The sequence below is a fragment of the Phyllostomus discolor genome, chromosome 1 (genome assembly GCF_004126475.2).
Source record: "Phyllostomus discolor isolate MPI-MPIP mPhyDis1 chromosome 1, mPhyDis1.pri.v3, whole genome shotgun sequence".
Lineage (NCBI taxonomy): Eukaryota > Metazoa > Chordata > Mammalia > Chiroptera > Phyllostomidae > Phyllostomus > Phyllostomus discolor.
Window position 1 is genome coordinate 43,099,012 of NC_040903.2, and position 72,089 is coordinate 43,171,100.

At 37.3% G+C, this 72,089-nt stretch overlaps 1 protein-coding gene across 2 annotated transcripts; it reads right to left on the minus strand.

Annotated features, from left to right (window-relative positions):
* Positions 1–1,496: 1,496 nt before the first annotated feature.
* Positions 1,497–30,915, minus strand: LOC114492564 (sulfotransferase 1E1-like). 2 transcript variants are annotated; one of them, XM_028506932.2, is made up of 8 exons: positions 30,783–30,915; positions 25,252–25,413; positions 19,953–20,078; positions 19,041–19,138; positions 14,368–14,494; positions 12,675–12,769; positions 4,463–4,643; positions 1,497–1,947 (listed from the first exon to the last, which is right to left on the minus strand). In XM_028506932.2, the coding sequence occupies exons 2-8, from the start codon at positions 25,397–25,399 to the stop codon at positions 1,835–1,837; spliced, it is 888 nt and encodes a 295-aa protein (XP_028362733.1). In that variant the 5' UTR covers positions 25,400–25,413; positions 30,783–30,915; the 3' UTR covers positions 1,497–1,834. The 2 variants fall into 2 exon arrangements, with proteins under 2 accessions (XP_028362733.1, XP_035877439.1); XM_036021546.1 differs by lacking the exon at positions 30,783–30,915 and adding an exon at positions 22,813–22,984 and having other exon boundaries at positions 25,252–25,367.
* Positions 30,916–72,089: the final 41,174 nt, after the last annotated feature.

Below are 72,089 nucleotides of genomic sequence, written 5' to 3' on the forward strand. Positions count from 1 at the left end.
TTTGGTTGAGTATAGTCACAAATAGGAGGGCAAAAATGAAGACTATGAAAAGTGAAATATAGGAAAATGTACAGGGAACCCACAGTGATGGGAAGGAAATCAGGACTCAGATCAACAGTTTAGACCAGAAGGAAAAAATAAACACTCAACCAGAACAGAATGAAGAAATAGGAATTCAGAAAAAATGAGGACAGGCTTAGAACCTCCAGGACATCTTTAAACATTCCAACATCTGAATCATAGGGGTGCCAAGAGGAGAAGAAGAACAGCAAGAAATGGAAAACTTATTTGAAAAATTAATGAAGGAGAACTTCCCCAATCTGGCAAAGGAAATAGACTTCCAGGAAGTCCAGGGAGCTCAGAGAGTCCCAAAGATGTTGGACCCAAGGAAGAACACACCAAGACACATCATAATTCTACTACCCAAGATGAAAGATAAGGAGAAAATCTTCAAAGCAGCAAGCAAAAAAGAGACAGTTACCTACAAAGGAGTTCCCATAAGACTGTCAGCTAATTTCTCAAAAGAGATCTTACAGGCAAGAAGGGGCTGGAAAGAAGTATTCCAAGTCATGAACGGCAAGGACCTACATTCAAGATTACTTTATCCAGCAAAGTTATCATTCAGAATGGAAGGACAGATAAAGTGCTTCTTAGATAAGGTCAAGTTAAATGAGTTCATCGTTACCAAGCCCTTATTATATGAAATGTTAAAGTGACTTATCTAAGAAAAAGATTAAAAATATGAACAGTAAAATGACAACAAACTCACAGCTATTAACAACTGAACTTAAAAATAAAAACAAACAAAGCAAACACCTAGAACAGGAACAGTATCACAGAAATGTAGATCACATGGAGGGTTACCAGCAGGGGAGTGGAAGAGGGAGAGAAAGGGAAAAGGTACAGAGAATAATTAGCATAAATGGTAGGTAGAAAATAGACAGGGGGAGGTTAAGAATAGTATAGGAAATACAGAAGCCAAAGAACTTATATGTATGACCCAAGGCTCTATTTCCTGGCTCTGGGACCCTGTGTTGCGAGGTCTGTCTCACTCCCCAATTTCATCTGGCTTATCTGCACACAAATGTGGGCCCACTTGGTCAGCCAGCCACCTTGAGCACAGTGCCTCCCTTCACAATCACTGCCTTGCTGGGCCTGCCTGTTGCCATTCCATGCCCGGGGTCTGCCAGCCACCACCTGCGCACCCAGGGTCCACCTGCTGCAGTCTTGTGCACCTGGGGTGCCTTGCTTGCCTGGTGCCAGTGCTTTTTTTGCTGTGACCCTTCTCTGCCTGGCTGCCTGACTCCGCCCTTCCTACTGGTCTGGATGAATGTGTCTATTTTAACTCCTTGGTTGTCAGACTTCCATACAGTTCAATTTTCTGTTAGTTCTGGTTGTTATTTTGTTTCTAAATTGTTGTCCTTATTTTGGTTGTGCAAGGAAGCACAGTGTGTCTATCTATGCCTCCATTTTGGCCAGAAGTCAAATCCGTCATCTTTTTATATAGAGATCTCAATAATCATGGGAACCTGACCATAACCTTTTACATGACTTCTTCTCTACGAATCTAAAACAAGAAAAGTTGAGGAATAATGAGAAGAAAACATTTAATCTCTAATACAGGGTGCAGCAGAAGTAACCCCTGCTTGAGTATGGTTGGTAAGGTAATAATATGGGTGTAATGATTTGCAGTTTTAACTTGAGCATTACACCTAAACTGTCATATGGTGTGTTCAAGTGTGATATTGTTATGTTACAGAATTATGTGTTTATGATTTTGTAATAAAACAGGGGCCTTATTTGTGCTGGGCCCTGTATGTTAGGAAAACCTTTCTTAGATCTCAGTTCGTAGTTTCAGTGTAGACCCCTTCATTTGCTGTTCATAGTGCATATCAAATTTCTCATTCAGGGCCACTGTGAAGTGATTCTTCCAGTCTCCTGTAATTCCTGTAACAAAAGGACAAAAATAGTAAATATAGAGTCTTTAAGCCAGAATCATAAAGTTTTCTAATATTCATTACTTTCATTAATACCTACACAAATTTTATAAACCTCAATTACAATAATAAAATATATACCACAAATAATATACATATTTGAGCTTGCAAAGAAGGATTTGTTGTGATTGTTAAAACAATAATACATTGCAAATTTCTTTCTCTGACTCTTCCCTCTAATGCTACTTCATTGAACTTTTTCTCCAATTCCCTCTCAAATGTTGGGGCTTCCTCCTAAGATGAGATCCATATTTTACCATGTCATTCTTCATGCTGATAACACTCACATACAGATTTATATTTCCATATCCATCTGTCTATATAATATTGCCACCTGAGTTCCATACAAGTACCCTAAATTCAACTAGTTCAAACATTAATCCATTTTGTCCCTACCAAATTGTGTTCTCCGTTCCACAATCAGGTTAATGGCAATACCAGGAATCCAACACATAAATTTGGAAGTTGTCCCTTCAATCCTACATCTAGCTTTTTATTCATACCCAGACTTTTTTCATACTCATTGCCTTTTCTCTCATTCTGCTGCTACTGACAGAGAAATTCCTCAGCAGTTCTCAACCAGATTATGACAATAGCTTAGCAGGCCTTTTTCTTTTGCTTTCTGTCACATCCATCCCTCTCCTGGTAGAAGGAGGTCACCCTGCATTTTAAATCAGTCATTAGTTCACTTTCCACCTTAGTTCAACAAACTCTAAACTTTACCAGTGAAATAATCTCAAAAGTAAATAATAGAAAATATTGGGTTGGCCAAAAATTTCATTTGTTTTTTTTTCCTGTAAGATGGCTTTAGTAGCGCTTAGTTGTTTTTAACTTCATTTGAAACAATTTTGTTTGTATTGTGACAGCTGTTATATCAGAGTGCACAAAAAACCTTAACAAAATTGGTGAATTTTTATGTAGTTATTTTAATATTGAACATAGAAGAGAATATGCAACATTTTTTGGCATATTATGCTTATTTCAAGAAAGGTAAAAATGCAATTGAAACATAAAAACTGATTTGTGCAGTGCATGCAGAAGGTCTTTGTGACTCATTGAATGTGTCAAAAGTGGTCTGCAAAGTTTCATGCTGGAGATTTCTCATTGCATGATGCTCCACAGTCAGGTAGACCAGTCAAAGTTGATAGAGATCAAATCCAGACATTAATCAAGAACAATCAGTGTTCTACCATGTGGGATATAGATGACACACTCAAAATATCCAACTCAATAAAAGTATTGTTGAAAATGAGAAAAATCTGTCTCTTATTGAAAAAAATTAAAAGGACATTTTGGCTAATTCAATACATGTTCTGGGTAGGGTCTGAGGTTATAGCAGTAAGCAGATCTTTATAAGAATGATAATTAAAGTCCAAAGTTTTATCTGAAAAATATACGGACATTATGGGAAAGAAGACAGTAATCTGAGAAAATGGATCAATAAAATATAATCTGCATGTTAACTCTTCCCTGGGGCTCCCTGTTTTCCCCCAGTGGCATTCCTGTTGTTATTCCTATTATTTAAAAAAATGTGCCGACCTTCCCACTGATAATTTAATTTAAAGAGCATGATTTTCTCTAGTCTGCTTCTGCCACAAATAACAACAACAAAAACAACAACAACTTTTTTTCACATACCAGTATTATCAGATATCCCCATATTCTGTATATCCCATGTCTTTGGGCTTATAAACTGATTACATGCCTCCTCTCACTTCATTGAAAGGAGTGAAAAATCACTCATTTTTGAAATTTTGATATTTTTGCTAAGCAGAGCCATATTTGTACTAGGGGGTTGAAGCTTAGTCTTTTTTAAAACACCTTTACTGAGGTATAATTGATATATAAAGACCTGTACAGCCCTAGCTGGGGTGGCTCAGTGGATTGAGCTCCAAACTGCAAAGCAAGACCTGTACATATTTATGTACATAGTATTTGATGAGTTCGGACATTTGCCATGTAGTCTTGAAAAATGTCTGCTACTTGGTCAAGGAAAAGCTGACTAATTATTCTAAGCTTGTTTCTTCATCTCAAAATGAAATAATAATAGAAGCTCTCTCCTGATTCTCTAATAAAAATTTAAAGATAATTAGTATTTTGAATTTATATTTGTTTATATAATGTACATGGTGCAGCACCAAGGCACACAGGCCTAGTAGATGGTAGCTAGCCAAGCGTGGTACCAGTGCTGGGGCTGAGGCTGCAGTGGCTGCTAGTCATTCTTAGCAAAATATGCTACATATGCTAAATAACCAGCAATAACAATTTATTAGTAGTAGTATTACTAATATTTTATGTCTCTGAAGAACTGGTAACACAATAAAGAGATTCTTCAGATGTGAAACAACTCTGAAGTAAACAAGCTGAGCCTACAGGCATGGATAGGCCTCACTAGGTATTTGCTTATAACTATTTCAACTTGTGATTTCCTAAAGCAACAGATAGAAATCACATGACTAACTCACCCTTTCTCATGAAGGGAGATATTTTTTGGTTCATGATGCAATCTGGTAGTGTTGTGTAATTGGTAGATGGGTTGTTTCTCATCTCTTGGAATGAAGTATGTTGTACAATCTTGTCAAGAAGCTCCCCTGAAGGCTTCCTTCCTAGAAATTGTATAAGTTTTATCACCTCTCTTTTGATGTCCTAGAAAGCAAAAAAAAGGTAGTTTGAAGACTCAAATACCAAAATTGAATACATTACTATTTGAATTAAAAGAAGAAAGAGAGGAAAAAAAACCTTTCTTTGTCCCCCCTTCACCCCTACACACTGACATTGGAATTAGGCCTTTAATGAGGAAAAATATATCGTATAGAAGTGCTATATTTTAAACTTCCCTAAACAATTTTTATCAGCCATAAAATGAACACAAAATTTATTTCACACCATATAATTTCTTATATACAGTATACAAACTACCACTTTATTATACCATATACAAAAATAAGCTCAAATGGATGAATTACTTAACTGTAAGACCTAAAACCATAAAACTTCAAGGAGAAAACATAGGCAGTAAACTCTTTTACATTGGTCTTAGCAATATATTTTTGGATATACATATATGTGTGTGTGTTTTTTCTATTATATATGTGTATATATAATGACAGGCAAAGGTAACAAAAGCAAACAATAAACAAATGGGACTACATCTGACTAAAAAGCTTCTACACAGTGAAGGAAAACATCAAATAAAAAGGAAGGGACAACCTCCTGAATGGGAGAAGATATTTGTAATGATATATCCAATAAAAGGTTAATAGCCATAATATATAAGAAACTCATACAACTCAACATCAAAAAAGTGATCTGATTAAAAAATAAGCAGAAAACATGAATAGACCTTTCCCCAAAAAAGACATATAGATGACCAAGAGACATAAAAAGATGCTAAACATTATCAAGTGTTAGAAATACAAATCAAATCCACAATGAGTTATCACTCCACAACTCTCAGAATGGTTATTATGAAAAAATCAACAAATAATAAGGGTTGGCACAGATGTGGTAAAAAGAGAACCCTCTTGTACTGTTGGAGGGAATATAAATTAACGGAGCCACTAAGAAAAACTATATAGATGTTGCTCAAAAAATAAAATAACTAGCATGCAACCTATCAATTCCACTTCTGAGTATTTACCTAAAGAAAATAAAAACACTAATTCACAAAGATATGTTCATTGTAGCACTATTTACAATAGCCAAGCTATGGATGCAACCTGAGAGTTCACTAATAAATGAAAGGGTAAAGAGGATGTACCATGTGCCCCCCCACACACACATATGACGATGATGTGATATTTGATATATATATGTATGAAAGTTTGGTATGTATATATGAAGATGTGATATATGTATATATACATATACATATATATGGCCTGTCCAGAAGGTATCCAGCCATGAAAAATAGTACGTAGTATGAAAAATGGAGACATTTATTGAAGAAGATGCAAGATACAAGAAACATTGTACATGGGACAATGACACCTCAGCTTCCTTCAAGTAGGCACCTTGGGACCCCACACAGTTCTCCCAGTCACTGTCACCTGCCTCATCCTATTTTCCTGAATCTCATCAATGTCTTAAATCCCTTCCCTTTCAAAGGTAATTTTAGTTTGGGGCAAAGCCAGGAATGGCAGGTGCCAAATCTGGGCTGTAAGGGGACTGGGTCACCTGGGTGGTTTGATGTTTCACCAAAAAATTTTGCATGAGACATGTGTGATGCAAGAGCTGTTGTAATGATGAAGTTGCCAATCACCAGTTGCCCATAGCTACAGCCTTCTGAATCATTCAAGTGTTTCCACGGAGGAATGTCAAGCTTAACAAAAAAAATTGATGCAGATTTGTTGCTCTAAAGGGGTCTTGCTCGACCAGAGTTGGACCCAAAGAGGGGACATTCTAACAGTTGAGACATTGAGATAAAATTCACTTTGCTATTACAGAGAACGTGCAAGTTATTGCATATTTGTATTATTATTTTTCATTATCGTTACATCTTTTATTTTAATAGTAGTTTTGTATTCCTCTTCTTTCTGTATAGTCTTCTTTGCTTGGCTGGTTATATTATATCATTTGACAGGTCTCCCCTGTTCTCTCTTTCATAGTGTATTGCTAATTTACTGTCCTTCAGTTCACTTGTGTCTCTTTAGCACACTACTCGAGGTCCTATACTCCCTATTCTTGTTATCCAGATCACATAGATTCTGTCATATGATTTTTGCTCTAATATTATTGTAAATACTAGCTCTTCCATACAATTGCAAATACCTCACAACACCTGTCCCAGGTCTTAGCCCACTTCATAGTTTCCTGAATGCCATTACTGTAGTGCTTAACTACATTCTCTCACACATTACACCTATTTACTATCCTTTACTCTCACCTTACCTAGAATCTGACCTCCTGCAACCTCACTTCTTTCTAGATCCAACTCACAATCCTTCCCTCCCCAATAAAAGTCTTATCTTCTTTCCATCCTTTCTAAAAAGTGGCTAGTGGGTGGAAGATCACAGTTAAACATTGTAAATATATATGCACCCAACATAGGCACACCCAAATACATAAAGAAAATCTTAGAGGACTTCAACAAAGATATGGACAGCAACACAATTATAGTAGGGGATTTTAACACCCCACTGTCAAAAATGGACAGATCTTCCAAACAAAATATCAACAAAGATATTGTGGCATTGAACAATGCCCTAGATGAAATGGACTTAACTGATATACATAGAGCCCTTCATCCCAAAGAAGCTAAATACACATTCTTTTCTAATGCACATGGAAGATTTTCAAAGATAGACCACATGATAGGACACAAAACAAGCCTCAACAAATTCAAGAAAATTGAAGTCATATCAAGCATTTTCTCCAACTACAAAGGATTGAAACCAACCCCAAGGGGAAAAAAACCCAAAACACTCAAAATCATGGAGATTGAATAGCATGCTATCAAACAATGAATGGGTCAAGAATAAAATTAGGGAAGAAATCAAAAAGTTTCTGGAAACAAACAAAAATGAACTCACAAGAACCCAAAACTTATGGGACACAGAGAAGGCAGCCCTGAGAGGGAAGTTCATAGTGATACAGGCATACCTAAAAAAGATAGAAACGTTTCAAAAAAACGATCTCGCCCTATGCCTACAAGAACTCAAGGAACAACAACAAAGACAGCCCAGAGCAAGTAGAAGGAAAGAAGTAACCAAGATGATAGCAGAATTAAATGACATAGAGACTAAAAACATAATTCTAAGAATCAATGAATCCAGGAGCTGGTTTTTTGAAAAGATAAACAAAATTGACAAGCCTTTAAGCAAGCTTATCAAGAAAAAAAAAGAGAGGGTTCAAATAAACACAATCAGAAATGAAAGAGGAGAGGTTATAACTGACACCACAGAAATACAAAGGATTGTAAGAAATGACTATGCAGAACTGTGTGCCAAGAAATTTGAAAACCTAGGTGAGATGGACAAATTTCTAGAAAAATATAATCTTCCAAAACTCAATGAATAAGAAGCAGAAAGCCTGAACAGACCAATAACAGCAAAAGAAATTGAAACAATAATAAAAAAAACTCCCAACACACAAAAGCCCAGATGGTTTCACAGGAGAATTCTACAAAGCATTTAAGGAAGAGCTAACCCCTATCCTTCACAGACTATTCCAAAAAATCCAAAATGAGGGAACTGCGTAAAGACATAAGAAAGAAAGAAAACTTCAGGCCAATATCGCTGATGAACATAGACTCTAAAATTCTCAATAAAATATCAGCAAACCACGTCCAACAATACATTAAAAAAATCATACACCATGACCAAGTGGGATTCACCCTAGGGATGCAAGGATGGTTCAATATTCACAAATCAGTAAATGTAATACATCATATAAACAAAAGAAAAGACAAAAATCACTTGATCATATCAATAGATGTAGAAAAAGCATTTGCTAAGGTAAAGCACCCATTTATGATAAAAACACTAAGGAAAGTGGGAATAGAGGGAGCATTCCTCAACATAATAAAGGCTGTATATGAGAAACCTACAGCCAACATCATACTCAGTGGGCAAAAACGAAAATCTTTTCCACTAAGATCGGGAACCAGACAAGGTTGTCCACTTTCACCTCTTCTATTCAATATAGTATTGGAAGTTTTAGCCACAGCTATCAGACAAGAAAAGGAAATAAAAGGCATCCAAATCGGAAAGGAGGAAAAAAAAACTGTCACTGCAGATGACATGATAGTGCACGTAGAAAATCCTACAGACTCCACCAAAAAATGGCTCAACTTAATAAATGAATCTGGCAAAACAGCAAGATACAAAATCAATATCCAGAAATCAAAGGCATTTCTGGACACCAACAATGAAACAGCAGAAGCAGAAATCAAGAAAAAAATCCCGTTCAATATAGCAAAAAGAAAAATAAAATGCCTAGGAATAAACCTAACCAAGGAGGTAAAAGACCTGTATGCAGAAAACTACACAACACTGAAGAAAAAAATCAAGGAAGACACAAACAAATGGAAACATATACCGTGTTCATGGATTGGAAGAATTAACATCACCAAAATGTCCATACTACCCAAAGCAATTTACACATTCAATGCAATACCTATTAAAGCACCAATGGCATATTTCACAAATATAGAAGAAACACTTCAAAAATTCATATGGAATCATAAACAACCCTGAATAGCTGCTGCAGTTTTGAGAAAGAAGAGCAAAGCAGGAGGGATCACAGCACCTGCTGTCAAATTGTATTATAAGCCCACTGTAATCAAAACAGCCTGGTACTGGCATAAAAACAGGCACATAGACCAATGGAACAGAATAGAGAGCCCAGAAGTAAACCCCAAGTCTTTATGGTCAATTGATATTTGACAAAGTGGGCAGCAACATAAAATGGAGTAAAAATAGCCTCTTCAACAAATGGTGTTGGGAGAACTGGACAGCTACGTGTAAAAAATAAATAAATAAATAAATACAACTCGAGCACCAACTTACACCATACACAAAAATAAATTCAAGGTGGATAAAAGATTTAAATATAAGCTGTGACACCATTAAACACCTAGAGGAGAACGTAGGCAGGAAAACCTCAGATATTTCATGCAGCAACATTTTTACCGATATGTCTCCTAGAGCAAGAGACATAAAGGAAAGAATAAATAAATGGGACCTCATCAAAATAAAAAGCTTCTGCATGGCTAAAGAACACAGTATTAAAATAAAAAGAGAACTGACTGTATGGGAAATCATATTTGCCAGTGATACTTCAGACAAGGGTTTAATCTCCAAAATATATGAAGAATTAACATGACTCCACTCTAAGAAAACAAACAACCCAATTAAAAAATGTGCAAAGGACTTGAACAGACACTTCTCCAAGGAGGACATATGGAGGACCCAGAGACATATGAAAAATGGTCAATATCACTAGCTACCAGAGAGATGCAAATTAAAACCACAATGAGATACCACTTAACACCAGTAAGAATGGCCATCATAAACAAAGCAACAAACAACAAATGTTGGAGAGGTTGTAGAGAAAAGGGAACCCTAGTGCACTGTTGGTGGGATTGCAGACTTGTACAACCACTATGGAAAAGACAGTGTGGAATTTTCTCAGAAAACTAAAAATGGATCTGCCTTTTGACCCAGAAATTCCACTGCTGGAATTATACCCTAAGAACCCTGAAACACCAGTCCAAAAGAACCTATGCACCCCAATGTTCATAGCAGCACAATTTATCATAGCCAAGGGTTGGAAGCAACCTAGATGCCCATCAGTAAATGAATGGATCCAAAAACTATGGTACATTTACACAATGAAATTCTATGCAGCAGAAAGAAAGAAGGAGCTCCTACCCTTTGCAATAGCTTGGATGGAACTGGAAAGCATTATGCTAAGCGAAATAAGCCAGGCAGTGAAAGACAAATACCATATGATCTCACCTTTAACAGGAACCTAAACAACAAAACAAAGAAACAAGCAAAATATAACCAAAGACACTGAAGTAGAGTACAAGCTGACAATGACCAGAGCAGAGAAAGCAGGGAATTTCAGAGGAAAGGAGGAAGGGTTTACCAGAACAAGTATAAAGGACACATGGACAAAAACTAGGGGGGTGGAAATGGTAGAGAGGTGGGGAACATTGGGGGGTTGGGCTGGGATGGGAGTAAAATACAGAAAACTGTACTTGAACAAAAATTTTAAAAATGTTAAAAATAAAATAAAATAAAATAATAAAATAAAATAAAATAGTCTTGCTCGGTTGCACAGTCATTTTGAATGTGACAGCCAGAGTATGTTTACTGCCCCAACTGACTAATCCAGTGAAGTCACCATTGTTCACACATGTGCATTCCAGTCCACTCTTGTTGGCTGCCAGGTTACCTTAAGTCGGGCAAACCATTCTCATTATATTAACGATGGCTGGACTTTTGCTGAACAGACCTCTTATATAATGTACCTCGAATATAATATACACCAGCCTTAATTTTTCAAGAGTATATATCTACTAGTGGAATTTCTGGGACTTCATCTATGTTCATATTTTGCCCTTTGTAGATAGTGACAAATTGTTTCCACGGTGTTTGTATCTTTTCACACTACTATCAGGAGTGTGTTACTTCTCACTCATCCAAATCCTAACACTTATTGTTGTCAAACTTTTTAAATTGTGGTCAGTATGGTGGGTATGAAATAACAATTCATAGTAGTTTTATATGGTATTATCCTGATTACTAATGAAGCTAGAAAAAAACTAGATTATAAGGAAATTTTGAGGCCATGAGACTTTTGCATATTGCTATTCTGAGCATTTTCTTTACTCTCTCCTTCTGAAAGTTGGAATTGATACAATTGAAACCTTATCATGCTAGCTTACAGCTTAGATATCCATTATTTTTTAAGTATTCTATTTATTTCAATGTGGTGAATTTTATAGAATTAGCTCAGTTCCATCTTCCACATTATTAATCCATGATTTAGGCATGTCTGACTTATTATTTAAACTATCTTTTAATGACTAATTTTAATTGATTATTTTAGAAATTCTATTTTGGCCCTGGCTGGGTAGTTCAGTTGGTTGAAGTGTCATCCCAATACACCAAGGCTGTGGGTTCAATCTTATTAGCGGCACAAACAAGAATCAACTAATAAACACATACATAAGTGGAAGAACAAATCAATGTTTCTCCTTTTCTCTCTCTTTTTCTCTCTTCTCCCCCTCATTCTCTTTCTAAAATAAATTAAAAATATTTTTAAAATAAAGAAAGTAACAGACTGACAGAGTTCAGAGGGGAGAGGGGAGGGAAGTTCAGGGGAAAAGGGGAAGGGTTTACAGGAACAAATATAAAGGACACATGGATAAAAACTAGGGGCAGGTGGAAATGGGAGGGAGGAGGGAAGGGCTGGGTGGGTGGATTGGGATAGGAGTAAAAGATAGAAAATTGTACTGCAACAACAATTGAAATAAAATTTTAAAAAATCCCCATATTAGTGGACCCACACAGTTCCAACTTGTGTTGTTCAAAGGGCAACTATGTAACCATTAGCCATCCAGAATAACTTTCACCTATGTAAATTCAGGGTTAAAATTTGAAGTAATATTGCTGGCTGTATATGACTCTTAAAATGAAGCAAAACAAAACTCAAAAAAAAAAAGAAAGAAAAGAAATTCTATTTTGCCATTCTTTCCAATTTGACTTGTTAATTTTAGTAACTTCTTGCATTTTTGTAAAATTTATCATTTCTTCTTTTATTGCATAAAAATTATGCATAGTTTTTTTAAAACTTTTATCTGATAATTCCAGCATCTATAGATTTGGAGACCAGTTGACTCTCCTTGCCTGTTGTGATTTCTTGTGTGTATATATCTATGTATGTTGTTGCTGTTTTGTATTATAAACTCAAATTCTTTCAAAAATTTTTTGGTAATATTTTGAGACTTTGGTTTAAACATATTCATTCACAGATTTTTACTCACTAACTTTAAATCTGTGCTCAAGTTTCTGGATAACTAATTTTTGGAGATAGCTTAACCATTCATTTAAAGGCAGGTTTTTGTATCTTGGGTATTGCTCAACAATAACATTTTACAAATTACTAAACTATGACATTATAAATATTATAAAAATATAAGCTGCTCATATCTTTTCAGCTTCTTACCTCCTTCATGTCTTCATAGAAAAGAAATAGCACATGTGGATTCTTTCTCATTTCCCACCAAGATTTTGCATGTTCATACCAAGGACCATAAGGAACTAAAATTAGAGAAAAAACATAAGAGCATAGTATCACCTTGATATATATATATATATAGCTTTAGAATGAGTGTTCAAACAACAGTAACAACAAATTAATATAAATGATCACAGAATGAAAACTAGAAATCAACCACACATCTTAAGCAAATTTTTCTGCAGCAAGGAGGCAAAATACATTGAATGATTCATATACAGAAACATATTCTGTTTTCATCATTATGACATGGTTTATGGCACAGAGAAAAAGTATTTGTGTATGTATGTAAAATCAGGTTATTGGTGAAGGGAGGTGAGTTACTGGAACCACCAATGTTCTTATAATAAGAATTCAGCTCAGGTCTTAAATTTGCCATTTACAGACTGGTTTGGCAACTGAAGCTAATAACTACACAATTATTTATTCTACTTGCAGTTTAGATGATAAGAGCTGTTCTTTTAAGGACCTGTAGTGTCATTCTCACTCTAAGAGAATTAGAAGACTTCAGAAATGATATGATAGGACCAAATTCTGTCTCTTCCTTTCTCTTCCTTTATCTTCTCTACACATATCCAAGTGTTCACCCAACAAAAGCTGACAGAATGATATCAGAATGTGTGAGTCAAAGTATTCTGTTTTGCATTAAATCATTGCATATTTCTTGTTCTTTTACTTTATTCATAATATTTTCTTTACAGAAGAAATTATATGATGGTGTTTATAATGACTTTATCTGTTTTGTGGAGGTACAACTTTATCTTTATCTTCCTTACAGTATGGGTTTTCATGATCTTGAGGCATATATTTTATTTATTATGTATTAGCATAAAATTTCTTAAAATATACCAACAAGCATAAAATGCATATAGTCTACTTTTATTGAGTCAATATTGGCTTCCATGGAAATAAAAGTGGCATTGTTATCATTTTCCTTACAATTATTATTACAGGATCAGAATTGCCTTCAGTTAATACTAGAATCTCCCAAACCCTTTCTTCCTCAAACCTACATACTCAGTTGCTTTAGTCTGGAGTTAAATAAAAAGGTGAAATTTTCCAGAATTTCTGCTCAAGTAACTGTAGTACTGTTCTGAGAAATCTGACTGAATCATTCAGACTGTACACTGGGTAGAATGAGTCAAAACTTCACATTTCTTTGTAAAGTCTGCCCCCATGTAGCACCTGTAATTTTCCTTAGAAACAAATGGGCAATCTCTCTCTTCTATTTCCTTCTCTGTCTTGTTCAATGGAGTTGCAATAACATGCTGCAAAATAGTTTTCTAATAAAAAAGAAAGGCAGGAGAAAAAGATTGGACACCGAGCCTCAATCTTAAAGAGAAAAAACGTTACTTCCAAGCCCTATATACATTTATTTTTAGGCATTGAACTGAGCTGTCTATATTCTACACTTTGCCATCCATATCTCAAAACCTTATGCTTACTCCAAAGTTCAAGGGCAACTAGAACTTCTGTTTTGTTTTTGTCTTTGTTTTTGCTTTAAATTAAGGATCAGGGAAGATAATAGACCAGGAAAGACAACAGAAAATATTGTTCAGAGATGTCATTTGTCTTGTATCATTTATATTGAAAGAATTCAAAGAAAGGAAGCTGGTCCTACCTTGTCCCTCCATGAATTTCTCCACAAACTCTGTAAAAGTTCCAGGATCTGGATGGCCAGCTACCATTTGAAAGAAATAATAATAAGAAACGGCCACATCCTTGGCATTCCGGCAAAGATAGATCATCTAAGAAGGCAAAATCAAATATGAAATCACCTAGTTATTTTCAAATATAGTTTCATTAAGATTTTAAAAGAAAACATTTGTGTTTTCAACTATAAATATGATACATATGCATTTTAGAAAGTATATAAAATTATAAAAAAGCAAAGCCCTTCAATAGCCTGAATGACAGCATCTTTTGCAGTGTTGTTCAATATTTGTTTTAACTTTTCACTTTTATGTTATTTTTTATATAATACTTCATTTGAGTGTCACAATTCCATTGTTATACATTGGGCCAGACAGATTATTATCCTCAAGATAAGTGAAGAAACTAGACTGAAGCTGAGTCACAATGCAATGCTGAGAATAAATCGATAAGAGCAAATGATTTGGTAAATCACTCAGTAATAAAGTCCTCTGGCCTTTCTACTGTACCATTTGTTCTGTATATATATAAAAAAAGTCCTGCTGTTTTCTCACTCACAATCTTTAAAAAACAACTATGTTTATGAGCATCACATTAACCTCAATGAAAATATAACCCCCCCAACATCTTGTTGAATTTCTATTTTACATATAGAGGAAACACCAGCAAATTAATAATCAGGAGCCTTGGTTTTAATAGCTAGTTCTGGCACTAAGAAATTCTATTATCCCTTCATTTTGGACTTAAAGCACCAATCATTTTGGACCTAAAGTACCAATCATTTCGGACCTAAATTGTTATCCACCAAACAAGTGAGTTGGTTCAGATCTCTATGGTCTCCTCTAGGTCTAATATTCAATGCTACAGGAAAAGATCTGCAAAAGTAAATTCCATGTCCCTGTGGCCGTCTACTTGCACCCTCAGTCACCTGAGCAATGCCATCAAGGGAGAAAGACTGCTCTTGACTTGTCCACTATTTAAGGGATATAATTAGGCTCACTAACTGGTTTTACTCAAGTCTCCATATTTTCAATTTCAAGAAAATCTATTTTATTCTAAGCAGTATGTATCTCAATTTTAAGATCCCACCATAAAACATTTAATTATTACAAAAAATAAATTATTTTTCTTATCAAAGCTATTATTAGCTTTATTGAAATTTTCCAATTTTATTTACAACTTTCCCTAGTTCTTTCTGCCTATTAGTTGAATGGAATCTTTGCCACTCTATCCATGGATTTGCTTCAGAACTTTCACCCCTTTACTTTCTTCATGCTGTTACCCCTGTCTTGAATATTTTCTGCATCTCATACTATCCATATTTAAAGCTTAGCTCCAGGTCTTCCATGAAGTTTTTTGTTTTCCCAGATTATGGTGGGGAGCCCAAAGTTAATCATTCTCCCCCTAAACTTTTGTTTTGGCAGATCCTGTTCTGTACCTCAAACTTTTTACTACACATGCTTTTCCAACCTTCTTGGAAACTCTGGCTCTTTCCTGAAACTATGGCTTTCACTGCAGCTTTCTCTAGAGTCAAAGTTAGTGTATCATAATTCACTTGGGATCATAATTCATCTTAAAAATACTACACTTGAAAGATCCCTGCTCTTTGACACTCAATCCATAATTCTCCCAGCTGATGCCATTTTTATGTTAATATCATTTACTTTGCATATTTGGTTTCTTTTTAAATTGGGTTGACTTTACTTTTAAGTATTTTAAATTTATAGCTGATAAAATATTACATTACTGTCAGGTATACAGTATAGTGTTTAAACATTTATATAACCTACAAAAGTGATTCTCCAACAAATCTTGTATCCACCTGACAAGATACATAGTTATTGTAATATTATTGACTATATTCCCTATGCTATACTTAACATCTCCATGACTCTTACAATCGCCAATTTGTACTTCTTAATCCCTTTTCTCTTTTCACCTAGTCCCTCAACCCTTCTACCTGGCAACTCATCAGGCTGACTGACTCTGAGGGTTATAGCTGACAAGCTGTTGTGTGTGGGCTGACCTCACAGAGCACAGAGTTTGCTTTATCTGGGCTCTGAAGCTTTTCCAGTCTACGCTTTTGAGTGTGTCATTTGTGGGGTTAACCAGGTGGTGCTCTGGTGTGGTCTGAAGCTGGCCGCTGGGAGTATTGGTTTGGAGGCTCTATAGGAGGGGTTTAAGTGCAGTCTAAGATCAGCTGCTGCCTGTGTCTGGCCTAGCATCACCAGGTACGGAGCTACAAAGTGACCTGTAGTTGGTAGCTGCCTGTGCTGGGCTTGGAAGGATCTGGGAGGAGTTATGCTGTGATCTAACACTGGCTGCCACTAGTGTCAGGCTTGGTACCCCTTAGCAAAAAGGTACAAGCCTTCAGAGGCAACCTGCTATATGCTTGGGGCTTGTGGACCTTTGAATATTTTAGGAAAGTCTGCAACATGGGTCCAGGCTGACCACCTGTGTGGATTAGCCTCTGAAAAGAGGTTCAGTCTGAATTTTGTGGAGCAGAGTCTCAGAAAATCACCAGGTTTGGGCTAGATCAGTGTTTGAACGATTAACAGGATTCAGATTCTGTACCCTGCAGGTTGGATCTGGGAAGGGTTCAAGAAGGAACAATGGCACCTGCCACCAGCTGATGCCATTTGAAGCTTGTGGTCATCTTCTTGATTTCATGAAAGATTTTAATACCTGCCTCTTAGTATTACTCTCCATTTCAAATCTGGTTATCATTCTGTGTCATGTTCGTATCTGTCCGCCTGATCCTCTAGGTTCTTGTACTCATTGATCATTACTTATATTTTGCCTTAGCCAGCCAATTTTATTATCAGGCTGTGATTCTTGTCAGTACTTTAAAAGTTGCACTTCTGGAGCCTTATCCTGCAGTATCATGTTTTCTTCCAGAAAGTTCTGCTTCTTCCTTTTCCTTATTAGTTATTTCCAATGTACCTTTCCTGCAACCACTCTGAGGCCTCAAATCTATTACTCTTAATTCCCTATTATTTATTAGGCCTGTTTCTTCTTTTTCTTTTTTATCACTTATAATTTCTGGTCTACATCTCTACACACAATTTTACTAATCATCTCAATTCATCTATCTTCTTGTCTCCCAGTGAATCATCCTGGAAATATTCAGAACATAAATCCATTAAACTATTTTTACTCTTTGATGATCCCTGAGATGATAAGCAGTTTAGTGAAGTTTTAGGAAACCATTGTAAAAGTACAGTATCTATTTCCATTTGAAAAGTGAATGTGGTAACATCAAGGTTACAATCCATTCTTCAAAAGAAAAAAAGTGACTTGGTCAAATCTTGAAAAAAATGGTAATGACATCTCTCCTAGAAAATATACTGAGAGAGAATGAATGACTTTAGTGTAATGCATGTGGTGTGTCTAGGATTGCTTACTTAAAAAAAAAAAGCAAATGAACAAACAAGCAAGCAACATTGGGATCTATAGAAGTTTGGACCATGAAACTCCAGAAGTTCAAATACATCATGTAACATCAGAGTACCAAGTAGAAATGTTTTGTGACTGTGATAAATTCCTCATTTTGTTAGTAATGACAGCATATAGTATTTTAATATCTCATATGTGTAGTAAGGGTCATAATATGTCTTTAAGAAAGCTAGAAATATCTTAAAGAACAGCCTCAGTGGTCTAAGAATTAATGTTATGCACATACTTTGGGGTTACTCATGTGATTCTTTAAAAAAACCTGATCATGTTAGTCAGCAACTTGATATCTATAACCCCTCATCGTTATTAAATAGACTCCAAACTTCTTAACTTGACTTTTAATGTTTGTTGTAATCAAGCCCTAGCTTATCTTCCTTCACTCATCCAGTCAATATGTACACTCAACTTTTCAGCCAAACTCATTTTAAATCCCCCGTCATTCCCTCTGCGTTTGTACAGACTAACTGCAATGCATTCTGAAAATATCAGCTGAGATGTTACTTGCTCCTGGATGTCTTCCCTGTCTTCAATGTCTAGGCTAGAATTCTTTTTTTACTTGACCTATGACAATACATTCTCTATTTATTTGCCCCTTTATCACAATGAACTATGTGTCCATGAACTATGGACATAGTTCATAGTCAATGAACTATGGTCCAAGATAAGGACCATACATGACTTAATTATTGTATTGCTAGCACATGATAGACAGAAATTATCATGATATTTGTCTGGTTTATCCTTGTCTAGTTCATGTGCTTGCCTCACAATACCAAGCACAAAAGTTTGTAAGAGTACATTCAACACAATTAGTAATAACAACAAATACAAAAGTAGCTACCATTGATTATTTACTATATGCTAGGCACTATGGTAAGCAGTTAACAAACATTATTTCATTTAATCCTTATATGAGGAAGATGCTATTATTATCCTTCTTTTACAGATGAGGAAACTGGCTTAGAGAATTTACTTGGATTTTTTTGTTTGTTTTCAGGATCACCTCAAAAGTTGAAATTGAAATCTAGACTCTCTGACTATGCTGACTATAATCTACAATTATGAAATGTTTACAGATTCAATGAAATGTTAACAAACAAGTGTGTATACAACACAGTTATGACTTCAACATTCTAAAATGTTTTTGACTTGGTTAAAGTTTTAAGAATACTTGGCTCCAGTTACCTTACAGTTCTTTTCCCAAAATGAGGCTGGAAGAAGCTTCACTGACAAATGAGTCTTCACAATTCTAGGAGATGCCATCTCTTTTAATTGTTTTACTCCTAATTTATAAAAAATAAAAGTTAGACAACTTCAAAAATTATAATATTTACATGGATTTTATAGATATTTTTAAAATAGAAATAACTTTAAGATTCTTTTATTAATTATAGTGTTATTAATATATGCATATGAACTATGACAGAATTTTAGATAGGAGAAATTATTTTAAAAATCAAATAAAATTTCATCACTTTGAAAAAATATTATTAACATTTGGATAAACAGCTTTCTATATAAATATATTTATATGTCCAGACTCACAGCTATCAAATACCACATATATACCTAAAAATTTTAATATTTTCTAATTATTCTTCTCCTCAATATGCTATACTGATATGGCAATGTTAAGAAACATATGATATCCTTAAATTTTAATTATTTTTAGTGTCATTATATCATCTCTAAATATTCTCTTCTTGACTAACATTTATGGTGTTTCTATTTTTTACAGTATTAAAGTAAAGTAATAAATATCCTTTTGCATAAATCCTTAAAAATTTATGGATATTTTTCTAGTGTTCAAAATATTACCATGTTTAGCCCATAGAAAGATAAATTCTCACCACTAGGCTCAACTGAACACAAATAAGAGCTATCCTTATTCACTCTTTTCTAGGCACATGCTATACCATAAACTTTGTCAAGATTTTAAATTAAATGTATATGCTTTACTATGTAGAAGACATAATACTAATTGCCACTCCCGATTACATTTCTCTTTCCTTATATCATCTACATCCACACTTTAATATATATATATATATATATATATATATATATAACAGCTATGAAAATCAATGTAAACATTACCATTCATCATCTTGTCATTTCTGCATTCCAGGAAAGGTATTCGATTAAAAATGACATCTCTTTTGCACTTTTCCACGTCACCCTCTTTAAATATCATGTCTACAATTTCACTCACCCAGGTTGTGCCTGTGAAAATTAAACAAACCTGAGACTCCCACTGACCATGCTGGGCTGGTAATGAAAGTGATGCATTTATAGCTGGATAAAGTTGGATGTTACCAATGTAATATTTGAGAGGCATCAAAATAGCCCCAGGCCCAAAAATACCCTTGATAAATATGAGTGAATATTATAGTAAAACATACCTGTGGCAGGAGTCCCAGTTTGTCCAAGATAAATTGTAACATTGTGCAAGCTGATAACAGTTTGGATCTGAATATTTGCATTTAAAAAGTCAGGAGACTTGAATAATAGATGATATACTCAAGAATGCTTTCAAACACAAACTTTACTGATAGCTTTTTATGCCTCAAGTTGAGTACTTAGTTCAGAGGATATAGAAAAGAACAAATCTGGCCCTTGCCCTGTGGTGATCAAAGGCCCTTTGAAAAGTTAGAAACAATAATTACAATGCTTTTTTTCCTTAAGATGTTATGATCTTAACATGGGGTTTAAAGGACTGCAAAACAGGACCATTCAGTTCAGTATGACATGCTGCTGCTATGATGTTTCAACAAGACATGCCTTTAAGAGAACATAATAATTGAGCTTAGCCTTAACAAATTATTGGCATAAATTCACCAGTTTTGTGAGGTAGGGAAGGGTTTTACCAAGTAGGAGAACTGTCTTTTTAAAAAACAACCAAAGGTCATTTAGAATAATGTAGTCATGAGGAAAAGAATTGGAAATAGATTGTAAAGCCTAAATCAAAGAGGCTATCTGAAGAGCTGCCAGGAAATGAGGCTATTGAGGCAAGCAGGCAGCAGACAAAACATGTGCATCTCGTAGAGTTGTTTTCTGAAAGTTTGAAAGGGCATTGACATACATCTAGCAAGAAAGTGAGATTATCAGCAGTGTGTTTTGGAAGAAGTCCTCCAGTGGCAGACTAAATAGAACAATGGAATGAGGGGTCAACAAGGAGGGGCAAGAGACCTGGAAGAGACTGGCTGTGAGACACATCTACAAGACATGATAGACAAGACATTTTGACTGAATGTAGGCGATGAAGAAGAAAGGAGTGAATGTGGAATAGTTCTCAGGCTTGCTCTTCAGGTGACTGGTATTACACTGACACAGATCCTGATGAGGAAGTGGAGGAACAGCAATGTTAGAGTTCGAAGAGCAGAGAGTCAGAGGAGCCAGAGATGTATTTAGTGTTTACATCTATTAAATGCTAAATGGAAAAACAAGATAGAGAAGTCTGAATTGTACCCCTCTAGTACCCCTCTGAAGGTCTATGATTATGAGTTCGGGACTACAACAATTGAGCTAACCTCAGAAAAAAGATATTGTTTAAATATGAAGTTTTGAGGAATAACTTATAGAAAAAGCTGGTTAGCTGAAAAAGATGTGTTTTTATAAAATCTGTGAAAATTGGTTATAGTTTTTCTATACAACAATGACAATAATGACATCAGGTAAACACAGTAATCTTAAATTTTAGTTATGGCTCTATACTTATCCATCTACAGTACATAATTTTCTAATGTGGCCAAAAATACCCATTTCCCTTTTTTTAAACTATCAACTAACTTGATATTTCTAGAACATTCCACTAAACAGCAGAACATTATCAAGTGTACATTCACCAGCTAGACCATTCTGAACTGTTAAACAAGGTTCAGTAAATTTAAGAGGCTTGAAACCATACATAATATATTCTTTGACCATAATGGAATTAAATTAAAAATCAATTTTAAAAATCTGAAAATTAGACAATAAACTACTAAATCATACAAGTGTTGAAGAAAAAAATCACAAAGTAATTAAATACATGTTTACCTACCTGTGCAAATGATTACACATTTATAGTTTTACATATCATATTTTATAAATAAATACACTTGTACATGCATTTAAAATTGAAAGTTTCATATATGTTTGAGTTTATTTTAAACAAATGGAATTAGAATACTTAAATGTAATTGATTTGTATGGGACAAACAGGATAGTTATACTGCAGGTCAGTAGAATGGGAAGTGTTCCTTGTAAGGAATTTAATTCCTAAGGGGAACACAAAATCACAAAAATATAAATGCAATGCATTTCATGTTACTCTTTAAGCTTTTAATGAAGATGGTAGCTTTGATCATGGGTAATTTATATATAGAATGAAGTTCACTGAACTCTTGGTTGTGAATTTTCTTAGGAGATGAAGAACATTTTAATCAGTCCAGGGTGTACGAACGTGGAAACGTAAGAGAAGCACTGGAAAGATCTCAGCTTTGTGAGAAACAGCCAGATGTCGGCATGAAGGGTTGCCTTTTTCTGCTGCCATGCTGGGTAGAGAATGTCATGAAAGGGATAATAAACATATGGAATAAATTACCGGAAAAGGCATTTGGAGGAGAGTACAGATGAGCTCAAGAGACAGCTGGGCTTGTTTCCAGAGAAAACGAATTGATGACTATTACAGGGAAGCAGGAGGTTTGCCTTAGCCTGCATGGGTATTTTTTCCTTTGCATAATTTTTACAGATCTACTATTTTACATTTTATGTATTTTCAAATCTCTAGTTTAAGGAATATCCTCCCCAAATCACACTGTTGTTGTTTTTTTACAAACAATGTTTTTCAACTTTATTTTCTACGAGGCCCATAAGCTTAGGCATTGGGCACCAAGAACTATGTTTTTGCAGTTTATTAGTAAACTTTGCTGATACTGACTACAGCTTTTATTCACTAATGTAACCTTTCTCTTACTTGTGATCATTGAGAATTCAGCTTTACCTGTTCACTCTTCCTCAACTTCTATCTTTCCAATCATGATCATGGCTAAATTTCATAATGTTTGACAAATTATGTTGAATATTTATGATTCTTCCTAACTCCTTTTGAATTTTACCTTGAAGTATTTTCAATTTCTGGGGCAATTCTGTAATATAAACAATATACTCTTATTACACTTTAAAAGGGAAGTTATGAGTTGTCTCCTTTGCCTCATGTTTTTAAAATATTTTTTTATCTTTTGATCACAGTTGACATGCAGTATTATATTAGTTTCAGGTGTACAATCACATGATTATACATTTACACAACTCACAAAGTAATCACCCCAATAACTCTAGTGCCCATCTGATCCCATATATAGTTATTAAAATATTATTGACTATATTCCCTATGCTGTATTTTATATCTCCATGACTATTCTATAACTATCAGTTTGTACTTCTTAATCCCTTCACCTTTTTCACTCATTTCCCAAGCTCCCACTCATCTGGCAGCTGTCATAATATTCCCTATATCTGACTCTGTTTTTGTTCTGTTTGCTCATTTATGTTGCTTTTTAAATTTCACATGTAAATGAAATCATACAGCATTTGTCTTTCTCTGACTTATTTCATTCAGAACAATACCATCTAGATTGATCCATGTTATTGCAAATGGCAAGATTTTATTCCTTTTTATGGCTGAGACATATTCCATTGTATATATATGCACCACTTTTTCTCTATCCATTAATCTACTGATGGACACGTAGGTTGCTTCTCTATCTTGATTATTGTAAATAATGTTGCAATGAATATGTGGATATATATATCTTTTCCATTGAGTATTTTGGATTTCTTCAGATAAATACCCAGAAATGGAATTTGATGGTTATTTCTTTGTCTTTTGTTATAGCCTCTGTTTTAAAATCTAATTTTGTCTGATGTAAGTATTACTACTGCAGCTTGTTTGTTTGTTTCCATTTCATGAAATATCTTTTTCCATCCCTTTACTTTCTTTTGGCTGTGAGGACCAGCCACAACCACCATAAAGGATCTGCTGTGCAAGGGTCAACCCCATGGAGAAGAACTCACTTCAGCAGGGCTCAGGTACCTGCTGAGTCCATCCCCTGAGGGTGTTGCTCATGGAAGTGGTAGGTGGTGCTTCAACTTGATCTGAAGCTGTGCATCTTGTCCACCAGGAGTACTGACTCTGGGCCTTCCCAGCAGGTACAGACCAAGGTCAGCTACTGCCTGTGCTCTGCCTGTGGCCACCTGGCCATTTAGTTGTAGCATAGGCTACAAAGCAATCTGCAGATGGCTGCTGGGCTCAAAGCTTCCCTGGAGAAGCCAAGTTACCAAGTAAAGGTGGTTGTTGTTTGTGCTAGACCTGGGACCACTAAGCAAGAGTATAGGATATGCAAAGGCTTGTTTGAGAGATTTTATGAAAGTCCAAAGCATGAACCAAGAGAAGCTATTTGTATAGAAAAGCTACTGAAAATGGTTGGATGGGCCCAAAGGTTGGGTACAATGGGGTCTCAGTGAATCACCAAGGTGGGGCAAACGGTGTGAGCCAGGTTGATGAAAACTCAGATATGACGCCCAAGTGCCAGCTCTGTGTGGAGAGGGTTCAGCAAAGGACAATGGCCTCTGCCAGTACTTCTGACTAGGAGAAAGCTACTCTGCTAGCTTTTGCCCTGTTGCTAGTTATTCTCAGTATGTCCAAGGCATCTTTTGAATTGCTGCCCCAGTACTGGAGCTCAGAAGAAGTGAGTCTGAGTTAATCTGTGCATAGGCCCTTTAAGATGAACACCCAGGACTCTAAAAGTGCTCTGTCTCACTCATCCACAGTCTCCACTGGTTTTTACAGCCAGAAGTTACGGGGATTTCAACTCCTGGCACTGGAACCCTGGTTTGGAGGTTCTGGTGTGAGGCTGGGACCCGTGCTTCTCACGGGGGACCTCTGCAACCAAAATATCTTAGTTTTTAACTGCCACATTGTGGGTGTGGGAGCAGCTGGTTTTGTGTTTCTACCCCTCCTCCCAGTCTCCATGTGGCTCTTTCTTTATATCCTTACTTATACAACTTCTATTCAGCTAGATTTCAGATGGTTCTGAATAACGGTTGTTCTGTAGTTTAGTTGTAATTTTGATGTGATTGTGGGAGGTTCCAAGTACCACTTTTATATACCATAATCTTGCCAGAAGCCAATAATAGCATTTTTAATGGTTTTACTCAATTTATAGATATAGATTATTATGGTCTTAGAGCTGTCAATGCCACTTTTTCTGTCTCTACAAAAACTACTATGTCTGTCTTTATTTAATATAGAGAGTGAGTGTGGAAGGAGTGAACAGCTTAATATTTACCATTCAAGGCGGGTCTGATATTACTAGGAGAAAAGGAACAGCTTAGGCATAACAAGGAGACTTACCAGATTTGGGATAGGTGACAATGACAATGTCATCTGGCCTTGCCTGGAATGACTCTACATCATCCCAATATTTGACAAAATTTTTATACATTAAAATTCCATGGACTCTATCAAAGAATTCAGAATCATCGCATTTGGAAGAATCCATTATCAAGTGGTACACTGAAAGAAAAATAAGGCATGTTTTCCACTTTGTAAGTACTTTATAATGTTTTAACAGTAGTAATAGCTCTGTGTATTGAGGTTCTCTTGTCCATCCAGCATCTTTTAGCTGTTGAGCATATTGGTTAAATGTATATTTAGGGAGTACATAACAGTCTTGGCACTTTAAGAGTTTCTAATACTTTTCAGGAGATAAGTCTAACATATGAAAAATAATAAAATTATAATACGTGGCATTATAAAATAAAATGTTTAAAACTATATAAAATATGTGATGCATTGGTATTATCATGTTCATATGTAATATTTATATATAACACACTCCATAATGAATGGAAACAATGGGGCCTTCAATTTCTCTTTCAGAGTTGCTGGGCATATAAAAAGACTAAGAGGTTCAGAAATATAACAATATTTTGGCAAATAATCACTTTGATTAATCACATCTACATTAAATAACAATAAAGCTGATGGACATATTTGATAGCTATTGCAAGTTTTCAAAGTCAGAGTTCCCTTAGTTCCTGAAAATTTTTTGTTTAGTGAGGAAATTCAAGTGCTTGGTGAGTGTATTTTTAAAACAGATAAAGTTAATGAATGTTAAAGGTAGGAGTAGGTGGAGTGGAGGAGAGTGGTGGGAACAAAATGGGGACAACTGTAGTTGAACAACAATAAAATAAATAAATACAATTGGAAGAATTGTACTTGCAAAAAAAAAGAAAGACATCGGTGTTTGTTTCTTCATGAGTGAGTAGGTTTAGCGTCCAGTTTCTACAGTGTGGTCTTGTACACCGATATCAGGTCTGTTTTCCAATCAGTGCAAGAAAGAAGCAAACCATATTCTAAAGAGCTACTAAAAAACTATGTGAGTTACACCTAAACAACTGTGGAAAACTGTAAATGGCATTATATAATAAATATCTTTTTGGAAAAAAATAAATAAAAAATGATGAAATTAATAACAGTAATGGATACCTAAGACATGATTCTTGAGGGTACAGAAGGTTCTTCTGTGACCTTTGACCTTGCCTTTACTTTTCTGTTTTATTTAATAATTACTATAGTAGTGGACACACCCACTGAGTGATTTGTCTGAAAGTTTTAAGGTTAAACCAAATGGTAATCATTTAATAATTCATCTGACAACCTATTTCATGTTCAGGGTCAGTTAGAGTTTTTAAGCAAATTTTCTTTCATTGGTTTTCAACTTCTTTCACTACCATTTTCCCCACAAATTTCTCCATTTTGAGTTTTTTATTTAGCATCCATTAATTTTATCCTTTTTTGACATTAGTGTTTCTAGATCTCTATTTAATTCACTTTCACTCCAAAAGTTGCCTGGTAGGTTGTCATATACCCATAGGTTTGTGACCGCTGTTGCTTTTATTGTGTTTGTCAGAGGGTTTGTATCACAACAGGAAGTGGTAGTTCTTTTAGCCACCTAGTGTTTCTCTCAACAGAGAGTCCTAATCCATGAGAAACACATTGTAAAGAGGAAATGAAATTAGCAGATACTGTAACAAATGAATTAACCCCTTAAGGAAGAAATATCTGATGATAAAATTTTAGAAAAATAAGGGTCCTACAAATCAAACCAAATAATTAGCCCATAGGCTTATACTGTATGCTTTTTCTGGTACATTTCTAGACTGCACATTACAGATGAAAACTTTCAGATGTTGCCTCCTAACCTTTGGTCACCAGTATGTAACACTAAATCCCATTGATTCTATCTTTGTTATTTTCCTCTTTTCCTATTTGGTCACTACCCTAGTTAGGAACCTCTCCAACTATTGATTTAATATATATAAATAGCCTTCCCATTGGCCTTCCTGTAAGAAGTTCATATATCCTCTCTCTGTAACCACCAGAGGAAGGAAAATGAATGTTATTTATTTATGTTGTGTCAGACTTAAAAGGTTTTATTTTTAAATTGTATTTTTAAGTCACAAGTTTCTATGTAAAAACAGATATCATTATTAGGTTTCTTTTGTCTTGCACAAGACTCCTTGAACATGGAACAATATTTGTCTTACACGAGGAAGGATAAATATACATATATTTATGCATACATGTAAATGTGCATATAAGTATATTATTTTTATATGATTGTTGAAAAAATGGAACAATAGAGAAAAGAGAAAGTGTCCTCTTTATTTTACTCTTAAGAAAAAATCACTCCTAGTAGTATTGCAGTCATGCTTCCAAATATATATTAAAATATACTTATGCATATATTTTCTATTATATTTTACTTTTATCTGTAATCTATTTTTAAATTTTTTCAAAAAATATTTTATTTATTTATTTTTAGAGAGAGGGGAAGGGAGGGAAAAAGAGAGAGAGAGAAACATCAATGTGTGCCTCTTACATGTCCCCCACCAGGAACCTGGCCTGCAACCCAGGCATGTGTCCTGACAGGGAATCAAACCAGTAACGGTTTGGTTAGCAGGCCGGCACTCAATCCACTGAACCACACTATCCAGGGCTTGTAATTTATTCTTTCACTGAACTATATAATGTCAACATATTTTGGTGTCAATACATAAATTCTGTTTTTATTCTTATAAATGACACATAGTAGTCCACAGTATGGCTGTAACATAGATGGTACAATTCTTTATTAATGGAAATTCCTATTTTTCCCAATTTTTTGAAGTAATACTTTAATGAATGTCTTTGAACATCTGTATTTTTACACTTATCTTTGCAGTGATATTGGGAATGCTAAAATAAAAGTTATGCATGTGTAAAGTATTGATAAATATTTTTAACAAATCACTGAAATATTGTACAAATTTGCACAGTATATGAAATTTCTTATTTTCTCACATCCTCACCAACACTGGAAATTATTTGTTGTAACCTTTCATAATTGAATATATATATATTTAAATCTGTATTTTATAGATATTTTGTAATTTTTTTGCATTTTCACATTTTGTAAGTTTATTGGTTATTTTAATCATTTTGATCCATTTTGCCCAACAGGATTATTGCTTTTTCCTGATTTATAGTTAGTAATTTATTATTGATTTATATATCAAAGATAATGTTTTTTTTCTACTTTTGTAATATTGTTGTATAGAATTTTATGGTCCATATAATCAAGTGTGTTAAATGTTTGCCTTATGATTGGTATGGTTACCTAAGTCTTTAAAGGTGCACATATAATGAAAAACACATATATGTTAAAAGTTTATACATTTATATTAATTTAGGCGGTTAATGTGTGCATAGTAGAGAAAATAGTTAAGAATATGAGCTCTAAAGTAAACTTGGTTTAAATCTTAGCTTTGTTCATTGAAATTGTATGATCTTGGCAAATTAACCTGACTGCACTCCATTTTCTCATCTACAAATTGAGGATGTTAATAATTATACTTGCGTGAAACAATTATTGAGAATTCAATTAAAGTATAATCCTGGCCAATTGCAAATGTTTAACAAGTATGAGCTTTCATTGTCATCATGGCACATCTATATGACAAAGTAGAAGAACTAGATGCTTGGGCCCTCTCAGTAATAGTACACATTACATAGTAATATCTGTTCAAAGCAAGGAAAATATTTGTTGTCAAAAAATTCCTAAGAATGTAAACGGAAAGTTAGCTGAAGAAAATCAGAGTCTGTGATCTGTTTTCTACTGGAGAGGGTAAATGCTATAAATCTCTAATATGAATTTTGTCCCTGTTTACTTGTCTAAAGTTCTCTGGTACAACCTAGTATGACATTCATTCCATTTGGTCCCCAGATTGCATAACAGAAGAGAGACACAATGTAAGAAGAGCTTTGCTTTTGTTTGTTTGTAACCAGATAAAGGCTTAACATGTGTTTGGTAAACCACAAAACAACACTACTCAGGGTCGCTCCTACCCAAAGGGGGAAAAAAAATACAGTCCATAAGGGTAAACTCAACTCTCTCAAAACCTCCCTCTCAGATATATAAGATGTAATCTCACCAAAATTATGATTTTTTTATTAGAACCAATCTTGTTAATAAATCACCTTGTTCTCCAAACCTTCCCTTGCTCTCAGAAAATAGACCTTTCACTGGAAGAAGTATGTGTAAAAGGCCATGCTTGCCCTTCCTACTAATTTGTTTATTCATGTGAACAACTTTCTTGGTGTTCTACCAAATGTGAAAGAATTGGCTTATGGTCACTGGGAGTAGCTGATTTATCATTAAAGAGTTGTTTGACTTCTGGCGGCCCCTTCATGATCAATTCTGGACTCAGAATTAAACTAAGTGGTGTATAATAACATTTTTTTCTTTAACTACTCTTGGTAAATTCTCTCATATTACAATCTGTTCTAGCTAATCTGTTCTTTCTCAAAAGATCTGTTTTAATTAGAAATAGTTAGTTTTATTTTGTAAGTGAGCATGTAGGTTACTGTTGCCTAGAAACACCAGCAAAAAAAAAAGTTAAAACTCTATTCATAAATTCAATTGAATTCAGAAAGATTTTTTCTTTTCTTTCTCTCTATTTCTTGTTTCCTGCCTCTTTTTTTCCTCCTTTGTTTGGCTTCCCCTGCTCCATCCCCCAATCTGCTTTTAATTCAGCAAATACTCTCTGTGTGAGTGCCTGCTTCACCCCCTAGAACAGTGTGAAGTGCTGGGATTCTGTGCTGAGTGTACGCATAGGACTCACTCAGTCCTCACCATCTCAGACTTACCTATTTTTAGGTAAAATGTCTGAAAGCAGAGAACATCCTTTGTACATAATTCTATCCCAGGCCCCAGCACTGTGTCACAAAGTAGATGCTCAAAAATATTTATTAAATTTAATTCTTAGTTCAAGTCTCTCTGGTTTCTCTAGTTTTTATTAAAGACCCCTAGATAAAATAGGTGCTATCCTGCCAATGATCTTTCTGTCAGCACTTGCCCAAGGACTTATATTTCTGTTGATTTATCTGATGTCTCTTAACAATAACAGTAATGTTTGCAACACCCATGGTAGTAACAGACTGTTTCTGGTATATTTCACACAAGTGAACACCAGACTGGAAGTCAGCCTTCACTGTGTTTCTCCCTCGCTTGCTGTATTTCTTCATAAGTAAAGTGGAGAATATATCTAGTGAGCAGGTCTTACAAAGTAACTATGGTATTGTCATTTATGTTAAAACTCTTAAAACAGAAAAGTGCTACATAAATGCAAGATGCTATTTTTACTGACACACAGGACTTAAAAAGACTTTAAATGCTTTATATTGCAAAGTGACTAAAGTATTGATAAATACTTTATTCTAAATTTACTAAATTTTTTATTCTAATACTTATTCTAAATTTATTAAATTTACTAAATACTAAATTTATTCTTTCTATATTTCTTTTTTTAACAGCTTTATAATAATATTAAAAATACAACCTGTCCAGATGATCCTGTGAAAGAAACTGGGTGAATCAGTGTAGTTCTCCTCAAATACCCAGGTTTTAAGCTGCAAAAAAAGATGAGTTGTGTATGCATCTGGAATGTTTCTGAGGAGCTTTTATTCCTAATGCTAGAGAAGGAGGTGGAGATTAATTTGTGGGCTTGGCTTTCCAGAGTCTATGATGCAATGGAGTAACACAAATACAAATCCATACCTGCAAATGCAGTCGGCCACACACAGTCCTGCTCATTCACACAGAGATATAGACTGCCTCTACTGCCATCTTTCCTTCTTGGCTCATAATCAAATTCTTAGATTTGCTAAAGTCCATCAGTGGGTTGGGGAGAGAGAGGAACAGCAAATGAAGAGAAAGATAAGGGAGAAGATTAGAGCAAAATACACCAGAGCTTGGGAAGAAAAACCTCTTACTCACTCACTGATAAATAATAAAATTGTTAAGGTTGACCTGCAAAGTATAAATTTGCTGGAAGAGTGAGAGGAGAGGAGAAAATGACAGGGAAGAAACAGGAGGGTCGTGAGGACTTTGGATCAGGAGACCAACTCGTTTTACTAACACCTGCCAAAGAAAGCTTTATAGTACTTGGTCGTGTTCTAATAAGTCAATTGGAAAATATCTTCTATTTGAAATGTTTGCCTATAGTCTTATGCAGCCCTGAAAATCAAAACTCGATGACAGCTAAGGAAAGCATGTAAACATCACTCACCTATTATTTAAAAATAATAGATCATAGCCCTGGCTGGCGTAGCTCAGTGGATTGAGCGTGGGCTGGGAACCAAAGTGTCCCAGGTTCGATTCCCAGCCAGGGTACATTCCTGGGTTGCAGGCCATAAGCCCCAGCAACCGCACATTGATGTTTCTCTCTCTCTCTCTATCTCCCTCCCGTCCCTCTCTAAAAATAAATAAATAAAATATTAAAAAAAGATTATTTAAAAAAATAATAGATCATTATTTTTAAAATCTCACTTCTCTCTGCTCTGAATCACAGGCTTAATACAAGGTTTATTGTGGAATTTCCAGGTCAAGTTATACATTTGACATCACTGGAATTTAGATAAAATGATGAGAAAAGTAAAATGCCAAGTGTTTGTGGAATCTGTGAATTCTACACATTTCTTTTCATATCTCTGAACCTAGCCTGTCTTTAGGTAACAAAATTCCCTTGCTACCACACCTCCATCCCCATCAAACCCTCCAACTCAGTTCCAAACCTGATTAGCTCTCATTTGTCTCTCAATCTTTCATTAGATTGCACATCCTTTGGAAGGTCTTTGGTGACTCTTGTAAGACCGAATATTCCACTGAATGATCTTCAAACCCTGTACTTGCTGTAAATGAGCCTTATCCCACTGTGGTAGTTAAATTTTACTTCTTCACCTTCTTTATGAAGAAGTTGAAAAACACAACTTATTAGACTGCAGATAGCTTAATAATAGGGTCTTACTCTGTAATTAGTACATTTCATGGCATCTGGGATCTAGGGATTGAAAATACAGGGTCTGGCACAAATAACCCCCCCCCTTTTTATTACATAAAAATCTTTTATTACAAAATCATAAACATGTACTTCTGTAACATAACAATATCACACTCCAGCATACCAGATGACATTTTAGGTGAAATGTTCAAATTGCTGTCCATCTCACGTGAGACATTCACGTACCCTACCAACCACACTCAATGGCATTACTGAGGCTAGACCCTGTATACTAATGAAATAAAAGTTGCTGAAGTGTTTAAGAAAGAAAAGAAATTAAGAGAACCACAGTTGTTGGTTATAGAAGGAGTTACTATCCAACCCTACCCAAAGTAAAAAGGAATAGTTAAGTGGTTTGTGAGAAATAGGGCATTTCATAATAAAAGTGAAGGTGGAACATGAGAACCTAGAAACTCAAGTTTGCATTTTATATTATTTGGTTTTGTGTAGTTGGTCATTTTAATTTTATTTGTGTATAATAAAATGTATTAAAAACATTTAATCTTCAAATATGCAAATATAATATTATGGACTATAATTTTTTACCATGTTGCATAGCTTATTTTTTTAATTATCAGTCTTTAATTATGAGGATCTGTGAGGTTTCCTTTTTGCTTACCAAAAATATTCTTTCATCCAAAATGTCAGGATGTGACAACAAGCTAGTTTGAACAGTTTAACCATCTGACCATTTTTATTCTTATCTTTCAATTATAAGCACCTGGCTGATGGGATATTACCAGTGCTTGAAATCATGTGATGCTGACATTCACCAATGGCCAAAACACCTTTATCCTTAGAAAATTTTCTAAACGATGAGGATTCCTTGCTAATAAAAGTAAAACAATAGGCAAAATAGCCAGTTTAACCTTCATTCTTCTCCATGAGCAATAAGTACAAAAGAAATTACAAAATGTTTGTGTTATTGGTCTGACCTTTCCTCCTTTGTACCCTCAATCAAGGAAAGAAAAATTCCAGATAAGCACCTACTTTTAAAAATATTTATCTTGGTTCTTAGAATTGAGGTGGATTTGCTATCATCCCTGTCTTAGTACTGCTGTCATGTCTTAAAACATTCAAAATAAGTGTGGAATTAGCATGTCTGTGGGAAAAAAATGTTTCCAAGACAATGGTTGTTCCTTATTAGTGACCATCAAGCTTTTTCTTTTCCTTCTGTATCACACACAGTTATCTTGGGTCAAGTTTAAGGATCCTAGCTTTTGTTTTATAAATGACAAGATTTTAATATCAATAATGAAAAAATAAGTGACAGTGTGGCTGAGCACTTTTAAAATTATTATTATTAAAAATTTTATTTTTAGAACAGTTTTAAATGTCCAAATATTTGAGCAGCTAGTACAAAAAATTTTCTCCCCTGTACATTTCCCCCCATTCAGTAACATCTTGCATTAATGTAGTACATTTGCTGGAATTGAAGAACCAATAATGATACATAATATTAAATAAAATCCATCCTTTACATCGGGGCTCACTTTCTGTATTGCACAGCTCTATCATTATTGACAAATGCATAATGCCACACGTCCACCCTTATGGTATCATAGAATAGTTTCTCCCATCTAAAAAACCTCTTGTGCTCCACCTATTCATACTGCCTGTTGTTGATGTAAAAACATCTGAACTTGAAGAGAATTTTTATGAGTTTATTTGAACCAAACTGACACCATATGCTTGGGAGCAAGGTCTCAAATGCTTTGGAAAACAATTTTGCAGCTTCTTTTATGCATTTGAAATCAAGGAGAGAACTAAGGAAGATTATGTGGAGGTGGAAGAAAGTACAGCAGAGATCAGATTACAGGATAGATAATCAGATTAGACACTAGTTTGAGGGTGGTTGTTTCAAACACGTGTAAACTAGTGTAGATGCACAGAAACAATGGACAGGGCTTGCTTAAGGCAAAGGTAAGCCTTTTAGTTAAAGAGAAAGAGAGAGAGAGAGAGAGAGAGACTGACTTTATACGAGTGAAGTGTGACTACCCACCACGACCCACCATGATCTATTTTTATGATTCGATCATCTGGTGAGGTTACTTTCTTTAGAAGCCCATTTTTTCATCCATTCTCCTCCCCTGAAGTCCAGACAACATTTTTATTGTCCCTATAGTTTGTACCTTCTTCAGACTGTCATATTGTGGAGCCAAATAATAGGTAACCTTTTCAGACTGTCTTCTTTGACTTAGCAATATACATTTAAGATTATTTCATGCCTTTTGGCAGCTTGATAGCTCATTTCTTTTGATTGCTGAATAATATCCTATTGTCTGAATCTACCACAGTTTGTTTATGCATTCACCTATGGAAGGCTATCTAGGCTGCTTCCAATTTTTGCAATTACAAATAAAGCTGCAATTAACATTAATGCACAGGTTTTCCTATGGATAGAAGTTTTCATCTCATTTGGGTAAACACTTAAGAGTGTAATTGTGCCCTGGCTGGTATGGCTCACTGGGTTGAATGCAGACCTGTGAACCAAAGTATCGCAAGTTCAATTCCCAGTCAAGGCACATGCCTGGGGTGTGGGCCAGGTCCCCAGGGAGGCAAGCGAGAAGCAACCACACATTGATGTTTCTCTTCTACTCCCGCTCCCTTCCCCTTTGTCTAAAAATAAAATAAATGAAATATAAAAAAAGTTAAAAAAGTGTGATTGCTTGGTAGTATGGTAAGACTACTGTTAAAGAACAAATACCCTATCAAATACATTTCCAAATCTAATTGCTTTATTAAATGATTCATGAAAAGGACAACAGCATCCTGTGTAGCAAGTACAAAGGAGGTCCTAGAAGCCAAAGTGTGGAAGGCTTTAATAGACAGAAAGTGAGTAGGACAAGTTACTAGCAAAAGGAAAGACAGGATTGTTTCAGGCAAGTTTACCTTCCATTAGGGGAAAGAAGGGGTCTTACCAGGCAGATTGCCTCTGGCTTCCTTTGGGGAAATGAAGAATGAAGAATCTGTCATGTGACAGATTACCTCATTAATACTGAACAGAAAATGTCAGACTGACTTAATAAAATTACATCCTTGGAGAAGGTTAAAATTGCAGTTCAGTTAGGTCTAAAGTCCAGGTTTAGTGTCACAGAATTTAGCATAAGCAACTCCATTTGGAGGTTGTCTTTTTTTTTTTAACAAACCTAGAAAAGTAAAACTCAATACAGACTTTGCAAACTCATGAAAAGCTCCTAGGGATCTTATCAGAAAAGAAAGCCATACCATAAACTTTTTAGTAGCAATCATTTTAGCACATGGGTACTTTGATATATCAGAAATTTTAAATAGTTTACAAAACTCAACATCTTTGTCTAATGTCAGTGAAAGAAAATTTCTTGAATTCATATTTCGGCAATGTGAAACTTAGTAGTTTATCTTTTCATTGTCACTCACATCAGATTTGTTCTTTCCATCTAATTGTTGAGTTAGCTTCAAAGCTAAAAACAGGAGTTGTTGGCCTATAAATTGTAATGTTAATAACAAATTAGACTTATCCAAACATTTTAACAACTTTGTACATTTTAAAGTAAAGTATCTACGTGTTAAAAAGGCTGTAATTCATGTTTTTTCCCACGTAGGTCAACAAAAATTAGTGTAGTGTTACCATACTTTAAAAAATGACACAATAAATTTGTAAACACTTCTGAAACTTCTTACATTATGGCTCTATTCTTTTTGGATTTATTTATTTTATAGGTAGTTTTTCCCTTGAATTCAAGCAAGTATGAGCTGGCAGGAAGACTGTGAAACCACATTTTCCACTTATTGTTTAGATTCTTTTCCTCCTCAGCAGGTATATTTCTCCAAGATGATATCAATGTGTAGGTTTAAGTTTTTTTTCACTTACCCCTTCCTGAATTCCTTATTTTAAATTCTAGGCTAATTAAAAACATTTTGAAAAAAACATCAATAGCATATTTATTTTAGAGAAGTTAGCCTTTTTTTCTGGTACTATGTTAACCTGCACCTAGTACTAAGCTCTTTCTTTACTCATAAATCTGCAGCAGCAACAAGGATAATAAGAGGAGGTAATAAAATTAACAGAATACCTACTATATGCCACCCAGTTTATGTATAGTTATCCATTATCTTCCCATTTATTACATGGACATATGTCCTAGAACTATGTTGCGAGGCTTGGTCAGCAGGTGGAAAGACTCACCCATGATATTGGAATCCAGCAGCAAGAAGAAACTTCATGGTAAGAGAGTGAGAGAGGGAAAGTGAGAAAAAGAGAGTGAGAGAACTTGGGTTAATTAGGAACCCTTTCCAGGAGGCATATGCTTAATCTTTAAAATAACTTACACTGGAGTTGACTTTTTTGATCAAAAATAATAATCACATAGCAAGTAGGCAGAAACATAGTAATGACGTAATTGACAAGTGGCTATGCGGTGTCAAAAACTGGAGCACAGGGGAATTTGTGCTATTCGCAGAGGCAGGTTATGCACTGACAACTGGCAGACAGGGTGAGAAAGGCAAGCAAGTGGTAGAGGTGTTGCTACCGGTCTGTTGCTCAAAAGCAGCACTAATTTCCAGACAGACAGAAAAACCAAGTCTGATTCCCACATGAGAGGAAATAAGGAAACCAGATGAAGATTCAGATACAGGGGAAAAAGTGGAAAACCTGGGACAGAAGGGTTTTGGTCATAAGAAACAGCCCTAGTCATAAGAAACAATTTATAAAATGGCTAAATAATAGTTAAATATTGATAACATTATATAATGTTTCATAAGGGCTTATTATATCTCAGGAATGTTAGGAACTTTACATAGATTATCTTTTTTAGTTTTCACAATAACCCTAATGAATTAGTACTATTATTGTCACTTTACGACGGGGGACCCCAAATAACCTGGAATGCATTTATGAAAAATTGTGTATTTATTCTTACATGTTCAAATTTCATTCACCTTCAAAGTACTCACTATTTGATGCAATACACCTATCAAGACTGTTTTTCCACTGCTGAAAACAGTTTTTGAACTTGTCGGTTTTGATGCCTTTCAGTGTGTATGCTGGTTTTTTTGTTTCACCTCTTTCACAGCAGCAAAACATTTCTCACTGAGGATATTTTTTAATCCAGGGAAACAAAAAAGAAGTCACTTGGAGCTACACTGGGTGAATAGAGAAGGTAGGATATGGGGGTCATGCCATTTTTGGTCAAAAACTGCTGAACACTCAGTGCAGTACAGGCAGGTGCACTCATAAACTGCCTATCATGAAGTGGGCAAAAGTGCTGAAAGTCTTTAAAAAAATATCTGCTGAAGCTGAATAAGCCTCTTGCATCAACACCAGCTGCTACACTGATACAGATGGGTGCCTAGAACACTCACCTAGTGGGGGAGGCCTGTGCTACAAGGAGTCTGCCCTTCAGAAGTTAATTTTGTTTGAAGTGGGGGAATCCTCCTTCATAAAACAAAAGAATAAAAGCCTGGCTAGTGTTTCTCAGTTAGTTGGGAGTCCAGCTAGGCGAAAGATTGCCTGTTCCATTCAGGTCAAGGCATATGCTTCGGTTGCATGTCCGGTCCCTGGTCAAGGCATGTGCAAGAGGCAACTGATCCATGTTTCTCTCACACATTGATGTTTCTCTCACTCTCTTCCTCTCTTCCCCCTCTCTAAAAATAACTAAATAAAATCTTTTTTAAAAGCCCAGTAGGCTTGGTATGTTGCACAAATTTATAGCCATTAGGCTGACTTGGAATTTGAGCCCAAGTTAACCCAAGAACCCATTCATAGAATCCTATGGCAAAGGACTGTAGCAGCTAAATAATCTTAATCTCTCTGTACCAACCCCAATTTGGTCTCCACTCTTCCTACCTCCTCCAAATTTCTGGCATAATTGGCTTCAGAGCATGGGGCGATGTCATAGTTGTGCAACCCAGAAAGTTTTGGGCTTGGGTTTAGTATTGTTATATTACTTCTATCAGATTCCTATTGCTGGATTTCTGTAATGATACATAAGAAAATCGTTGTGGGGCCAGGGGGCAGTACTGGAAAGAGACTGCTTTTTAGAATTTTCTCAACTATTTCTTAGTCAGTTAATTATCAAACCTGATGGCACCTGGTGACATTTGTGGCTGTACGACCTTAGCTGCACTGGGCAAGAGAGGACTGGGCTGGTTGGGCCGAGGGAGGGATGTTGCCAGCAGTGCTGTATAGCCTGTGGCCGCTGGTGAACTGTGTGCAGTCTCAGAGGCCCTGCTTGAGTAGGTCCTGGGGATGTGGAGCTGCTCTGGAGGGTGGGCAAAGATGTACCTGGGACTTCGGCTGGTGGCACTTGAGCTCCTAGCCCAGGCCCAGGGTAGTGCACCACCAGCTCCTTTACACCTACAAGGTCTGTGGAACCTGGTCCTCCAAACAAATCTCCTATCTGGTTTCTCACCAGGTCGTGGTCACTGTGACCTGCCCTGGCTGCCAAAACCAACATACCATCATAGACATCCTGGGCTGGTTTTCCAACTTGGATGGCAAGAGGAATATTGAAGAAATCCAGGTGGTCAGAGAGAGAAGGTTTGCTGAGTGACTGTTGATGGGCCCTGGAGCTGGTTATAGAGGCTGCGAGGCCCCAAAGTCCATCATGGCTCCAGAAGAGGATGAGGTCCAGGATCCCTCCCACCCTGGCAACATGGAGCCCAGATGACCCTGCCTTCTACCCTCCAGAACGATGTTTTGGCCCTGGGTCTGTTTCTGTAAATAAACAGACATCATTTGCAGTTGCTGGAGCCTGGGTTCTCCTCTTGTCCCTGGTTCTGGAGTCAGAGTGACTCACAGGAACACTTCCAGGGGCAGCTGCAGAGCCCCTGGCCCACCCCCGTGGCTTTGCTCAGAGGAACTGCCTTTGTACTTGCCTGCTGCAGGCCATGTCTGAGTAGGAAGGGGCTAGATGGGAAGTCTGAGCCCTTCCTGACTGGATGTGTGCTTGGGCAGGTCACTTTGCCCTCTGAGCCACTACCTCCTGCGCATGAAGATACTCACGTTGCCAAGTGTACAGTCAGGAATCAGACTCAAGACAGGCAGAGTAGCTCAATTATGCCCCACAGGTCAGGTTCCTGATCTTGTTGGTTGTGTGGAAAGGCCTAGAAGGAATGGCCAGTTAGCCACTGTTCTTTCTGGGGGCAGGATCAGTGTAACCTGGGAGTCCCATCCCTCTGGCCAGACACAAGGAGGAGGCCCCACAGATCCCTTTCATACCATGTGCCCACCCCCTAGACACAAACCAGGCTGCTCAGTGTGGCCGCAGATGGACTTGTCCACCTGTGATGGTGGGAGCAGTGGGGGTTGGGCTGTCAGCCATCTGACAGGCCATGGGCCTGTGAGTGCCCCACGTGGTCTTCCCACTCCCGGGGTGTACAATTTGTGTCCTAATCTTGTTTCACTGCCTTCTCACAATGTTCCTGTGTTTATGAAGGTTTATTTATTTTCAGAATGGTTCTGGGCTGTGTAACCTTGAGCATGAATCACCAGCCCATCTCTCTGATCTGGCAGGATCAGAGTTCCTGATTACCACCCTGTGTGGGCACTCACAGTCTCAGAGCCAGACCCGGAGCCTCATTTTTGTTCTCCTGGGCTTTTGTAGCTTGTGCTTTGCCTGGACCTTCTTTACTTCCCTTTGCAAACAACTCTCTAGTATTCCAACCTGGAGCCTGCTGTGCCATTTGCAGAGATTGTCTTCATCCTATAGCCTCAGCTAGTTTCCAGCCATCTCCTCCACAGAGGCTCCCAGGCTAAGGAGACTGACAGTCGTGGGGACTGTGGGTCTGTGGGACTGTGGAATCGCCTGCCTTGAAATGCAGGAGAAGGACCTGGGCCATGGCCAGGCTTTCTCAGTGCCTCCAGAGGTGGAATCAGAATTTGGGAAGGCCTAGAGAGGTGGCTGGACCCCAGAGTGCAGAACAGGACCTAGAAGGGCCACCCAAGTCTCTCCTACCTTGGATGGGGAAACTAAAGCCTGTGGTTTGGATTTGTAAGTTGACCATGTCTTTCAGATTTTCCATTCTGATGCTTTGACATTTGGGCCCTGCTGACCCTGGAGGGACTGGCCCTCCCAGGGCTAGTCAGTTTCCAGAGAGAGTAGCAGATAAGTGAGCACACCAGGGCAACACCAGACAACCACGGCAGTTTCTCTGCCCAGAGCCACTGGAGTTATCTGCACCAGCCAGTCTGAGGCTTGCTGGGCATGCCATGCCTTCCAGGGGAAATAACAGTATAGGCTCTTATGCTTGTTTTTTTTCCTTTCCTTCCCTTCCCTTCCCTTCCCTTCCCTTCCCTTCCCTTTCCTTTTCCCTTTCCTTTCCTTCCCTTTTCCCTTTCCTTCCCTTCCCTTTTCCCTTTCCTTCCCTTCCCTTTCCTTCCCTTTTCCCTTCCCTTTCCTTCCCTTTCCTTTCCTTTTCCTTTCCCTTTTCTTTTCTTTCTTCTTTTTTCTTTTCTTTTCTTTTTTTCTTTTCTTTTTTCTTTCTCTTTTTTTCTTTTCCTCTCTCTCTCTCTCTCTCTCTCTCTCTTCCTTTCTTCCTTTCTTTCATTTTTTTTATTGTTGTTCAAGAACATTTGTGTCCATTTTCCTCCCACCCCAGCCATCCCCATGTCCCACCCCTACTTGTTTTTCTACCCTTGATTCCTGACCCACCCAGAAACTTTCCACATCGCCCCCATGGCTGGGCATCCCCCTTCCTCCCGGGACCTGGGAGTATCACTGTCTTTCTATTGGTATTGTCTCCCTGCCTGCCAGTCTCACTACACCTGGATAACAATAAAACCTACCTTTTCAAGCAGTGAAATGAGAAAGAATTAAGAAAGACCCATCAAGTTCCTGCATCCTGTTTCTTATCTTTTTCTTCACTAGCTTCCTATCATTGTGTCTCTGATAAGATCACCTAAACTTGAGTCAATTCTGAAAAGAATAAAACATATCATCAGAATAATTCCAACCTACTTAATGACTTCTGCCTGCATTTATAGAGACTCACATGAAATTCCCATGTACAAGCTGCTCCCAGGAATCATTCTAGTGTCAACTAGACCAGGGGCTGGTACTCTGGGGGTAGGTTCTGAAGACCAAAAACCACAAAAAAAGCTTCCACCTGTGCTGGTCCATTGTCATCATAAGTTCTGCTCTGATCACCACTCTGCAGTCAGCCCACTTTCTGCTATTTCAGGTTTGGGGAAGGAAGAGCCTTTCCCCTGACCTCAAGTTTCTTTTGGCTGGTCTAACAATCAAATAGAGATGAGACTGATTAACAAGACAAAGTCACCAAATTTTATACATATGTATGTATGGGAAACTCACATACAGGAGAGAGTCAGAGACCCCACGAACAGGAGAGGTTCAGAGACAGAAAGTGAAATTCAAGGTATGTTACATTTTGAACTAAAGATGAGGGAAGTTTCCTTGTGGCTTCAAATGGTCATAGCAGGATGATAAAAAGAACAGATGTTTAGAAATTAGAAGTTTTTCCTGCTCTATAGGTAGGTTATAAAAAATCATTCCCAGTAATTATCCTTATTACGAGCAAAGCTCCTAATTTAAATTCTCTAAGTAAGAGTTTAAAAGTTTCTTGTGAGCTTCCAGGGACTTGATTGCCTTCAGGTCAAAATGATTTACATGCCAGGTGATACATTTCGGGGAGACCAGTTCTGAACCCTTACACTTTTCTCCTCTGAAAGTTCCTAAGAAGTTTTACATTCCAGATGTTGAGTTGATAAATATTTTCTTAACGCATTAAACCACTCTCATTTCAGGAGGTGGTGGTGTACGTGGGCTCCCAAAATTAAGCCCATGGTTCAAACAATCAAGTATTTAATGAGAGGTATTTCTACGGAAACACAAGAAAATCAGTGGTCAGTGAATGGAGCAGAAATCCCATTTTTTGAGTTCTGAAGGCAGTCAGTCAAGGAAATTTCTAAATGTCTTTCTCAAAGTATGTTTAGATGGAGAGAAGGCATGCAGGGGTAATCTGAGAGATTCTCCTGATCTTCAACTAGCATGTATGTCTCTGGTGATATTTCCCCAACAGGCAGAAAGGTTGTCCATATACTAGCTTCTGTGGTGATTTCTCTGAAGTCCACACCAAGTTGCCCAACTTCAGCTTGCATGGCCCTGGGAAAAGGGCAGCTTATTTCTCAATAAATCCATGTCAAATTGGAGTTATTTGAAAAATTGCAAATGTTAATTTGAGAAGACATACTCCAATACTGGAGGAAGATAGAGGAATTTAATATCCAATCCAGTTTACAGGTAGAAAGCAAACACCTTCAAAGATAATGAGGAGCACTAGATCTAATATCAATAAAAAGTATATTATTGAAACAATTTTTCTCTGTAAAATCACCTTCATTTTAGGAGATAGCCAAGACTGACTTATTAACAAAATAACTCTAATTTTAATAAACTTGGCCTAATTATTTGTGCAAGGCCAGTAAGAATAGTGATTAACCATATAGGCTCTTTTAAACCTGCTTTGCTAGAATTTTCCATAATGAATTTTGAGATTGCACATACACAGAACTCTCGGGGCCAAAAAAGCCAAGGCAAGGACTTGTCATTAGACATTTTCTGTAATACCTATCGATGAGTTCCTCTGTTTTTGATGTCCCCTGATATCCTGAGGTTTCTGCACCTGCCAAAAAGTGACACTCTTTACTACATATTCTGCTAGGAACCCTGTAATATTTCCAAGAGTTTTTATTGGCTTGCATAAATCAACCTTAATATCATAAAGTTGTCTGGTCATATTTGAGTCTATGAATGTCTCTCTCAAATATGACATTCCAATCAAAGTGTTACCATGGGGTGGTTTGTAGGGGTGCCAGGGAGTCTCCTCCATTGGCCTGAATGTTAGCAGGGGGAGGTTCTTACACTGAGCATACAAAAAGCTCTTCCCCTGCCCCTCTGGCTCCAGGTTGGGGGTGGAACCAGGGTAAGGCAGGCTCATGCAGCACAGAAGTCAAAATGGTGTAGGGAGAGGTGCTAGACCAGAGAGGTCTGTCTGTCTAGCCTGGGGAAAGAAGGCATTGGATGGGAAGTGGACCCAACCAAAGCATGTGAAAATTTAGAAAGTTAATCGGTCATTTTGAGGAAGCACCTGGTCCTTTCCACCCAAGCTAAAATAAACCCAGGGGAACAAAAGAAGTCTCCTTGCTGGAGGCTTGCTGCTCAGGAATGTTTATTAGGATAATGCAAGCTATTCTCTCCATGGGCCATGCGGCCTTAGCATCCACATGGCCCAAGGCCTCCAGGAGGGACCCTCTGTCTTGTTGACCTGGTGAAGTGTCCCAGGAGCACACAACCTTGTGGCTTTAGCATCCACGTGGCCCATGGCCTCCAGGAGGGATCCTAAAATAGGCATCAGCCAGGAACAAGCTAAACTACCTAAGGTTCCAAAGGATAGTACTTTAAAATGGAGCAAAAATTCTGGGCACTGCTTTTTGCTTTGGTGTTGCTGAGGACAGTTGGACTCTATCTTGGTTTTGCAGAGGAGGTGAACTTTGACATGGGGAGTCTGCCATTCTCTCAGATTGCACAGCACCTAGATAAAACCTCTTTCCTTTTTCATCAGCAACTGCCTCATGAGTTTGTCTTTTGTGGGGGCAGGCAGATGAATCCCCCTGTTTTGTGTAGTAACAAAAGCCTGGGTAAATAACCAGTTTCAACTGTGTTGTGTTACAGGAAGAACAGATTCCTATTGAACTTTCATAGGTAAAAATACCGCCATGAAAATGGGAACACTCACTGTCAGTTTCTGATTCTGGAGAAGTTAAGTAGGGAGTAAAAGACAAATGTTTCAGTTCTGTTTATAAAAGTATAATTTACCAAAAGTTCTAAACCATAGCTAGCTTTAGTGGAAAAAAAATCCTTATACATCTGGAAAAAAGAAGAACCAGCAACATTTCGGACAAAAAGTCATAAACATTGTAGCCATTGTTGCCTCAGGTCACTTGGTTTTGTGTAATTAAAACTTTTTCTGCCCTCGCTGGTATGGCTCAGTGGGTTGAGCACTGACTTGTGAAGGGAAAGGCTGTCACGGTACTTGCCTGGTTTTTGGCCAGGTCCCCAGTTGGGAGTGTGCTAGAGGCAGCTGATCGATGCTCCTCTCTTACATCGATGTTTCTCTCCCTCCCTGTGCCCTTCCTTTCCACTCTCTACAGAAACAAATAAATAAAATCTTTAAAAAAAAAAAACACCAACTTTTTCTGCTTGAATCCAGTTTTTCAAGTAATTCTCTCACCCCTGGCCTGATAATTGAGGATGACAGCGTCAGTAAAAATTCCGAGAAATTTTCAAGGCTGTCCTTGTAAGATTTGTTTAGTAAAACAGTTGCCTGAATCACTAGAGATTGAGGAAAATATGACCCAAGTGGGAAAAACAGGGTCTTATCTATATTGTAAACACATACAATATAATTATTGTTAAAGAGTTCACTTAAAAAATAACTTTTTATCTTACCTATATTTATTTAATTTAATTGTTCTCAATAACTATGTTTAGATTACTTATGAAAAATTTACATCAAGTTGTTTTTCTTGCTGACAAATTTTACATTTGCATAACATGAATTTATTTGACTAAAAACCCAAGTAGAGTACAAGATTATACTTAATTCTGATAACTCTAAAAACATGTGTATTTAACCAAATTGAACTCAAGCTTTAACATAAAATATTTCCAAACACCATAATTCTGAAAATGATTTAAGTTACTTTCTGTTATATTTTTGAGAATTATTACATATGTGCTCATTTGTTTAAGCCAACTAAATAGTTTTTCAAATATAGATTAGCAATAAAACCCATAGTTAGAAAATTCCACACAACACATATAAACATATAGAAAGATACAGAAACCTTTTAGCCTTCATCTTAAAATTATTGCCATAAGATAGGTTCAAATAAAAATAAAATAAAAAACATTTGGATCCAAGTTATGTTCCTGGCAGATGGAATAAATTAAGTTTAGTTGCTTAGGTAGCTAAAGCTTTTCTTATGAGTATTTGTTAAGTAAATAGTTAACATTAATATTGGTCCTTGGTAAGGGAGCCTTAAAATTTTTCGGAAGTGGTTTGTACTTTCAGAAAAACACCCCTTGGTTTCCTATTTTTTTCATCAGTCTTAGGAATTGAGGATGATAAAAATAAGTAGGTTTCTACAGCAGAATTTCTGGTTTCAGGAAGATTTCAACATAAGAAAAATTATTCTCAAAACTGGGTTGTAACTTAAGTGCCATCGAAGGCAGATCTACCTGCCTGACTGCGTCTTCCTAATCTGCATCTTCTTCTCCGGATACACAGTTTTATTTTAGCTGGGGAGTTGACTAGACATAAACAATATTCCCAACAGTTTCTGAATCTCAGCTTCCAATTTGGCCAAATTTCAAATGATAGAGTTACTAAATCCTTTCAGTCTGGCCGAGTTTTACCTGGGACAAATAGTAAACATTTGACAGCACTAAACAATTTTGAGACTCAAAGTCTCCTTCAAGAGTGCAAAGGCCGTGATCTTTCAGAGTCATTCCCTCTGATAGCCAAAAGAAAAAACTGATAGAGAAGTGTTCCCAGCCAGTCATAATATCTACTCCCATAAAACTTTCAGGTAAAGTTAACATAACTTCTTTACATAAAGCTTGTTTAAACATTCCAATTTTTATAATTTTATCAAGACTTGCACTTCTTATCCTGGCTGGTGTGGCTCAGTGGACTGAGCACTGGCCTGCGAACCAAAGGATCATTGGTCAATTGCCAGTCAGGACACATGCCTGGGTTGCTGCCCAGGTCCCCGGTAGGGGGAGCAAGAGAGGCAACCACACATTGATGTTTCTCTCCCTCTCTTTCTCCCTCCCTACCCCTCTGTCTAAAATAAATAAAATAAAATCTTTTTTTAAAGACTTATTTTTAAAAAATTTAATTGCAAACTGAATCAGGGTTTCACTAATAGATTTTATACTTCAGTTCATGGAATGTTCATATCAAGGAGTCCTGGAATTTTTTTCTTTTCTATCCCTTGGTGATTTTACCCACTTTTGTGTAAAAAAAGGTGGGTCCCAGTGACAGGTCAAGCCAAAAGGACTTAGCCCTGTTATCAGGCTCCACTATCCATCTTGAACTCAATTTAACGGTGACCAGCCTGACTGTTTCCCTCCAGCAATTGATGGTAAGGTTTTGGATTTTAATCTCTGCCTTTCAGTTTTTTTAGGTTTTTCCAAACTGAGATAAATCGAGCAGACTTTTGGGGGGCCCTTTAATGTGCGTGTGGGGAGCCAGCAGGGAGGTTTTGGGTTCATTTAACCTTTGCTAACACTATATTAAAGCCTTTGTGTTAACCCCATCAATGTCCATTTTATTTACCCAGATTATTAATAACCATTTAAAGGTTTCCATCCTGCTGGTATGACTCTTGTGACTCTCTTGTCTTCTCTTTGTTACACCCTTTTTAATATTTAAAAATAGTTATCTCATTCTGTTTATTTGATTTGGAAACCCTTGCTTTGTAAGTGCACTTTAAAATTATCTAATCTAATTGGAAGATTTCTCATCATAGGCATCATAATTTTAGGTTATAATTTCCTTGAGGGCTGGCAACAATTTGGTAGGACCCTAGCCATAAATGGGGTTTAGCTCACATTCCTGTCTGGTCATATTTTAGAGTTTCCAACCTAACAGTTACCAAGTTCTTTTTTTTTTTCTTCTTCAGATGCCAGGACCAACAATCACCAGCTTCCCAGATACTAAAAAATTATGTTCTCTAAATCTCTTGATGTTTACACTGCACAGAGAGTAATCAAACTGCCCTATGTATGCTATTCATGAGAGAAGTTGTTTTTTTTCAAGTCAAGTTCTTAAGACAAAATATTTAGGTTATCTTTTAGTAAGATTTTGCCATTCTTATTTTTCTTTTTCTTTTTAAGTGCAGGGCAAATGTGCTTGCAATGTCCTGATTTTTTGTTTTGTTTTGTTTTCACAATATCTGCAAATGTTTAAAGGCAAATAGGAAGGGGTAAGAGTAGACTTTGATTTTTGTTTTTATTTCTGCTCTTTTATCTTATTAAGGGTATAATGACTAGCCATTGTAACAATATAAGAACTTTCTAAGGAAAAAATTCAATCCAGAATTTATTTTTTTGGCTCAGAGGATCCATCATCTGCCCTTGCTTATTAGGATATGAATAGTTACTCAAAGTGATAAGCCTGGTATAGCTTAACCAAGGAAGCAAGAAAATAGCCTGAGAAAGCAAAGACTTTTTGTCTTTTGTTTCTGGTATGGGTGGTAAGAATGGTGCAGTTCTGTTTCCCCCCCAAATATGGATGACTTTCTGGCATCAAATCCACTAATTTGTGGCACAGGGCAGGCACCACTAGAAAAATGGGATTTTTCTAGTACTAAACAAGCAACAAAAGTTGCAACTACAAAGACCCCTTGTGAGAACAGCTTTCAAGTGATGGAGACCAGAGAAAATATTCTCACTGGTCAAAATGACCAAACTCTCAGGACATATAACAAGATGAAAGGAGAGATGCCAAAGATAGAGAAAAACAGAATTAACAAAACCATGAGTACACATACTAAATAACCAAGACTCACCAAGTCCAAGAAGCTAGTTTCACAAATACTTTCCCCTGCTAATCTGAAATTAGAAGAAGAAACAAAAGGCTCTTTTGTGAACCAAAGGGTTGCAGGTTCGATTCCCAGTCAGGACACATACCTGGGTTGCAGGCCAGGTCCCAAGTAGGGTACACACAAGAGGCAACCACGCATTAATGTTTCTCTCCCTTTCTTTCTCCTTCCCTTCTCCTCTCTCTAAAAATAAATAAATAAAATCTTTTTTTAAAAAAGCTCTTACCACTGCTTTCACTGAACTCAGTAAGTAGAGATCTGGGAGCCTGATTTAGCCAGAACTCTTACCTTTATCAGCATCTCTGTTGCTACAGATCCCAGTGCCTTTCTACTGCAGTGCCCAGCCAGTGAGGTACTCTGCTCACCAAATGTGAAAGGGAAAGAAACTTCTTTCTTTTGGCTAGTGTAATAATCAAGTAGACATGAGACAGGTATATAAGAAAAATCTCCCAGGTTATGTAATTGCATATGCATTAGAAACCCACACACCTGAGAAAGTCAGAAACTCCGCATTGTATGAGAGCTTAAGGGACAGAAAGCTAAAGTGAGGTACGTATGGCATTTGAACTAAATATGAGGTAAGTTTCCATGGAGGCTTAAAGGGTCATAGCAGGTTGCTAAGAGCAGATACTTAAAAATTAGAAGTGTCCTGCCTTGTAGATAGGTCATAGAAAGTAACCATGGGCAAAGCCCCTAATTTAAATTCTGTAAGAAAGAGGTAAAAGTTTCTGGTGAGTGTGAAAAACTTGATAGTCCTCAGCTCAAAATAATCCACATGCTAAAGTGGCATATTTGGGGGAGACCTGTTCTGAACCTCTATACAGCCATACCCTAGGAAAGGAGTTGGTTTTGAATCTTAATTCTTTTTTCTGCATCCTAAAATTTGAGTTAAGTTTTGTGGTTTATAATTTTCAAAAGTCAGGGACAAAGATAAAGAAAGAAAACATGATAGATTTATTATTTTTTACAAGAATTGTGGGTGAAAAAGAGGGTTCTATGAAAAGCAACCTCACAAGGTGATCTTGATGATAAATTTCTAATTGTTCAAGTCATGGCGAGTAGTTAGGTCCCAGGCATATAACTTTTTATTAAAAAGTTCATCTTTGCAGGAAGCAAGTCCTGTTCATTGTTTCTGTTGAAAAAAACTAACAGGAACTTTGAGGAAACAATCAGTCAGGAGGGTCTACACATGAAGCTATGTCTTACGGACATTCTCAAATTAAGCAAGAGAACCCTATGTATGAGTCTACAGAAAGAACTCTATGTTTATAATTAGGCACTGGGGTTCTAACTTCCCCTCCCCTTAACGACCTTTCTCTTTCATAAACACTCCTTCATCTTGGCACCCACACCAGAGTGTGCATGAGGGTTGCTGTATCAGTATACCCTCGGCTGCAAAACTGACTTTTCCCCTGAATAAATCCACTTTTGGCGATGAGATACCTAGTCTATGTTATTTTTCCATTTTGGGGGCTCGTCCAGGATTCCAGAGAACATTCCCAACAACTTCAGGGCAGGTAGGCATCCAGGTGCTAGCAGCCCACACACAGCGGCTTTGGCTCACTGCTTAGTCTTCGGTTCAGAAGCTTGGAGTGACTCTCCTTCTGGTATTGAGCTTCTGCTTTTTGCATTTTGAAGCTCTCCAGGCTTTACTCGACAGTTGCTTAGAGTTTTGTTGTTGTTGCTGGCATTAAAAGGCCTTGCTTATTTGTCTGTCTTGTCTGTGAGTATTCCATTTGGCAAATATGCTGGAAACAAGTTGTCCTTCAAAACAAAGATGGCTTTTGCCTAAAAATTCCTTTGGGGACAGAGGTTATTTCTACTGAAATTAGTCAGTTTAGCCCAGTATTAGACTGTGCTGTTTCATTGAGAGGAGTTCCACTTAGCACTCAGCTCAGCCTATAGCTGTACTTTTCAAAGGCTGGTTTTTTTATTTGTTTTGTTTTGTTTTGTTTTGTTTTCTAGAAGTGGCTTTCGCCTTTGGCTTAGCCCTCTGTGATAAGACTGTTCTAGAGTGAGGCTGACTGGTAGCTGACCTGTAGGTTGCTCAGACTGTTGTAAATTTTCTTGGGTTCTGCTCTAGAGAAGAGCATCTAAAAATGAAATCTTGGCTATCTAAATATTTTAAAGGCATCCCTCTTCCACCAGAGACTCCAGCAGAGTACCCAATTAAATGCCAGGAGCAATTTTTATGTGCATATTTAACTAAAAGGACAGTTCTAAATAAAATCTATTCAGAAAATCAAGGGCCACTCTAGGAACTTTTGAGATTTCCAAACCATTTTCCTAAAACTGAATTGGACAATAATAGCACTAAAATTGGTGAAATTGAATGGGGTGCCTATTTTGTATGGCATTTTGAGGCTTCCAAATGAGACAAAGAATCTGAAGTTTCCTCTTTGAAAAATAAAGTCTTACCATTAACAGAGGCTACTGAAAATTTAAAAAAAGAAAATGGCATCTGAAACCATGTTTTTTTTTTTTTCCCCGCAGCACTGTCTTCCTTTTCCTCCTCCACTCCATCGTCTCAGGATCCGTCTTCAGACCTGCCCTACTCTTCTATGGAGACTGGGCCTCGAGATTCTTCTCCAGCTGGCACAAGCACTTTCTCCTCAACTTCTTTGCCTCAAGCCCCACTTCTGATGCCATCTTACCTTTCACTACCATCTTCCTTACCTTCATTGTTTACTCCCAGTGCTGTTTTTCCTTGAATCTGAGGCAGAAAAGTTAGAATAAGAAACAAATACCTTGAGATCTACCCATCCCCTCTTCTGTCTTGGCTGGAACATTGCAGATGCAGCTTTCACTAACCACATGTTTACCAGCTTTGTCCTTCCCAGTTTTCTGTCATTGAGAGGATCAAAAAGAAATAGCTATTTGGAAAGGAGAGAGAAGGATGAGTCGTATCAGCAGTCTCCCCACCAGCACCAATGGCTGAGGACCAACCTATCCTCCCCTTGCCCACATTTAATAAAAACCTTCAACCCAGACCCTATCAGTACATCTCAATCTCCAAGGTCACTTCTCCAATGCATAAATTTACTCTAATAAGTTTACTGTACTTTGCTAAAATCCTTCTGCTATGCTCTTGAGTTTTTTCTTGTTCCATAACAAGAGTCTGGATCCTGTTAATGACTCCCTTGGCCTCCTTGTGTGCCACCCAGCATCACCTTTTGATGAGCCAGTCAGGGGGTCTTTTCCTTTCACAGCAGTACTCTGCAAGACTTGCAACGAAGGAGCAGTGAGCAGCTGCAATTTGAGGATCCCTTCCTGATCTTGTCTCTACAAACCTACATGTTGTTGTTTCTCTCCTCCACTCCCTACTGCATCTGGGTCTCTCTCTTTCTCCCCCTCTCTCTCTTACCCCATCCCCTTTCCTCTCTTCTCTTGGACTCTCTTCAAGCCTACCTCCTACATGACAAACAACTTCAGACCTGCACCCTGAGAAAGTAAGTTTTCTGCCTGTAGTTGCTGATAAGTTTGCCCACATGGATTTTCCTTGTTCTCCCTCTGCCTTTCATAAACACACATTTTATCAGGTTTCTTTCCTTTTTTCTGGGGTCCAGACATCCATGCTTTCTTCAGTATTTCCATGAGCCTCAGTTTTACCTGGTCCAAGTGTAAATTAAAACTCTTACAGACTATTTTATCATCTCATGACTTTCATGGCTAATTCCAGGCATCCCAAGACAATAATTGGCCACAGTCTTATTGGCCCAAATAAAAGGAGTAGGGCCAAGGACTTCACAGACCTGTTCCCTGTGAGGGCCTTCCTTCCCCTTTCAGCCTCCCTATGCTTGGACAAGTAAACAAATCCCCACTGGTTGGGGAGCCACAGGTTCATGGTACAAAGGACCAACCAGGTCCACCAGAGACAGTTCCGCCAGACTAATGGGTGTGGAGGACCACAGCTGCCTAAGTTTGGACTGTGTTAGGTTTCCTTCAACAAGTGGTAAAAAGGGTAAAGGGGGATTCTCAGTTCACCCCCTAATGGGAGGACTGGTATGGGTGCCTAACATTCATCATTGCACCCTTTTTCTTTATCCAGGCATTATGGAAAGGCCTACCAGGCTCCATTCTAGCCAACTATAAGGACTTCAAATTAGATGGCTTAAAACAAACAAAATCCTATTTTCTTCTACAATACAGCATTGGACCAATATGAAAGGAAATGACAAGACATGGCCCGAAACTGGGACCTTAAATTACAATAGTATCCTTCAATTAGGTCTCTTCTTCAATGCCAGGGAAAATGGACAGAAATTTCTCATATACAGGTCTTCATGACCTATACCAAGACACAAAGAAAAATGGTTCATGTAAGATCCATTACACTTATTCCACCTTATGTAGCCCTCTCCAGGGGAATAAAGACATACTTAATGAGCCTCTCTTACTGAAGCCTCCATCATGCCCAGTCAATAATCCAAAAAACATGAAGACCAGATGCCAGGCCCCTTCCCACTTCAATATTCCCCTGGGACACCTCCTCTGGCAGCTCTCGCCCTGCTTATAAGCCCTCCTACTACACCTCCACATTATGCACCACTGTACTTTCCACTACCAATGAAAACTATAGAGTCCAGTTCCACAAAACAAAAAATAAAGTCTCCTACCACCCAGGTCCCACCAAACTATGTCCTCTCAAAGAAGTTGTTAATGGAGATGTAGAGACCATTAAGGTTCATGTCCCTTTTAGCAAGACAGACCTCGCCCAATGCAAATAAAAAGTGGGGACTGGTTCTCAAAAACCCCAGGTCAATTTATAAATTTCAAGCTTTGACAATGTCATTTGACTTGACTTGAAGGGACAACCATATTGTACTGTCCTCCTGTGGTATACTTCTGAAAAACCACACAAGATCTGTAAGTATTTTGCTGTTAATAGCCCTTCTTATTCCAGGTGGCAACATAAGTATGTAAAGAAAAAAGTGTATTTGGGATTTATAAAAATGTCGACTTTTTTTCACTTCATGGGTTTGGGTCACAGCTACAGTTTAGACTTTGGGCCCAAGTTTCGTAGGATAGAGTCTTGGCTTCTGCAGTTTCCTGGAGACTCACTATTGCAGAGCTTGCCTTCCTTCTTCCTTGGTCAACAGAAATGCTTTCACCAGTGAAGTATTCTACATCAGGATTGTCAAGGGCTATGCTCTTTAAGTCAGGTCTGCTGGAGAATTCCTGTTCAATAGTTGTAATACAAGAATGCTTGGTTCTTAGGGCCCACTTCAAGAATTAAGGTAAACAGGTTTAGGATGTGGCATAATGTTGGAGTGAGCTCAGGAGAATCTAAGATAAATGCATTGTATTTAGTAAGGGTTCCTTCTGTTACCCAGTGATATTTTTTTGGCTTAAGGACAGTTTAAATCTGATGTGGAGTTTGACCTTCTAAATGTTGGCCTAGAGTCAGTTTAGTGGTTTCTTTTCTACCCAACTGCCATAGGGTCTAATTGTTTTTGAGAAGTAAGCCAGTAGCCTAGGAATGCTCCCTAGCTTTTATGTTAAGACTGTAAAGGTGATCTTTGGGGGATTTTTTGTGCTACATATAAAGCAAATAACTTTCCTAGGTCAAGGAGGACCAAGGCTAGGGCTCCCATTAGGATCAATTTGAGAGCCTTGAAAGCTCAGTTTAAGCATGGCACCAATTTAATGGCTCAGAATCAGGTATCTTTATTGCCTCATAAAGGGGCTTAGCTATCAGCCCAAATTCAGGGATATAGATTTGGTAGAAACCTCCATTTTTAAAAAGACTTTTAATTTTATTTTTGTCTGAGAGACTGAAGTATTTAGAATACCTTTTTCTTTTGTTGTTGTTCTGGAGAGATAGAGTGAGATCCCTGGGTTAGGTGGTAGCCTAAATATTTGACTGTTGAGGAGGAAATCCAGGTCTTATTAGGAGACATTTGATATCTCTTTTCACCCAGGAAATTGAGGCTAAAGATAGTGTTGTGGTCAGAGTCTTGTTTGGTGGAACTACAAATTAGAATATCATGAACATACTGAATTATGATCCCGTGTGGTAACTGTAGTTCCCTGAGACTTTTTTCAAGCACTTGTCCAAAGATATGAAGACTATCTTGGAACTCTTGAAGAAGGATAGTCTAAGTGTCTATTGAGCTTTTACGTGGGTGTCAAGATCCATTCATTCAAAGGCAAACAGAAGTTGACTGACTGTCTGAGTGAAGTAGGATGCAAAAAATAATGCATACTTGAAGTCAAACACCATAAATTATTTGGCTTCATGGGAAACTTGGGATGAGAGTATATGGATTGGGTACAATGGGGTGAATGGGAATCACAGCTTCATTAATGGCTTGTAAGTCCTTAACCATACGATACTCTCCCCTTGATTTTTTTACAAGCAGTAGGAGGAGCATTATAAGGGGTTTGACAAGGAACTACAAGTCCATGCTGAAGAAACTTGTCAATGAGAGTTTTTACTTCCCAAAGGGCCTCTGATCCCAGATGGTACTGCCTTTTATGGAGAATTGTATGGCGGTGCCTGGCTGGTCTTTCCAGGTAGTCCCTTGTGTCACACTATTGGGTTGAAAACAGACTGTACATGGGCTGGGTTACAATCTAACTAAGAAATATGGAGAGGCTATTTCTCTGGATTAAACTAAGAAGTTGAATATTAGTACCTAGGACCATTATTAAATTTCTCCCCATTAACAGAGAAGGACATTCTGGCATTACCAGGAATTGTTGAGAAACTAAACAGTCTGGAGGGCAGCTGCTAAGCCGTATGGTAAAAGGTTTTCTTATGGGCTGCCCATCTACACCCATAATGGTACAAGCCTCAAATATCAAGGGTTCTGTGTTCCATTAAGATTAAACAAGTAGTTCTTGAATCAATTAAAAAATTAATGTGTGTGTTTTTTTTACATTAAGAGTCACTCAGGGTTTTTCTCTAGTCATGAGATGTCTTTTCTGTGAAGCCACCAGGAACCCAGGCTGAGCCCCTTCATTCTTGTTTAGAAAAGGCCATTATATATCTGGATGTCTCCCCCTCCCTCCAGAGCTGGACACACTCGCTTTTCCAATGTCCTGGTTGGTTGTAAAGACAGATATGTGAAGGGGGCTTTTGCCTGGAGATGGAACACCATGGTCCTGGCTTTTGGACACATTATGTGCTCTAATTACCAGGCTCATTACACTAAAATCAAGCTCCCTTGCGGGCCCCAGAAGTTCTCTACTCAGGCATCCCAATGTGCCTTTTGGGTGACCTTGGGGCTGAGCCTGCGGCTGGCCTGTCTGGTCTCGCATTTGGCCTTTTCATCCCTTTCAGTTTGATATTGGTTATCGAAGACTCCGAAGGCTGTTTTCAGTAACTGGGCCATCAGGGTTTGAGGGGCAAAATGAAGTTTTTGTAGCTTCTGCCTGATACCTGACTGATAAAATCTTGACTGAGTGAGGCTTGTCCCTCAAAAGCAGAGTAATCTATATTGGTACAATTTTTAAGTCCTCAATCAGTCTGCCTTGAAACACAGCAAATTTTTTTCTATTTTTTTTAGTTACCTCTTTTCTTTTTCATAATTTACAGGCTTGATGACAGATTTTTCATGCCATTTATAAGGAAATGTGTCATATGATTCTTCCCAGGGAGGTTTGCCTGTCTCACCTTATAATTCCAAGCTGGATCTTGGGCTGGGACTGCAGTTGTCCTCAGTGGGTGTCTATCTGATTGACCTATCACCATTTCAGAAGCACGTCACTGAGCTGCTCACCAGATCTTATGTTTTTTTTCTTGGTAGGTGGACAAGACAATATGAATGACCCTCCAAATCAGGTCAAAAGACAGTGTCATAACTTGTAATTTATCTGTAAACTGATCTGGGTCTTCTGAGAGCCTGCCTTTTTTTTTTCTATTGGGCTGTCATGCTAAAAGGGACATGAATGAACCCTAAATGGTTCCCACATCTTTGTTTGCAACTTCCCTGAGAGGACATAATTTGGTGGGAACTGGGTAAACTCCTCTATTAAACATACCTCAGAGATTCTAAGGTACTAGAAGCAATAAACCTACCCTCAAAGTGGTTGTGTTCTACTGTGAGGGATATCAAAGGGACCCATGTAAAATATATAAGAAAAAAAAAAACTTTTGCCAACAGGGCTTCAAGTGAGGCCTCTATTATGGCCCTAATTCCACATATTCTTCCTCTGCCCATCAAACCAAGTTATGCTCCTAATGAAAACACCTGGGCAAAAAGGCAATGTTTGCTTCTAAACAACAAAGGATAGTGGATGTGAGATCAGAGACCGTTACTCCAAACTAAGAATCAATAAAAAATTTAGAAAATCATTTCATGACTCTCTCCATCTAAGTGGAAGTGCTAGTTATTTTTTAAAATTAAACATCTTTATTTAAAAGGCTTATCTTGAGTCACAAAAAAAGTCACTCAGGCCTGTGACCTCTGTTCAGTTAATGAGCCAGAGATAAAAAATAAAGCTTCCCCTCTTCTCAAGCCCATCCAGACAAGGAGTAGCTTCCCAGGAGGAGATTGGCAAGCAGACTTTACACAAATGCTCAACTCTCAGGATTTCTGCTGTCTCCTGGTATTCACAGACTCTTTTATTGGATGGGTAGAGACCTTCAGACTGAAAAGGCAGTTGAGATAACCAAAGCCCCCCCTAAGGAGATCACTCTGACATTTGGACTGCCTCAAAGCCTCCTAAGTGACAATGCCCTTTCTTTTATGGCCAAAATTATTTAAAAAATAACCCAAACCCTGCACATTAAGTATTATTTGCATAGTGTATGGAAACCTCAGTCTTCAGGAAAGGTAGAAAAGGCTAATCATACATTTAAAAAATCTTAGAAAAATTATGCAAGGAGATGCTAAACTCCAGGGAGTGGATTCTTGGATATGTGTGTCACACCTAAAGAAGGCACCAGACCCTGACTGGAAATGACTGCATTCAGCCTGATGACCTGAAACTGAAGCTGTCAAAAATTAAAGTCTGCAACCTCTGAAGTAAACAAATAGGCAAAATAACTGAAGCAGGCCTGTACAAGTCTTTCCTTAATATTAACTATTTTATTTTTCTCTGTCCCTTGAAAGGAACGTGGTTGTGCTTACATTTCCTAAGCTATTGTGAAAGGGGAAAAACTTTCTGATTATTAAGTGTATCATCAAGAACTTTGATCTAGCCAAGGTAATAATGGCCTTTATTTTATTGTCTTCAGTTTAAATGCATCATGTAAACTAGGTTGTAATTTGTTCTCATTCTGTTTTGAATTCTTCTTGTTATTAAGATCTGCATCTGCTGCTTGTTGACCCTGGATGCAAACTGTTTCTTACTAATGCACTTTCCCTCTGATGTGAAAGAGGATACCCAGAAAAGTTTCTTTCTGACATCAAGGGACAAAAAGACTGCTGAATTTGGGAGACCTGACCATTGATTAGTGATGTTTTTACAGGAAAATCTTAACCAAAAAAAGGCAGGTGGGGGGTGGGGGGAATGATAAAAACTAAAGGGAACTTTAAGGAAACATAATCAGTCGGAGGGTTAATGGAAGGAGCTGGGGCTTATGGACATTCTCACACTCTGTAAATGTGGGAACCCTACAGGAAGAACTCTATGTTTATAATAAAGTTCTAAGGCTCTAACTTCCCCTCCCCATAACTTTCTTTTCCCTTATGTAAATACTCCTCCATCTTGACACCCAGGGCAGAGTGTGCACATGCATACATGCACTGAGTTGCGATGCTTTCTTTTGCACAAATAAGTCTTTTTTAGTGACAAAACAGCTAGTTAGTATTATTTTTCAGTCGGCACCGTACATGTAAGTTTATACACTTTTCAATTGCCCTCTTTCACACCCCTTTTTCTAAGACTGACCACCCTTTTAGACTCCTTTTTCGGAAGCATGACTCTCCTCAACAGAGCACATAATCTTAACTAATTTTTAATTCAATCGCAGTCTTGTTTTCCTCCACCCTCATGTAATCTTCCTTATGTTCCCTCTTTAAATTTCAAAGGCATAAAAGAAGCTACCAACTGTGTTTCTCAGAAGCATTTAAGATCTTGCTCCTCAGCACGTATGTTATTAATTTTTAGTCGAATCAACTGTTAGAAAACTTCTCCACAAAATTAGATCTTATGTTGATATTCCCTCTATGACTGTCCTGAGCTGAATTATGCACCCCAATACACACAAATATTAAAAAATAAAAATTAATAAATAAAAAAGAAACAAAAAACACAAAAAAGGAAAAAGAAGAAGAAAAAAAAATGTTAAAGTCCTAATTCCCAGTACCTCAGAATGTGACTTTATTAAGAGAACAGATTTTGCCACCCTAAAATATGTCCCTTAAGCATATTGGTTATTTTAAGCTGGTTATTTTCAAAAGACATCAGACATGAGAGAAGCTCTGAGAACTGACAGATTACCTTTTTGCAAGAAATGTTTATGTGTATCAGGGAAATCTCTATTTGTGTTTCACTCTTTGTTCCAGGAAGAGAAGGATGGCTGTCTCTACAAACTCTTATCAATGGAGAAGGCAAAGACTTAAATCTGTGTAGCAGCCATATATCTGTTTACTGTATTTTTTCTAGTAACCTCCCATACTGATTCCCTACCACCATCTTTTGTTTTTAGCTGGATGTAGTATTTAAGGTGACGGCTTCAGCCATTTCAAGAAGTTATTCATTTTTTTCTGTCTCTCCCAATGTATACATGAGGTATACATGTTATTAAACTTTTGTCTTTCTTTGTTAATTTGTTTTATATAAATTGAATTTTTAGCCCTGACTGGTGTGCCTCAGTGGCTTGAGTGCTGACTTGCAGACGGAAGGGTCACCAGTTCGAATCCCCATCAGGAAACATGCCTGGGTTGCAGGCCAGGTCCCAGTGTGGGCCACGTGAGAGGCAAGCACATATTGATGCTTCTCTCCCTTTCTTTCTCCCTTCCTTTCCCTTTCTAAAAATAAATAAATAAAATCTTAAAATACATAAATACATAAATAGATTTAATTACTGGACCAGCCAAAGAACTTAGAAGAAAAGATTTACCTATCCCTTCAGGGTCATTACAGATGTAATTAGTCAAGATAAAAACTTCCTTTAGTAGGGTGAGCTCTTAATCCAAATGAATCTATCTGATTAAATACATAATAGTTACATTAACATGTGTCACATGTAATATAGTCTAGTACAAGGGAAGAACACCTCATTTTAGAAAAATATTACACAGGGCACTGAAGTAAACTAGGATGCCCTGGCTGGTGTGGTTCAGTGGACTGAGTGCTGGCCTGAGAATCATAGGGTCATTGGTTTGATTCCCATTCAGGACACAGCCCTGGGTTGTAGGCCAGGTCTCCAGCAGGGCTGTGTGAGAGGCAACCACACATTGATGTTTCTCTCCTTCTCTTCCTTCCCTTCCCTTATCTCTAAAAATAAACAAGTAAAAAATAAAGTTTAAAATATAAGAAAAAAAAGGAACTCCTACCCTTCACAGCAGCATAGATGGAACTGGAGAATATTATGCTAAGTGAAATAAGCCAGACAGTAAAAGACAAATACTATATGAGTCACTTATATGTGGAACCTAATCAATAAGACAAACAAATGAGCAAAATAGAACCAGAGACATGGAAATAAAGAACAAACTGACAGTGACCAGAGGGGTGGGGGTAGGGGGGTCATGGGGGAAAGATGGGGAAGGATCAAGTTAAGGACCTCGAATAGAGTACTCATGCCATAGACAATGGGGAGGAGGGATTGACTGTGGTTCAGGGTGGGGGGCAGGGCAGGAGAGAACAACAGGGAAAAGGTGGAACAACTATAACTGAACAACAATAAAAAATCTTTAAAAAATTTATTTTTACAAAGCTTATATTATGGCAATAATTTTACTATATATATCAATCATTATTCTGTACACTTAAATTACTACAATGTTATATACCACTATTGTTTCAAGTTAAAAATAAATATTAAAAAAAATTTTAAATTGAACATATTGAAGCAGAAAATAGGCTAGAGAAAAAGGGGGAGATGTTGGTCAAAGGGAACACACTTGCAATTAGAAGGTAAATAATTTATGGGTATCTAATGTACAGCAAAGTGACTATAGTTAATAATACTATATTATGAACTTAAAATTTGTTAACAGAATAGATCTTTAGTACCCTCAAAAAAGGTAACTGTGAGGTGATGGCCATTTTTCACTAGCTTGATTGTGGTAATCATTTCACAATAAATACTAAAATCAAATTATTACGTTGCACACTCTAAATACGAGTTGTGTCCAGAAAAAGTCCAGCTATTGTTAAAAAACAAGAATAGTTTGTGTGACATCGATGTAACCTGGCTGCCAAGGAGAATGGACTGGAATGCACAAGCATGAACAATGATGACTTCACCGTACTAGTCAGTGGGGGTGGTAGCCGCCATTGAATATGTGTACTTTGTGGCCGTCAGATTCAAAATGACTGAGCAAGTACAACAATGAAGCTTCCTTAATTTTTGCATTAATCTTGAACATTCCTCCACAGAAACTATTCAGATGATTCAGAAGTCTAAAGCTATGGGCAACTGGTGATTGGCAGCTTCATTACAACAATGCACCCACTCATGTATCACATCGCCTGCTCAGTATTTCAAAGACATCAAAATACCCAGGTGACTCAGTCACCCTACAGCCCAGACTTGGCACCCTGTGACTCCTGGCTTTTCCCCCAAACTAAAATCACCTTTTAAAGAGAAGACATTTCAGGCCATCTATGAGGTTCAGAAAAATCTGGTGGGGCAGCTGATGGTGATTGGGAGAACAGTGTGAGGTCCCAAAGTGCCTACTTTGAAGGAGACTGAGGCATCATTGTCTTGTGTGCAATGTTTCTCGTATCTTGTATCTTCTTCAATAAGTGTCTCCATTTTTCATATTACATGGCTGGATACATTCTGGACAGGCCTTGTATATACAATTTTTATGTGTTACTTACACCTCAATAAAGCTGGGATGGAGAGAGAAGGTAGACAAAAATGTTTTTCTTTTTTACAAAGAAGCCTATAAGGTAAGAAATGACCATGTGTGCAGAAGTAAGATAAAAGAGTGGCACAATGACAGAAGACAAAAAAAATTTGACCTTTAGACCTGCCTATTCTCGAGATGGTATGTTGAGGAAAGGTTGTTTACAGATTCAGGCTGAAGGTAGACAAAATTCAGCATCCTATGGGTAGGGAAGTGACTTGGACACCAGCCTGCAGTGTCCGAGGCATTATGGATAAGATGAAATAAATTCACACGGACTACTGAGTCTTGTGGAGGAAAAGGGATGGCACAACTTCTCTCTCAAGAGGAGAGCACCCTGACCCTTGCCTTGATAGGTTTTTATTGGCTTTCAATTTGCACAGGAATACAGGTAAAGCTCATTGTCAGGCAATAAGGATCAAACAATACATAACATACAATGAACTCTGAGGGCCTATTTTGAGTCAGGGTCAGATAGCTAAATGGCCATAAAACTTTGGGGAACAAACTTACTTCCTGCTTGCACTCTTATCATTTGATTGAGAGCATTCTAAGCAAAACAGTTTTCACAGGATTTTACATATTCCTTCTTAGACCTGATTACCCGGGGAACGTGCCCTTTCCAGCACAGGGCTGCACTCACCAGAAGCATTGTTTCAGGCTTAAGTCAGGCAGGGGAAGTAAGGCAGCCAGGGGATTAGGAGACTTCTAGAAGACAGAATGAGGACTCAGGCTATGTAAAAGCCAAGGGGCAAGTGTTCATCGCCTCTTTTCTGTAACCTCCAAGTCCTTCCCTGGGGGCCCCCGTGATCATGCCTGTCTTGTTAGAAAAGATGATTCAGACGGTCTCAGAGCTTGTGAAGTGGGGTTTATTCATGCATGCAGACCCAGAGGAGATAAATTTCAAATTCTGGGCCCCGAGCTTAAGCTGGAGTTTGCTTATATTCTTGTTACAAGGCAAAAAGGAGGAGGAGGAAAACAGCTGCTGAAAACAGGCATGGTAGAAAGTGAAGGTTAGCGTACGACCTTGAGATAACTGCTTATCTGGGAAAGGCTACTGTCTGGGAACAGCTGCTGGTCAGCTCCTACCTAAGAATGGCTACTGCTCAGTTATATGCTGTCACAGTCTTAGGTCATCCGTCCCTTGAGGAATCTTACCTGTCATTGGCTAACCAATCAAGCATTGGGGGCCAGGCAGGGTGAAGTAAAAAGAGCAGAGGGTTAGGGTTAGTCAAAGTCAATGTGACATGAACATTGGCTGAACAAATAAGTGAGTGCAGAGGTACAAGAAGACAGGAAGTGCTCTATGTTCCCTCTTTCCTAGCTGGTTAGAACACACTGCTTCCTCTGCCCCCCTTGCTTCCACATCTTGCTTAAGTGAAAAGAACAAATTAAGTTTAACTTGCCAGAGACTGTGACTTGGACTACTCTGCTCTCCAGTACTTACACAAAAAGCCTGTTATAATGAGAAATATTTATGGAGATCTCTTGGAAGGGGGTGAATTCTATCTGTTCCTCTTGATATTTAAATGTTATCCTTGGATTTAGCCACACCATCAAAGAATTATGTACTTAGAATGAATTATTTTGTCTCCTCATATAAACACTTCCACTAAGCCAAGCCCCCATACATGAGTAGGATGCAGACATTTAGTTTTGACTTTAGACTTAGGGAAGATTTGAATTTAAATCTAAATTGGGTCACTTAATCATTGTTAACTCAACAAACAGTTGCTTGGAACACAGTGTTGGTTTGACCCAGTCCAAAGTTTATTTTGCTCAGCTCGATCTTTCTAAAGGTGTGTGGGTAAGACAGGAAGGTCAGTTTTTCTGTGATAGCAGCTCTGACTTTATTTTGAAATGGTTCTGCTTATATTATTTCCACAACTTTTGGAGCTTTATAAGTGGGGCTCATATAGTTACTTATTTATACAGCATTTCTAGAACATTACTTATTGAAAAAGATTATCACATCAGGAGGTAATAAACCTCTATTAGGGCATGTTTCCAGAGTGATGATCTAAATTCTATAGTCAATTATATATAGGTCATCCTTTCCCTTTGGCCAGAGATGGTCAAGAAGAAAATAGACATTTTCATAGGTAAAACTAATCAAATTATCAGTGAAAATATAAATCTATATGTTCTGGATCATTTGGGGCAGGTCTCCTGAACATGCAAGTCAGTTAAGCAAAAGAGTACCCAAATTTCATGTGCACTGTGATTTGAGGAATAGAGAAAGCCACACTGGGAATGGAGAGAAGAGCAGATGTGAGAGAAAGATTCATTCCTGGGAACTTTTCTCTTTCATCTTCGGTGCTTTTCTGAAGGCTATACTCTGTCCTTAGAATCCAAAAGTACCTCACTGGAAAATTGTGTGTAGTTTCAGAAGCTGTATATTTATGTAACATAAACTTTTTCAATATATATTCTCTTTTTGTTTTTAGAATGTAAAGCTGAATGTTGACTATGAATAGATTAAATGTAAAGGAGAGACTATATGCAGGATCCACGCATTTATGCAAAGGATGTATTTTATAGATAAAACCAGCATTGGCTACATTATGTGCTACCTTAATAATTTCTTTAAATGAAAATCATAATATACTTAACTATTACTGTATTAAAATAGTTTCTCAATAGCTTGATTTGTTCTCTTCCATCTTAAAATCTTCAACACAAACAACTCCCAAATGAAAACAATTTATAATTAAAAAGTGGACCATCACTAAGCAAGAATTCCCCTCAAAAAGCTTTGACCAAAGACAGTTTAATAAAAAGGTGTTTTTTTTTTAAATTTAGACTAGATTGAGAGATAATGAGAAACAATCACCCAGAAATCTGCTTCAGTAGGAGGCTGTCACCACTCTTGGCCCGAAGAAGCAAGAAGAAAGGGTGAGCTGGGGAAGGTGCCACCTCGTAGGAGCTTTATGGTCTTAGATTCAGCGGGTCTAATAAAATATGAAACAAACTTAATATTAATACTACTTCTGTTTTACTAAATAAGGAATATTATTAAATATATGAATGTGTGCCATGCTATGTAAACTCATAGAATCTTTCAATTACTCATGCCTTAGCCTACACCATTCTGTAGGTTTCATGTTTTTTTTTTCTGTTTACTGTTTTTAATATGTCTTAAATAATTTCAGCCATATGGTCAGGGGTAGTTCATTTTCGTTGCTGTCATTATTGTTCTTGCTATTACTGTTGCTTTGTGAATAGCTGGGTTTCCTTATTATCTCTTTTACCAGTGGTTCCCTGATACATTGCAACCTTTCATCCTGTGGTTTCATGTCAGAGTGGGACTTTCATATTCAGAAGTGGTGGTTGTTACCAAGCAGTCACCAGTGAGTTCTTTCCTTGCCTTTCTTGCCTTCACTTCTTTATTATCAGATTTGGCCAATATTGACTCAAACAAGTTGAAACAAAACATCTTAAGTATTTCCCCCACATTTACATTTTAATTTAAAAAAGGCATATAGTCATTGTATGAAAAAACATACAAGCCAAAAATATTGCAGATTAAACAAAAAGCAGAAGTCTCTTACACTTCCTAGAAGTCATCACTCATTAATTAACTTAAATTCTGCTCTAATCTATGTGGGTGAGGAGGACGCAGAAACACTGGAATTATCTTCTGGAGGGTGGGCCCCTTGTAGAACAGGCTTCCCCTGCTAGGTGAGTATTTTTGGAACCCATGTGTATCAGTGTACCTGCTGGCCTTGTTGTGAGAGGCTGAGTTCAGCTTCAGTGAATTTGGTTTCTGAAGACTCAATGTGTTGGCCCATTTCATGGTAGGTGATTTATGAGCACACCTGCCCACATCACACTGATTGTTGAGCAGTTTTTTGACCAAGAACAGTATTATCCCTATACCCCACCCTTCCTATTCACCTGATCTCACCTTGAGACACTTTTTTTTGTTTCCCTGGATGAAATAAAGCTCTCAAAGGGAAACATTTTGCCATGTGGAAAAGGCACAACAAACAAGCAACAAAAACAGCAGAACCACTAAAAGGCATCAAAATCAACGAGTTCAAAAACTGTTTTGAGCAGTGGAAAAAACATCTGAATAGGTGTATTTCATCAAGTAGAGAGTACTTCGAAGATGACTAAAGTTTAAACATGTAAGAATAAATACCAAATTTTTAATAAAGAAATTCTGAGGTTTTTGTGTCTCCCCTTGTATATCTTCAAATATATTATAGAAAAGATGGTATATTAATAAGTAAATATAATTTCAAACTCTGGTATTTAGGCTCTTGTTTGAGTCTCACTACCTTAGAATTTGGGAAGGGTTTGAACAAAACTGATGCAATGTCAATAGTAAAAGAAAAGATCACTTAATTATGTAAATATCGGATCTTTGAAAATAAAACTACAATTTTATTATTTGATTTTAATCCATGTAGTACATTTCCTTATAAGTAACTAGTATAATTTACCATTGAAGATTTTTGTGCCATCTGATCAACCCTGGAATTTTCTGAGGCTTGGAACTATGCTAGGTTAAAGAATAAAATTATTCATGAGACTTGTTAAAGATGGTAAGGCTGCCTTTGTTCAGGATTATTGCAATGAAAATAGAAATTATTGCAATGAAGTTTAGCTGTAGGGAAGACAGATTGAATTTAGCTCCTAATACAGCAAGGAAAGTTGGGGATTTACAGCTAAGGAGCAGATTAAACATAGGGGTGTTTAACACGAGATAAAAGGCCAAGATCAGGTCTAGTCAAGCCGATGGCTCAAACAAGCCTGACTGAAGTTTGGTCAAGAAGAACATCTTTGTTGTTGCCGGCAATAGAAGACCATGCTGTGCTCTAGTGCCACAGATCAATATCTTCCACTAGATTGACAAGGCAACTATTTCTTTTGGGGGTTTCTGGCTTGCAGTATGATAAATACCAAAGGTCATCAGAAAGTTTGAAGGTAGTCAGTTCTATTCCTTTTCTGTTGTTTTCATAAGTTCTGTGAGAGGGAATGAATCTGAGTCTTATTTTTTAATTCAATTCAAATTGTTATTTAAAAAATTAATTTAAGAAATATTTTTTGGACAAAAAAAGGGCCACATACTAAACCTGACATGTTCAGGGAGGCCTGTGTGTCAGCCTTACAAACTCAGACAGAAAGTAATCACAGAGGATGGTCTGAAATCAAAGCTTTCTAACTGAAAGTGCTTCGTGGCTGGTAGTCATGTCCTAGGCTGGTATTTTTTTCCTAACAAAGGTCAATCTTTACTTTAACTTGGCCTGTCTATTGTCTTTGTTCACTTGGGAGAACATAACTGATAACACACCTTTGAAATAACAAAGTAATTTCTTTTGTTCCAGGGACCTTTCAAAGCACAACCACCAGAGCCATAACCACTAATCCCTTCATTGTAATTGTGATCATTGTTGACTGTCAACTATCTTGTACCCACCTTTGTTTAAAAAATGTGTGTCTAATCATTTTACTTGTTATCCAATCCCAAAGGTTTATCCACCCCCTTTTTACTTTCTGCTGCATCCTTAATCTATTACCAATGAATTTCATGTAATCCCCTTAAATCTTTTCCTTTGATTTTGATGTCTAAAATAAGTTGGTAAAACTGTCATTTTCCAGAGCATTTTATCAATTTGTTGAGATTTTGCTTCCCTGCAATTGTTGTCAGTTTGGCTGAAATAAATCTGAGGCAGGAGATAGTCAGAAATGAGGGAACTCCAGAAGCACCCCAGGACTAGGAAAAAGGACATTGGTTCAGGTCACAGATCCTGTTCTAAGACTGGTTGTCCTTGCTTTCTGGAATAGTGCTGAATTGTGGCATATCATGACTGTATCTGTACAGATGATGCTATGTGACCCCTGCTTCATTATTATAGCATTATAATAAATGAGCATTGCCCCTCCCCACAGTGAACAATCAAGGAAAATCATGGGAAATTTCACATGCAGCAGCTTAAATGTTATATAACTAATTGCACAAGCATGGTAAAAGCCCATCAAAACTAGCCAGGAAATATCCACCCTATAGAATAAAACCTGCCCTGGTGGTGTGGCTCAGTGGACTGAACACTGGCCTGCAAACCTAAGGGTTGCTGGTTTGATTCCCAGTCAGGGTATATGCCTGGGTTGCAGGCCAGGTCCCCAGTAGGGGTGCATGAAAGGTACCCACACATTGGTGTTTCTCTTTCTCTCTTTCCCTTCCTTTCCTCTTTCTAAAAACATAAATAAATAAAATCTTAAAAAAAAAAAAAGAATAAAATCCCTCTGGGTACTGAACAATCTCTGCTCAGAGTTCACCTGTTCCCATATTCTGTGGAGTGTATTATCGCTTAATAAATATACTCTTCCTCTCTCTGCTGTAAACTCTATGTTTGCTTCAATTCATTGTTTGTGATCACCAAAAGCCTGGTTAACTGTGCCCATCTGCAACAAACTTACAAAAATTCTTACAAGTTTGAATGTCTCTTACATTGACAATTTCTTAGCATCAACTAAGTAGCAGACATTCAGTCACTGCATACACATAGTTCAATGATAGATCAATCTTACCTATGAAAAGTTCACACTATAGTAGCACTACCAGAAAGTGTCATTAAACATGATGGTAAAACACAAAGAAACTACAGAGAAATTCTAAATATTTTTATTTTTTTCATCCTTGATCAATTTCAGAGAAAAAAAAATTATCTACTGTGTCATTCCCACTAGTTCTTGAACCAAATGTAATAAAGCTTGGTAGAAGAAAAGAGTGTTTTGAATTATTTTTCACATTTTAAGATTATTCCTCAGAAATAATTTTCTTCATTCCTTTGTTACTTCAGGTTTTTCATTAACTTCAAAAGTGTGTTAATTAAAAAAAAAAAATCTTCTATAGTCCCTATACTGGGTCTGGAATTCTGTGCTGAACTTCAGATTAATTGGATAATATTCTATATATGCCATTATTCTGTCTTGTTTATGATCAGAGGTTTTCCCTAGTCCCTATAGTTAGGAACTAGGGAAATTTTATTCAAAACAAGGAAAAGCACTAGAACCTCAACAACTTCTCCCCTCCTACCTAATGATTTACAAATGTCACCACTATCAGAGATTCCCACCTAAAAAACTTTTCCTATAGATATGAATGTGACCACAGTTACATGCACTGCCCACTGGATTTTGTGATTTAATTTACGAATTCTCCTCCAGGGGACAAACCCCCCACACAGTTCAGTTCTCTCAACCCTCAGGGTTTTTTTTTTCTCTCTTTTCCTCCAAAGTCTCATAGGCCATTAGAGCAGAAATTACCATGCCCTCAATGCTAAAGGCTTTTTTTTTTCATTTTAGAAGGCCAACATAGTCTTTTTTAAAAATATATTTTATTGATTATGCTGTTACAGTTGTCCCATTCCCTTCCACCCTGCACACCCTCTCCCACCCACATTCCCCCACTTTAGTTCACGTCCATGTGTCATAAGTTCTTTACCCTCTATATTCCCCATAATATTCTGGCCCTCCCCCTGTCTATTTTCTCTCTACCTTCTATGTTACTTATTCTCTGTATCTTTTCCCCCTCTCTCCTCCTCCCACTCCCCTGTTGTTAATGCTTCATGTAATCTCTTGTTTCTGTGGTTCCATTCCTGTTCTATTTGTTTGCTTAGTTTGCTTTTGTTTTAGGTGTGGTTGTTAATAACTGTGAGTTTGCTATCTGCTAAAGGCTTTTTTAAAGACAATATTTGAGTTAAGTTTAAAAAAAAACAACTAGGACTTCTCAAATGATAAAGGCGAGAAATAACATTCTAATTAGAGAGTAAAGCAGATACGTGACACCGAAATACTTAGTACTAAAAAATGATGTGTATATATTTAGCCCTGGCTGATGTAGGTCAGTAGATTGAGTGCAGGCTGCGAACCCAAGTGTTGCAGGTTCGATTCCCAGTCAGGGCACATGTCTGGGTTGCAGGTCATGGCCCCCAGCAACTGCACATTGATGTTTCTCTCTCTCTCTCTTTTTCTCCCTCCCTTCCCTCTCTAAAAATAAATAAATAAAATATTTTTAAAAACTTACAAAAATAATGATGTGTATATATTTAAATAAAGTTCTGTAAGACGTTCTTGAGTGACAAAAACTGAACATAGCGTGACCACCTAAATGCAAAAAATGACCAAAAAATTGTATATTTCTTAATACATTTGTGTGTATATTAATATATACACACAAATGTTTGCAAACTGATCTGAAAAGACCTCATAAAAAGGATGTGAAACTGAGTGGCACCAAATAGAACTTTGCTTTATCTAATGGTTTGAATATATACAATGTGATAGTATAGAATTATGTGTGGTGTGTTTATTATCTGGGAAATTAAAAGTAACTTGTGAAAACAATAAATACAAATACTCAATAGAAGAAAAATGCATAGATTTTTAAAAAATGAATGAATGGTACCACTGCAGAGAAAATATTTTTGTATGGTTAAGACTTTCTGAATAAATAAATAAGAAATTTAGGTTAACAAAAAAGGCTTGGAAGTTAAAAGATGACTGGATTGAGATTTATTTTTCCCAGGAAGTATATGATTACATTTTAAAAGGAATAAAATGTGTAATGTGAGAATTTTCCTGGGTCTGCAAAGCTGGAAGCATTTGGCCTCTCTCCTCAACCCCCTCCCCTTGAAATTCTTTATATTCCAAAGGAAAATTATCTTAAAATCCTCTCTTTCATTTCTCATTATATAATAATTTGTTTAGGCAGATTAAATCTCTCTTTCTCTCAGGACTAGAAGAGAGCTACAGGTAAATAAACTTCAACATTTATATTTTGTAATTCCTTTCCCATAGTGCAAAGTCAGCCTTTCCACTTGCAGGTTTCCCTATTTGGCTCTTACCACAGTGCTGCAGAAGGAACAAGACAAGGTTAAAGGATGTAGAGCAGGAAGTTGAGCCAGAGGCTCTCAACAGCTCATTTGGATAAGCAGAAAAATCCACAAGGACTAGATGGAGCAGACATAGCCTTTATGACTCTCATTACAGGGAGCACATTACAGGGATCAGCAAGCAAGGGGTTACTGCACCTCCCTGAGTTTGAGACTTGTTTTAAGGAGTCCCAGACAAAGGAAGCATGCACATGTCTTGCACGTGACTCTTAACTACATTACCTCAGTGTGTATGTTCTGGGACAAAAGGTCAAGGAGTGGTCACACAGCATAAGAGACTGCTCCCAAAAGGAGATAAGGAGGGAATTACAATCCACGTCCAAAGCGACACACATTCCTTCTGGCCAGGGGCCCTTCCGCCAGCCTTCCTTTATGGGGGTTGGAGGAGCCCTGTCCAGCATGACCCCACAAAGGACAAAGGGGAATTGGAAAGGTTACCACATTAGGTAATAATACTTCTTATTTTTGCTCAAAAACTTCATGTTCACATTTAGACAACATGAACAAGAAAAGGCATTAAAACCTTACTACTGCACCAGTATTCAATTTCTTTGAAACTGAAACTTTTGTGGCATCTATATAAGAAATGTACAAACCTGTAAGAATTTTTGTGCTTTTATTTGAGCCAAACTGACCACAATTGCTGAGAAGAAAAATCTCAGTGGATTGAGAAAATGCTTTGGAAGGTGGCAGTTTTACCACCTATTTTACACATCAGAATCATAGGAGAAGAGGTAAAGGGGTTACATTCAATTTATTGGTGACAGATTTTGGAGGTGGAAGAAAGAAAAGTAGGGAAATCTCCATGATTGAATAAAAAGTAAAACAAATAGATACATACTTCTTTTTTAAGTACATTTTATTGATTATGCTATTACAGTTATCCCATTTTTTCTCCCCTTTATTCCCTCTGCCCTTCACCCCTCTCCCTCTAGAATTCTCTCTCCCCTTAGTTTATGTCCATGGGTGTTACATATAAGTTCTTTGGCTTCTCCATTTCCTATAGTATTCATAACACCCCCCCCCCCCCATCTATTTTGTACCTATCAATTGTACTTCTCCTTGCCTGTACGTTTACCCCCAATTTCCCCCTCCCCCTTTCCTCTGATAACCTTCCATGTGATCTCCTTTTTTTGTGATTCTGTTCCTGCCCTAGTGTTCGCTTAGTTTTTGTTTTTAGATTCAGTTGATAGTTGTGAGTTTGCTGTCATTTTACTGTTCATAGTTTTGATCTTCTCCTTTTTCTTCAACAAGTCCCTTTAACATTTCATATACTAAGTGCTTGGTGATGATGAACTCCTTTAGTTTTACCTTGTCTGGGTAGCACTTTATCTGCCCTTCCATTCTGAATAATAGCTTTGCTGGATAGAGTAATCTTGCATGTGGGTCCTTGCCTTTCATGACTTTTAATACTTCTTTCCAGCCTCTTGTTGCCTGTAAGGTTTCTTTTGAGAAATTAGCTGATAGTCTTATGGGCACTCCTTTGTAGGTAACTTTCTCCTTTTCTCTTTTTGCTTTTAAGATTCTCTTCTTATCTTTAATCTTGGGTGACTTAATTATGATGTGTCTTGGTGTGCTCCTCCTTGGGTCCAAATTCTTTAGTACATTCTGAGCTTCTTGGACTTGCCATCTATTTCTTTCACCAAATCAAGGAAGTTTTCTCTCATTATTTTTTTCAAATAAGTTTTCAATTTCTTGCTCTTCCTCTTCTCCAGTTGTTCCTCCTAATTTATCCATGGATGTGGAACCTCCTGGTCCCCAGCCACTGCTTTGCCACACATCCTCTCTGCCCCAGCTGCCCATCTCCATCCCTCCTACCAGTCTGGATGAATATTTCTTCTTTAACTCCTTGGTTGTTGGCCTTCCATACAGTTCAATTTTCTGGCAGTTCTGGTTATTTTTTATTTTTAAATTGGTTGTTGTCTTTTTTTTTGATTGTGTAAGAAAACAAAGGATATATACCTACACCTCTATCTTGGCCAGAAGAACCCATACTTCTTTTTTAAAAATATATTTTATTGATTATTCTATTATGGTTGTCCCATTTTTTCCTCTTTCTCCCCCTCTACCCAGTACCTTCATTTCCTCCAGCAATCCCCACCCTTAGTTTGTGTCCATGGGTCATGCATATAAGTTCTTTGGCTTCTCCATTCCTTATACTGTTCTTAACATGCCCCTGTCTATTTTGTACCTACCAATTTGTACTTCTTAATTCCTGCAGACTTTCCCCTGTTCTCTCCCTTCCCCCACCCAACTGATAACCCTAATGATCTCCATATCTATGAATCTGTTCTGCTTGTTTGCTTAGTTTCCTTTTTAG

What these genes read in the sequence shown, in the direction of transcription:
- LOC114492564 (XM_028506932.2), bottom strand. Translation starts at nt 25,399, where the DNA reads ATGGATTCTTCCAAATGCGATGATTCTGAATTCTTTGATAGAGTCCAT. An exon ending in GAAATTCATGGAGGGACAAG is followed by an intron (nt 12,770 to 14,367) that starts GTAGGACCAGCT and finishes CTCTAATTTTAG; the next exon opens with TTCCTTATGGTCCTTGGTAT. An exon ending in TCTATGAAGACATGAAGGAG is followed by an intron (nt 4,644 to 12,674) that starts GTAAGAAGCTGA and finishes TTTGCTTTCTAG; the next exon opens with GACATCAAAAGAGAGGTGAT.